This window comes from Homalodisca vitripennis, unplaced genomic scaffold, assembly GCF_021130785.1.
Source record: "Homalodisca vitripennis isolate AUS2020 unplaced genomic scaffold, UT_GWSS_2.1 ScUCBcl_400;HRSCAF=2322, whole genome shotgun sequence".
NCBI classification, from domain to species: Eukaryota; Metazoa; Arthropoda; class Insecta; order Hemiptera; family Cicadellidae; genus Homalodisca; species Homalodisca vitripennis.
The window spans coordinates 80133-152221 of NW_025776542.1; the positions used below are offsets into that span (position 1 = coordinate 80133).

At 31.5% G+C, this 72089-nt stretch overlaps 1 protein-coding gene across 1 annotated transcript; it reads left to right on the plus strand.

Moving 5' to 3' along the window:
• The first annotated feature begins 5673 nt into the window (after nucleotides 1-5673).
• Nucleotides 5674-37482, plus strand: LOC124370675. The gene is made up of 3 exons (XM_046828961.1): nucleotides 5674-6477; nucleotides 6658-7413; nucleotides 37345-37482. The coding sequence occupies exons 1-3, from the start codon at nucleotides 5674-5676 to the stop codon at nucleotides 37480-37482; spliced, it is 1698 nt and encodes a 565-aa protein (XP_046684917.1).
• The last annotated feature ends 34607 nt before the right edge of the window (nucleotides 37483-72089 follow it).

A 72089-nucleotide genomic window follows, 5' to 3' on the forward strand; every position in this document is an offset into this window, starting at 1 on the left:
AAAGTCCTTGACGTTTTACAAAAATACAGACACATATTTACAACAAAGGTAATCGATTTAACTCCTGCAAACATACCTCCTGTTAAACTTGAATTAAAACCGAATACGAAACCTGTAAACTCACCACCGTATAGGCAGAGTAAAACAGAAAGGGAAAAATTAAACAAATTATTGGACGATTTAGTACAAGCAAAAATATTAGAGGAATGTCAGGATTACACAGAATATGCAAGCCCAGTATTTTTAGTGAAAAATAAAGATGGAAGCGACAGAATGGTAGCTGATCTCAGGAAGGTTAATGCACAGTTGAAAACAGATGCCCACCCCATTCCTTCAGTAAACCTGGTTTTAAGCTCTTTGAACAAAGCGCACACATTTACAAAATTAGACCTTAAAAATGCATTTTATTCCATGGAGGTTAGGAAAGAAGATAGGCACATCCTAGCCATAAAAACACCTGATAGACTTCTACAGTTTTGCCGACTGCCGATGGGACTTTCAACTTCAACCACATTATTTAGTAAAGCCTTGAATGCGATATTAAACCGTCACCTTTATAATAAAGTCATCTGTTACGTGGATGACCTAATTTGTTATGGTGACTCATTTGAAAATGACTTACATAATCTAGAAACTATATTAGAAGAACTAGAAAAAGCTAATTTGAAACTAAATACAAAAAAGTGTAAATTTCTCTACAAAAGTGTAAACATTTTAGGACACGAGGTATCACGGGAAGGCATTTTACCCCAAAAACAGTCAGTAGAAGCTATCACCGAATTTAAAAGACCAACTTGTGTAAGGCAAGTGAGACAATTTTTAGGATGCTCAGGATTCTTCCGCAGATTCATCCAAAATTATGCCAAAATAGCACAACCCCTTACTGAGATAATAAAAGATTCAAATAAAAACATGGCATTTAAATGGACGGATCTATGTGAACAGGCTTTTATAAAAATCAAACAAATTTTGACAAACCCACCATTACTATCACATTGGAAGGACAACAGGGAAGCACACATTTATGTAGATAGCAGTTTGATTGGATGCGGAGCAGCGTTAGTACAGTTAGATGAAGAAAATAATAGAATGTACCCAATTTATTACATGTCAAAAAAATATTCAAATACCCAAATGCGTTACAGTAATGCTGAACGTGAAATGCTAGCACTAACCTATGCTGTGAACTACTTCAGAGAATTCACGCTTGGTAGACAAACAACAGTTTATACGAAGAAGAAGAAGAAGAAGAAGAAGAAGAAGAATGATTTTATTTCTTGAGAACACATTTTTACAACAAATACAAAATACAGCACTGATCAAGAATTAGTTACATTTGAATATTTAACTACACACTAATAACAATGTATACTTATAAACTACTAATACGTATTTTTTAAAAACACTGCAATTTTTTCTCAAGAAAATATAGGGCCTCTAAGGCAGAGCCTGATTAGAGGTTCCTTCTGCTCACATTAAACATTGAAAATTGAGCGTTCAGAAAGCAATAGTTTACAATGTTGTCGGTTTTTCAAAAAAGCCTCTAATTACTAAAGATATGGCAATAATATGTGTTCTTTACTTAAACTAACTTTAGCTTGAACAAACTGTTGCATTTGTGTGTAAGAAAAACTTTGAGCTAAATTGGTTTTATTAAATAAATTGTGACCAAAATATTAACTAACTAGGACAAACCTATTGTTGAATTGTAAATAGAAAACTTATATCTTCTAATTTAATAAGCCATTTTTTTAATCTGAACTGAAAAAAATACTTGTTTTTTGCAACCTTAATTTTTTTAGGTAGCAAATTGAACATTCTAGGCGCTAGAATGCAACTCTAATACGGACTGTGCCGCATTACAGTTTTATAAAAATTTTAAGCACACTTCCACTAGATTAAACAGATTAGCACTGTCATTAACAGACTACGACATTGTAGTAAAACATAAACGTGGCGCTACAAACGTGTTAGCAGACGCCTTAAGCAGAAATCCTTTAGAACAACCTTTGGATGAAGAATTTACGGACGTGTGTTTAACTGTCAATACTTTAATACAGACAAATCTACCCCTACTACAAGCTCAAGACAGTTATTTAAAACAAATACGCCTTGCGATGACCTCACCTGAGGCGGTAAATAAAAAAATCAGACGGGCTTCAAGACATTACGAAGAAATAGATGGATTGTTATATTTCAAAACCTTCAACGGACAAGAAACTAGAAACTTATTGGCTATACCCCAAAAACAAACACAAGAAATATTAAAAATATTCCATGACAACCCCTACACGGGTGGACACTTATCACATTACAAAACAGCTTCAAAAATAAAATTACGATATCACTGGCCGAATATGTACCGTGATATCCTCCAATATACAAAAACTTGTGAAGAATGTCAACTACGTAGGCCAAAAACGAACAAAAATTACGGCCTACTACAACCTATTGCACCCTCCATAAAACCCTTTGACAGAATAACAATAGACTTTGTAGGTAATATTACACAAAGTAATGGTTACAAATATATCCTAGTTGCAACCGATGCCTGCACTAGAATGGCATTTGCGACCCCTTGTAAAAATGCAGATGCGAACACAGTAGCGCAAAAATTATTAAATCTATTCTGCACATTTGGATTTCCTAGAATTATTAATCATGACAGAGGAACACACTTTATGAATTCTGTAATTTCACAGTTACTAAATGCACTCGGGATTGAACAAAGGCCAGGCGCTGCTTATATGTCACAAGTACAAGGTGCGGTTGAAAAATACAACCACACGCTAATAAAGGCAATATCTCATTACGTTGTGGAAAAACCCCAAACTTGGTCAAAATACGTACAAATAGTTACCTTTGCCTACAACACGTCTGTAAACATTTCAACAGGCTACACACCGCACTACCTCATGTTTGGTTACGAAGCTAACTTACCGTCTGATTGTATATATTTACAGGTTAATCCCGAAAAAATGGTGTTGGAAAATATAGAAATTTTAGAGCAAATACGCAAAGATATGCCGAAGATCATGAAAAAAAGCCCAGGAAGCGCAAAAGAAATACTTTGACCGTGACAAAACTCATTTGGATTTAAACCCCGGCGATGAAGTCTTGGTCCATTTCCCGAAAGACCACACAAAAAAATATAGTAAATTTCAAACACCATTTAGAGGTCCTTTCGTTGTCAAGAAAAAAATTAACGAAGTGACATATGCAGTAGAAATTTACCACAGGGGAAGGTTAACAGAACAACCAATACATGTTGCTAGAATGAAATTATTCTATAAGAGAATATAAAACAAATATGAAGGGACTTGAGCAATAATAAAATATTCAAGAATAATATATGCAATATTTCTCATGAACATCACTATGCACTCACTGCCTTGTAGAAAAATTTGAAGAGAGTGAAAAGTATCTTCGCAATACTTTCATAATATATGAGGTTAAAAAGCTACCACATAGTCACGCAAGAATCGCTTTAAAGAATAGATATTATACTCCAGGAGTTGAGAGACCGGTTAACTTGATTACGGTTTGAATGATTCATTATAACGTTATATAACCTTGAGAGTCACTGAAGTAAGTCTAACAGACATAAAAATGTATATTAAAATCTCGATGTTGTGTCGGAAAACGATAGAGAATAAAGACATAAAAGTTTTAGAAAATTAAAACGCCTAACTTTGTATTTTAATGTGAGGTTTACTGTAATTTAGTGATTAAGTGATAGGTTACACGTACCAAAGATATTGGTATAGATAATCCCAATACACAGGACACTAACACAGCACACACGACACGACACGAGCAGAGCCTGTAACCCACGGTAACCGTACTTAGACTGGCTAGTAAGACTTGACCGTGACTCTGGTATGTCTCCCAGGCAGATAAGTTTTTCTGCTAACTCAACTAACTTCCCACGCTATACTACACCGACTATGTTGTGACTATGACTAGGGGGCATTGCCTTGTACCAGCGGTCTGGGTCGCCAAGGGCCCTGGTGGTTCAGACAGCTTAGTATGCAAGTAATGTTTCCCACGTACTCGTTTACTGCAATAACAAAGCGTACTCTAACTTGACAAACGTACGTATTATACTTACCTGAGGGATACGTGTATACATAGCCTAGTAATAAAGAATATAAAATATGATAAAGTATACTACATATATCATATTTATTTAAGCTAGTAGATAGCAGTGTTAACATAATATACCCTACAAGGACTCAATTTTCCTGAGATGCATCTCAAAGAAAGAGACATACATGTTCTGTATTATATAATCCTAGGATAAACAAATACTTCAATATATGACATGTAAATGACTTATATAACATGTTTAATTATTACATAGCTAATCTAACATTGAAGAAAAGTAACATATATTTAACATAGTATGTATTAACACGGCAATATTGCTCATAAACAAACTATACAGCCTTGATTTGGCAACATATATTATGATCATGATGATGACTATGGACAATAAGCACAAAGAAGGGATATTACATATGCCTCAGAAACAAAGGTGCGTAGTATCGTTTTGTAATATAATAAATTAACATAATATCGAACCTTATTTAAGAACACTAGAGATCAAGATGCTTAGTAAATATTATTACATAGAGCTAGGGAAATACGACACACCATCGAGAGGTCATTAAAAGATTTCTGTAAATAAAAACCTTAGGCATAAATATGTATTAATTATAAAATATTAAACTAAAATGTATATGTAACCTGTAGATATTAAGTTTTAGAATTATGACACCAGAAAAACCAACCACAACCTGAGAAACCAGTCTACAAGACACCAATCTACAAGACACCAGTCTACAGCACTCTAACCGTCCCGACCACCAACGAGACAGATGAAGTCCTTACAGCACTTCCTACTACTACTACTGACAGCACTTGCCATGCCTCTTTTGACCACCTTTGCCAGCACATCAACCCACAACATAGAAGAACCCAGAACCCAATAAGCCTCTAGTACAAATCTTCACAGGAGCGTACTTTACTCCAATGCCTCAGACACTACCTTATATCAGTTCCATCCCTATTACATAAAAAATTCCTTTCAACACACAGCAAAATTTACCTAAAAACGAACCCTCTTTAAATTTCTGCCCTAAAAACCTCAACAACTCCCAAACCTATTTCAAGATACAGAACAACCTTTCCACATTACAAACCCTCATACATCAACAAATGGTAGCAGAACACCTCCCATTCATCTAAAGACAGCAACCAGATAGAAACAGAAGATCGCTCACGTTCGTCGGAGATTTCTTCGAATGGTGTTGTGACATTGCGACATAACACTCGTCGCATGAAGGTTTCCTTTGGTGACACAAGTGAGGCCATCAGCTTCTTTAAAAATTTTGATTCTCCCAAACTTAGCAGTCTCTTCCCTGACAGTGCTGTTGAAGTGTCCCGTGATCGAACTGTCAAGGAGAGATATCACTTGCAAGAACTTCGAAATTCTCTAGCCGTCAGAGAAAGGAATGGGGAGAAGGATTTAACAATTAAGTATCAGAATGGGGTGCCGATGATAGTTAAGAAGACAAAAAACTAGTTTCATCCAACGGTCATACTTATTTTTACTATCAAAATGTGAATGGAATGAGAAGCAAACTGAATGAATTCAAGTCCTCAATTACTATGTCTAGCTTCGACGTTGTCATATTGGCGGAGACAAACTTGTCAGTTGACGTTGACGATGCTGAGGTGTTGCCTAAGAATTTCTCAATTTATAGATGTGATAGGTCTCCACTGAGCAGCTCTAAGTCTGGTAAGGGTGGAGTAATGGTGGCCATCAGGGATGCTATCAACTCAACTCAACTCTACTCTGAAATCAATGATATTGAGCACCTTCTTATTGAGCTTAAGCCCTGCAAATACACCTCATGGCTCCTAGTAGCTTGTTACATCCCTCCTCAGCAGCCTCCCTCCAGATACAATAGTTTGTTACAGTCAATAGAGGCACTAATGTCAACGGGGCGAAGATTCGATGAGGTGGTTGTCGTGGGTGATTTCAACCTTCCCGGGATTGATTGGAATGGTTTGTCAACTGGTACGCATTCCCCAGCGTCAAGAGTGGCACGGTCACTGATGGACTTGTTTCAGCTTTACCAAATCAATCAAATCTATAACAGCAGAGACGTCATGTTGGACCTGATTCTGAGTTCTAATAAAGATATTAATGTATCACTGGAGAGCGATAATCTGCTGCCGGTTGAGGAGAGACACCACCCACCCTTATCCTTTGAGATCCACTACCGACATATCAACCAATCTCATTTATTCAAAAGACACATATATGATCTGAAAAGGTGTAACCTTATGAATGTTCATCGCTCGTTGTTAACTACTGACTTTCATGCAATACTGTCCAACTCAGACCTTAACAGGGCAACAAATTCCTTTATCTCTACAGTTTCCAATATAGTAAAGGCTAACTCGCCAGTAAGAAGAATTGGCTACTCTCCGTTTCCTAAATGGTTTTCACCTTATTTAAAAAACTTAATAATAACAAAAAAAAGTTTACATAAAAAATACAAGCACTTTCCGTCAGCATCTAATTATTCCAGATTCGCTAATATAAGAGCAAGGTGTAGGGTCTTGGCTGCCTGGGATTATCGCCAGCATATACAAAGGGTGGAAGCTGGAATCCCCAACAATTTCCGTTTATTTTGGAGTCATGTCAATTCCACAAGAAAATCTTCGTCTGTGCCCTCTCAGATTGTTCACAATGGAGTCGTTGCTGAGGAGCCTCTTGCGATGTGTGAAGCATTCAAGGACTTCTTCTCCTCGGTTTTCACGAAGCCTACGGAGGTCTTTGTTCCAAGCGGATATTACCATCTCGGTGACGGAGTTGCTTATGAGTTCACCCCTGAAGAAGTATTGGAGAAGCTTAGAAACCTTAATGACAAAAAGGGCTGGGGCCCTGATGGGATTCCACCAGGGGTACTCAAGTACAGCAGAAGCATCTTGGCCATTCCAGTTTGCCACATATTTAATACTTCACTTGCGATGGGAATTTTTCCTGAGGCGTTCAAAGCAGCCTACGTGGTCCCCATTCATAAATCAGGACCTACTGACATCACCTCAAATTACAGGCCCATTTCCATTCTCTCAGCGATATCCAAAGTTTTTGAGGATCTATTTCTTGATCGAATAAGATTTAGGATTGCTCAGTTAACCTGTCCTCAGCAACACGGTTTCTCACCAGGAAGGTCGACTCTATCAAACTTAATGTTACTCCAGACTCAGGTGCAGAATGCTTTTGCTAATGGCAAACAGCTGGATACAATATATTTAGACTTTTCCAAGGCCTTTGACACTGTTGACCATGCCTTATTACTCAAGAAAATCTCTGCGCTTGGTTTCGATGACATTTCGGTTCGTTGGCTGTCGAGTTACCTTTCTGAGCGCAGGCTTGCAGTGAAGTTTGCTGGCTCAATATCCTCTGAGTTTATCTCACTTTCCGGTGTTCCCCAGGGCTCTATCATTGGACCTTATCTCTTCGCACTCTTTATAAACGATCTTCCTCTGAATATCAACAGTGACTGCCTATTGTTTGCGGACGATGTCAAGTTATACTCACAGATTACTCATGTTGCGGATTGTGAATCACTTCAAGATAGTCTTCATGGCGTACATGAATGGTGCTTAATAAACAAAATGTCACTAAACGCCAAGAAATGTCAAGCCATATCATTTTACCGTTGCACTTCGCCTATAATGTACAATTACTTGTTGCAAGGAGAAACCATCGCTAGAGTAAATGAAGTGAGAGATTTGGGAATTACTCTGACACAGAATTTTAGCCCTGAGGCTCACGTTCATAATATTTGCTCGAAGGCAAACAGAATGCTTGGTTTTATCTCCCGTTTTTCTAAACATATAACAAATATGGTAGCCCTGAGGACAATATACTGTGCCCTGGTACGCCAGATTCTGGAATATGGATCGACTGTTTGGAATCCACACCAAAAGTACCTTTGTGATGATCTTGAACGAGTTCAGCGTCGTTTCATCCGTTTGGTGGGTGTCAGAAATGGATACCAATACCAACAAGTACCAATTGATGATATGTACGCCAGACTTAAACTGGAACATCTTGATACTCGCAGGACTGTAGCCGACTTAGTGGTTCTCCATAAGTTGGTGAACGGTGAGATGGTTTGCCCGGACGTCCTTCAACTCCTCAATTTCAAGACACCATCCAGCACTCGTTCCAATGACCTCTTCATCAGGCAACACTATGGCACAAACTATGCAGCAAACAGCACGGTGGCTCGCCTGCAGAGGGCCGGCAACAACCTGCCTATAACTGTCGACCTGTTCCATGATGGCGTGAGATCATTGAAGTGGAAAGTGAAAGGTGCAGTGCTGCCAACGTAAATGCCTCCACTTAATGTCTATGTTTGTTCATTTTCTCGGTTTATTGTATGTCATAGTTTGTCTATTTACCATTGTTATCTTTACTGTCTGCTGTTTTGAAACACTGTTACGAATATCCCTGTTATATTATTTTATAGTTTATTATGTTTTTTCTGTTGTTACTGTTATTAAGTTATTTCTGTTATTATGTTATTTCTATTGTTATAGTTTATTTATTGTTGCGTTCTTTCATTATGGTATTGTTATAGTTTTTAAAACATTTAAATACGTTTTTATTCTAGCATATATCATGCCTTGCATTAGAGTATTATGTAATATTTCCTTTCAGTCATTCACATGTTTTTGTTGAGGTAATTTTTTGGTTTAGGTTAAGTTGTAATTATTGATCTTGAATTATGGATCTTGAATGTAAAAATGGAATAAATCCGTTGGAAATAAATAAATAAATAAATAAATAAACACCAAATACATGACTTGGCAGACAACAAGGAAGATGTCTACACAGCATTCTCAACACAACAACACTACCTACTCTCCGAGCTACCTGCGCATTCACCTGCTTTGTTCACAATCTACAAAGACAACACCACTTCCAGCTAAAGCACGACGACAAAAACATAGTAAACAACATGGAACTCATTTTGTACATTTTATTAGCCTGGACTTCTATAATAACACTACTTCTTTTTATAGCCCTCTACTTCATCCACATTAATAACATCAAAATAAAATTTCTGAAGCCTACAGTACATGAACGTGACTACCCAATGGATAACCTTAATTAGACTATAAGTACGATTCGTAGGTAGAATCGTCATTAAGCCAGGGGAATGTAAGACATATGTATTATTAGTAAAATTAAATTCATAGAATAGATGTACAGATAGTTGCTGGAAAGGAAGTCTCGTATTGCAATTCGAGACAAACATCCTCCGGATGTAAGTAGATACGCACATCCGCCCAGACGCCGATGGTGAACAAACAGGAAATGCTTATTTGTAAAAACCGTGCGACAATGTAAGGGACAGCCATGCTGATATGGAAAATTGTTACTCACCAATTATGATGGAGAGATTTGGCAGAGGCGTGGTCAATGAGCTGGCGGGAGAAGAACATCAAAACTGAAGAACAAGGAGGAGAGGTGGAAGTGGAGGCCGGGAATTCGAAAAGTGAAGTTCGGGAGTGTTTGTGTTCGTGTGCGGAAAAATATCTCTAGGCGTAATAAGTGTGATGTGAAATAAAATGTAAGTAATTTTAAGAACTTAGTATATTTTAGGGTTCATTAATCATTTTCAATTCCATATCTATTTATATGTTCACAATTTCGAAAATATAAATTCATGTAAATGTTTAGCTATTTTAATGAAAGTTTCTCATGTTAGTCCATGAACTCATTATTATTGCAACACTACAAAATTACTAGTAAATGTTATAATGAATTAAATTCAAAATAAATTGTAATGAATAATTTAATATTAAATATGTCTTCAAAGTATTAAGACATTAAGTTTTGTGCTTAATATGTCGATTGACGCAATCAATTAATCAATTTAATGAAATGTTGTCACAAATAAATGTGTTGGTTCATTTGAGGGTATTTGTACTGCCAATCTAACCTATTATTAAATCCTCTCACAGCAACCCTTGCTCAAAATATGTCACAACCTTAATCTTAAACTAAACCAACCCTACAAAAACCTTACAAAGGCATGAAGCTGACGAATCAGCAGTAGCAAACGTCACAAAGTATGTTCCTACATTTATAATTACAGAGAGCTTACGTGAATGGCGCGGCACCAAAACAACGGTTTCCAGAATGAGATTCCTGTTTAAACCTACAGTATTTGTACACAAATTTAGCAGGAAGCTGAAAGGTTAGGACAGTTGTATTAGACTGGGTTATTGTTTTATGCTTCAGGGTTATTTTTTTATATTAGACGAGCATTCTATGTTGTGTAAAATCATATTCTTTTAAGAAAACGTAAACTTTCTTTACTATCGATATTATCCTAAAATGGTTTCAATCCTTTCTGGTAGCACGTGTTTCATGTACTCGTATTTAACCAAGTCGTAAAGGTAAGAATTATCCATCAGATTTTCCCTTTTTAAAAACATGACTTTCTGGAGGCTCAATACATTTTTCTTGTACTAATATAATACTAATATAAATTCTAAATAAAGATTGTATTTATATATCACACATTTCAGTCATGGTTTCAAACGAATAAATAACTTTTAGGTCACTTAAAACATAGTTCCTCTCAAACTGGATGAAAGCAAGACCACCTCCTCAAATTCTTGGTTGAAAAGTTAATCAAACTAACAATATACATACTTTAACTGTACAAATATATTAAAATCTGGATTATAGTACAATGGTTAGACCAGTTAATTATGCAAAAAGATTGCATAAATGAACAATAGTTGCTATGGGACGTCCGTCCAATTTTATCTCGAACAAATTTACTCAAGACTATATACTTTGGATTTTGGAATCAATTAGTATCTAGTGGAATAGGGTAATCTATGCTTAGAATCTAGGTTTTATAAGAGGGTGAATATGACATTTTATTTGCACGTGAGGAAATTATTCCTTCTAGGCAACCCGAAGATCAATTTGACTTTTTTTATTTATTTATAGATCTTTATTAATTGACGATGGATATTGGAAAGCGTGACAGGTTTTGCTTTCGATACACGTTGCTGACTGGTATTTTTCAAATCTTTATTTACGGATAAATCAAAACAAAGTGTTAGTCAAATTGTCAACCATGTGCAGTGTTTATTTTACTTACATCCGGAAAGATTCAATATCCTAAAATAATTTAAAATAATTAGTCTGAGATTAATTTTCTTAGAAGATTCACTTATTCAAATAAGTCAGCAACGTGTAATAGGTTGTGAGATTCGTTTGTCTGATTCTTTATGTTCTTTTAGCTGGAAACATATATCAAATGTTGATAACATAGACTACACCCAATAAATAATTTGTACCAGATACTAGCTGAGCATAAATTAAATTCACTGAATTTGTGCTCAAAATTTTGGAGTTAAATAAGAAGGGAAACATGGTTTTATAATCTAAACAACAAGTTAGAGAGAAAACTTTACTACTCCTCGCACGCACATGATATTCATATAGAAAACAACAAGCACAGTTGAAACTATTAAATTGTGTTTTTATCATCTCAGGCAAGTTCAAAACATTTTGCTTTTACGTGATGATATATAATTAATTTCGTACGGTGAAATGTCACGCCACAATCAATAAATCATATCAATATTTGTTTTAACAGAGAATTTTATTGAAATATCGCACAAAACAGTATATAATGGAATACTTTACATAATTTTCTCACTGATTTTTATAAAAAAATCTAGTATAACTAATGTTTCTAACTGCACTTCACTTATAGTAAGTTTTATGAAGATGTAATATCATTCACTGTACACTAATTTTATCAGTAAGTTTTTACATTAAATATGTTTTAGTTTTTCAAAATATTAAAGCAGTCTTCTCGCTTTGCCTCATAAATCAAAATATACGATGCCTTTATTAAATTAATATTATTAGATAAACACATTTCGCAAAGTATTTCAGTATGTAATAAAATCATACATTAAACATTTACGCGTTAATTTACAACCAGTCATCAATTTAAATCTTATTAATTTACTCTTCATAAATAAATTTAAGCATTTTATTATTAATTTATATGCGTCATTCTAAAACATTTATACAGTACGTGGCTGATATAGGTAATAATTTCTGTCACATTATTAACTTTATGAATATCTATCTATCTACCTAAACTTTTCTACACAGATAAACAGACTTCCTAAAACTGTTTCTCTTTCCACGAAAAACTGGTACATTGTGTAAAATACTAATAAAAAACCCATTATACTTATTATATATTAAGTTTCTCATGTTTAGCCTGGTAATCCTGTTACTAATATAATAATCTATTGCCATATAAAATACAACAAATATTTAGTCTCTTTATTCCCTGTACACAAGGGACATAAAACTATTGGACATTTCCACTAAGTCCAATCTATTTCTTTGAAACAAAGTTGGTCTTTTAGTTCAAGTTTTTTCATGTTGCATGTCTTTTATCATTGTCTTTGCCGTTTTAAGATTACCGTGTAGATTAGCTTAGTAACCTGTTGGTTGTTTTTTTATGACATTCTGCATGCAACAGGTTAAACTCGTGTATAAAAAGAGGAGAATCGTTCCGGCTATTATCCGTTCACAATTTAAAAACATTTTTATAATTTATCAAACTTGTTTTAGCTACTAAACAGATTACTAACACATTTTATATCTTTCCACGCTATACTCAATCTAAACGACTCCTGATATATTATCATTTATTCACATTATTATATTATTAAAATAAGAAAGCTAACAATATACCAAAATGGAAACATAATCTTCTTGATAATTTTTCGTCTTTCAGCGATACAATAAATCGGTAACAGCACTTTTAGAGATCTGCAACGTGATCTTTTCTTCATAGTGATACATTATAATACTTTATGAAAATTATCTTCTTTATTTTTCAACTCATAATCAAATAAGAAAGAGGGGCTGTTATCTACTAAAGAATAAATCATTTACGCTTGACCAACAACATTCGAACTTGTAAATTTTTCAATACTATTTAGTCCAGTTCCTCCAAATTTGAACACTTGTTTTAAACAATTAATTACGATTATAAACTAGTAAAAATGTAATGAACTTAAATTAAACAATTGTATAAATTGATCCAATCTCAGGGTTCAAGTTCGATATTAAAATTAACTGTGGCCCGCCTACTTATTTCCTCGTAGAAATTACCAGCCTTTGGATTTAACTTTACTCTAAAGTTCTTCCATGCACACGCAATAAACATGAGAAGTGGAAAACCAATGTAACTAGACAATGGGAGTTCAAAGTTCAACCTCCAGCTCGACAAGCCAGTTACGTACACACTTCCACCCAATTCGGAATTGTTGTAACGCCCGTAATGGCAAACATAAACAATAACGTCATTTACTAAATTACGATTGTTTGTAGTTTAGAAACAGTAACAAATTAATCTACTTAGATAATCAGTCCTAACTCTTGACAAAACATCTGAAGATTTTTAACGACAAAGATAATGTAACCTCAGCTGAGTTATGGTCAATCTTTATTCCAACTTATCAAGTCTTTACATAACTAATGGTTTGGTTAATCACCATAAAAATGTATTGTTCATCACAAAATATTGATAAATTATATTTAATTAGTTAGTTTATTTCATCACATTTGTGGAGATTTTAATGAATCATAAAAAAATTAACAATGTTGTATATATACACGATATTACGAAAAAATAAGACAATCAGATTATCTTGAATAGAAGTTAACTACAATAAAACTAGGTACCACGTTCACAACATAAATTAGATAATTGTGTGACACTATAATTGATCAAATCCCTCGCGATTTGTATGATTCAATAGATGATATAGGCAAAGCTAAAATCCGAAAACGATACTAGTGGGGACGATCTGGGTGGTTTAACAGATTGCATGGTTTTGGATTTGTCACGCTCAGAGGGGTGTACACAACAATGTCTCGTGTACAATTGGTTTCATATAAACGGTGTCGGAGATTTAAATGTTTGTGCTCGTATTTAATGCTATTTTAAATAATAACAAGCGATTTGGCACGGAGATGTGAACCCAGCATCTCTGGGTAAGCATGAGTGTATGCCTGCTGTACAGTTTCTATTTTCCATATTTCGTGAAAATATAGTTTTAATGCAAAGTTATGACATTAAATATCTATAATTATAGTAATAATAAATGTATAAATTCACCCATTTGAACTGTTGAAGTTAAAACAGGAAACGTTAGTGACTAAGACAATTACAAATGAAGACTATTTTACAACGATTGAAGATTTACTTTTATACCTTAAAATCAGCAAGTAAAAATTTAAAATTATATAACAATAACATAATATTATATACTGATTATATCAACCATGCATGTAGTAAAAAAATTATTTTATATCAATTATAACTTTATATAAATAAATGGATTCCAGAGAAGTAAATACATTCCTCATCGAAAGCAATGTATTACACTAAATGTTGGTTATAACGTTCCTCACGTGACTAAAATGTCTAAGTCCAATTTTCAGAAATTATATACGTGATCAAAGTTATTATTGGTCACATAGCTCCATCAGTATTGGAATATTTAAACAATAAGTGCTTTACGAATCCAACTATTTAAAATACATTCAAAATTTATGTTATTATATTACATAAATAAATGTTGTTATATTAATAGTGAGGAAGTGCAAACTGTTGCTGTAAAATATAAAACTTGACATTCATAATAATGACCATCCTTATTTATAACAAAAAACAATGAAGCGTTATATGTAAACGTAACATTAGAGAACAATGGCAAGGTTCTAAAAATTGCTTGTTAACCGGGAAACACTAGTATGAGAATACGTTTTAATTGCACTATTTCTGTATTGTTAAAAGTGTAATTGTTCAGCGTGCAAACTTTAAATGCCACTCTTCTCGTACGGGTATTTAAACTTTAAAGCAGTGGAAAACAATTTTTCCAGTGACAAAGTTCAGTCCCTCAGAGTGTTGAAATAATTAATATTGCAGCTCACAAACTGACATGATTACTCTTAACTCTCCAAAGTATAAACTACTAAGCCATATAACCTCTCGGAATTTTTACATCTTTAGTGAGTACAATAGATTTAATTATTCAAACGTCAATAACTGTTTTAGTTTTTAAATTAGACTCTATTCCTGTTACTCAACTATTATTCTAGTTTTCTCTATTAACTAACCAAAATACATTTAACTATTTTTAAATCGTGTAAAGTACAGAATCATGTACACACATTCAGTTGTTTCGTTACAAAATACCAAGTAAAATACTTAAATATAACTTAAACAGTATGCTCCAAATAGGTCACAATTCCTTTTTCAGTATTCGGTGCTATTGATTCTGTCATTAAACTTCGGGTCTCATGGAACATTATGATGTATCAAACTCATACCATTATCCACAGACGCAGTTACGTCATATAATGTTAGGTACACAAATAGCGATATACAGCTACTTCCCTCCTGTCGGGATTTTTTAATTATTATTACATTAGTAATTAATAATTAGATGCAAAATCAGTAAAAATTATAGTTTTAACTTTTGTAAAACCCGTTTCGTTTTTAATTTTGGGATTTACAATAACTACTATATGTATAAATGGCGTCTTTTTACGTAGCAATTTTTTACAATGGTCTTTTTAATTATTGTGATCTTGAATGCAATAACTGTTAGGAAGCTTTAAAATAGGGGTAATTTCCATGTGTGCAGAGGATTCAAACTCTATACTTCTGACCAGTCAGTTTCTAAAACTAATGTAAAATATATTTAAATTGTATTTTTATGGCAACAGAGACTTATACTCTGTGTACTTTCAGAATATTTTTCTTAATAACTGAGGTAAGACAACCGTATAAATGGGAGGTAATACTATATTTGAAACATTTATTTGGTTTTAGATACATGACAAACTTCAAAAACATGAATTTTCGAAAAAAACCTTGGTAAATTTAAAATTTAGATAATTAAAAATGTTGGTTATTCTAAAAAGAGTTTTCTCAATATTCGTAAGGAATCTCATCACTTGCCACCCCTATCTCAGTTATTAAGGGACGTATATATATATATACATATATATATATGTATATATATATATATATATATATATATATACATATAATAAAAGTAGAACTGTTTTAATTTACTATCGTATTGCACATTAATATAAAATATATTGTGTACTTTTTAATGGTAATAATTCTTTTCGTTTTAGAAATAAATTTTAATATCTCTTATATCAATAAAAAAACTTCAATAACTATAAACTTATGCTATAAATATAGCATAAACTTCTTATGCTATATTTATAGTTTTTAAAATCACAATATTGGTAAATTTTATAAGACACCTTGTATAGTGTAAATATAAATGTTTAATATAATTAATTAAACTCTCTTTCAGAAACACAAATATGACGAAAATGTATTTGTAACATTTCTCTACAATTACAGAGTCACTACGTGTTAGCACTTGGTGTCAACATATAACGCTACGTGTTATAGACACGTTTATAATTCTATTTTTGTTTTATAAAGTCTTCCTTACCAAAAAAGTAAAATTATTTTGTCAGGACAGCTGAAGTTATAGAAACGATTCTTGCAGTCATTTTGTAAAATTTATTTTTTTAGCTCTTCTAAATGGTTAAAGCACAGACGTTGTAAGATCGTTGGTACAGATCAATTAGTCCTTCGTCTGAAATCAGAAAGCGTTAATCTCACCGATAAGATGCTGATGAATTGAAAGAGGTCTGGCTTGATATTCTTAATTTTTGCAATGGTCTTCTTAGTAATGGAGTTCTTTTTGAAATATCATCAATATTTAATTACAAGTGTTACCTTACGTTTAACTTACGTTACACTGACGCGAAATAGCCTTAACTAGTTAACCTAGTGGAACATAGGACACCTTTGTGCAACCTCCAGCTAACTTAAACTCCATGTATCACCCAGTACATTGAAAAAATATCACTTTTTGTCACTTTTAAGATTTTAATTTTCTAACATTACAATGTTTTACTCTTGGAAAAACATTGATAAAATCTAATCATAGTCACGTTTATGTTGGAGTTTTCCTCCTGTTTTAAGCAATGGACGAACTTGCTACAACGTAAAAGTAAGACATATAACTAAATAGAAGCGTAAAATATTTTATACATGCTTTAATGAATCAATGTAATTTATAAAAATGATAAAATGCTAATGGAAGTTTGTCTATAACCTAAACTGAAAACATAAATGCTAATTAAATGCAAAGATTATATTATGAATTTTAAATACGTACTATGCTTGTCTTACAGAATATGTTTGATGTGACATAACATTTCTCGTTAATGCCTGTCCATTTTCTATCCAGTACGAAAGTTAGAAAAGGTATCAATACATGCTAATCCCTAAAATGTATATATTATATATGTAAACTTAAAGATTATCCATGAGTGAAGAAAGTACTACTATAATAACTGTAACATTCGTTCCATTTATGACACAGTTATGAATGATAATACCCAGTGTACTGTGTGATTAAATGGAGCTGACTACCAGTTCCGTGTGATAAAGTGTAATAAATTATACTGTAGTTGTGTAGGCCTTTTAATTAAACCGTAACAACTGCAGTAGGTGTTTTAACTGAGGTCTGCATCGGTTGACTGCAATCCTTATTGCTTAACCGACTCGGCTTTAGAATTTTCACGCATTTTTGATATATATTTTGAAAGGACCATTAACTTTAGGTTACACAAGGGCCATTAATCTCAATCTCTTGCCGCTGAATTAGAGCAATATCAGTTCGGGAATAAGTTTGGTATGTTTCTTATAGCCCACAGATCAGTGAGTATCTACAGAAAGAAACTGACATATCTGGAGAACTTTGAGAAGACTATATAATCAATATCGTTAGATAATATGTCGACAGGATAAAAATATAATGGATAAAGAGTCGCGTCGAAAACATGTTACTGTACTGGTTACAATTCTTTCAGTCGTCTATAACTGTTAACAAACTACTTGGCATTTTCTAGTTCGTGGCAACAAGAGTACTATATGTGTAACTGATAAAGTAATAGTAATGGTTGCGTCTTAAGTAGTGGATGAGTCCGGTAGTAACAATTAAATAGCGTTTCCAATATTTTTAAATGTATTCCTAGATGATACATTCACACTTTTGTTTGTATAGCTAAATTTATAAAAATTTTTAACTGAGGTCTACATCGGTTAACCGCAATCCTTATTACTTAACAGACTCGGCCTTACAATTTTCACGCATTTCCTTCTTATATATTTTGAATGGATCATTAACTTTAGGTTACAAGAGGACCGTTTATCCAACCTCCTCCGAACTCACGGCAGACACACAAGGCAGGTCAACAGTGTGTGCGCAGTAGTCGATCACGCACATTGCCTGCTACAACATTAATCACTGCCGAGTAAAAGTAGCTAGTCAGCGTTGAGCTGGAGTCGCATGAACATGGCCAAATTGATTATGCCGCTAAATGAGAATTAATGAGTTTATTCGTTTTCTGCTAGCACAAGGGTATATAGTAGCAGTACTCCATCGGAGAATTTGCGGTATCTACGGAGAAATCATTATAAATGATGTTTTTTTTACGTGTGTGGTGTAGAAAGCTACATATTTTGACTGGTACCCACAAAAATAACGGAATGGCTTCAAATTTGAAATGATCTCTGCATTTGACAAAAAACTATCAATAAACTTTTTAAGCAGATCACGCACAACATCATCACTGATAATGTTTTTCCCCTAAACACTGCATATGCTCCAATGGGTTTCTGCTGCGAAATTCCATTCTGCTGCTAGGAAATGAATAAAACTGCTCAATTTAAACTTGGTGGGAGAGTGTATCTAGATTCTTACATTATTTATTTGGAACAATTTAGTTTTTTTTCTCAAGAAATAGCCATTCGTTATATAAGTGTTACATAAACTAATAGCAATGTTGATAAATAAAATAACGATAGCTATTACTATGCAAGGATTACTGATAAGATACTACATTCTGCTGCTATGTAAGGGCTGCACATTTAATCCTGCTTCTGTTATTTAATGATTGAGATACATGCTACATCTATTATGTAAGGGCTGCATACATGTAATACTGTGTCTGCTATGTAATAATTCTGAGTTATGCTACTGCTATTACGTAAGGGTTGCAGACATCTAATCTTGCTTCTGCTAATTAATGATTCACATATTTACTGCTGCTGATATGTAAGGGTTACAGACATATCATATTATCACCAATGCCATGTGATGCCAGCATAGATTTGCCGTGCTTAGTGCATTTGAGTTATTAGAATACAATAAAAAAATAATCAGTTGTTCTTGATATCTTCGAATTACAAATTTGTTAAACTAAATATAGGCAATGAAATTTTCCCTTGTGCACATTTTGAAACCTGCATTATATCCTCTTTAACATGCAATTGAAAGGTTTCAATCGTTTCCGTAACAAAGTAAAAAATTTCAGGTTACCTTTTAAGGTCTCACTATCTTTAGGGGATAAGAGTGCCCTACACCTGTAAAGTTAAATTATGTTCCTTATTTCTGAAAACATGTTTCATTCTTTTGTATGGAATATTAAACTTTTATACACGTATGGACAGGTGTAAAATATAACTCTACAGTTTGTAAATTTCTTATACTAAAAAAGACTCAAGACACCTTTTTTAAGCAATCATAATTCTTTATTTTGTTATTGTGTGTTATATTTCGCACATGACTTCGTAAAGAAACCTTTCATAAATCTTAATATCAGATAATAGTTTTATTGAAATCAACCAAATTTCAAGAATTTCTAATTCTTTTATATCCAGGTTCTTCACACTTTTCATCTTGATGCTCGCCTTTCACCTTTACCTTTAGAAGATATTTGTACTGTCTGAACTTATTTTTAATGCCATCACATTCTTTTTCAGAATTTCATATGCACACTAATTTAAGATAAAATTAAGTAAAATTTAAGATTCTTATCAAAAATTAGGTAAAAATTATTTCATACCATTTCTATACTATATTTTATTAGCAAATATCGCAAATAAACATTTTAGGCTATCAAAATAAATTATTAAATTATATATAATTTTAAAAAAAAATTTTAGTGTAAAAAAATACTTTATAACATACAAATATGGTATTTATTGTTTGTAATTACAATGTGCTAATCAATGCATGGGAATGAAAAGTCATATTGTGCAGTGTAATAGTATACGTATAGTCGCTGGCCAGTAGCCGCAGTCAGTATCGTAATCTGCTCTGAACTGTCTGACCGCACCCCGTGCACTCATCAACTGCGGTACAACCGTAATGGACTTGCGGTTATCGGCCTTCGATTTAACATGATTGCTGCAAAGTAAACTATTGTTCTCTTGGCAATGCTTCAAACCATTGCACCGCCTCTTATATTGAAAGCCGCGTAATTGCGCACGAGCTAAATACTTTCTACCTTACTAAGGTGTACTTGAAAGATTGTAAACTGTCTTTGAAAATGTATGAAATTATTTATAAATTTAGTATCCCACCAAAGCATTTAATTCGCGTAAAGAAAGTAAAGGGAAAACAGGAAAAATATATATCGCTAATTTTTTTAGGAATAAATTAACTCTTTCACCATGCACATCAATGTTTAAAAATTATGATTATTTTATATTAAAAGAACAACTTTTTTAATTATATTAAATAGATGAATATTTAGAATCGAATAATACCACAACATCAATCACATCTTAGTGAAACATTTTTAGTTTTTTACCAATTAGGACGCTTAATATTTTTAGTTAAAAAATTCACAAACTTATAAATATTTTAGGTAACTTGGAACTTGGCTTTAGTGCACAAATAATTAATTATTATATTAACTTATGGGTTACGTATATATAATAAGCCTGCTCATTATTTAGAAATTGTCTTATGCAAACTTCATCATTATACGTGATTCGTCGCTATAATTATTTCTAGTTGTATTTAATGTGTATATCTGTACTGGTACTGATGTTAATAAGAATAATAGAGAAGTATTTGCTCTTAATATACATGCTACAGTTTATTGAACTTTTTATTTTTGGGTTCATTTTTGTACTAGTATTTGAATTAAAAAAGCTATAAGAAGTGATCGAATGTGAACGGATATGATTAAAATTGTGATTTAGTATTCAACCCATAACTTATCTGATGAATGAATCACTGACTAAAGGGTTAATTTCGAAAAATTTCAAAAACTGAATAAAAGTATTGTTTATGCAATACAGTTAGTAACTATTCCAACTAGTGTAGATAGCAATCTCCAAGATCCTGGAGAAAAGAAGTAATTTATTAAATAACAGATCTAATTATTATTATTTGCTCCGTGAGGGCATACAGTATATATTGGGTAAGAATAATAAGACCTATGCAATTATATGGTATGGTTGAAATATGTTAACATTATGTTATTTTGGAGGACCATAGATCACTCTGCTACCATTAATGTGCAATTCCAGGCGTTTGCGGTAAGAAATGTTATTGTTTGTTTAATTATAATAAAATTTAAAAAAATTTTCTTTAGATTTCTAATCGTTTCAGGACTATATTTCAGAACATGATATTATATACTGTACTATTGTATATAAGCACGTTCTATAAAAAATATTTCATTAATAAATTATTACGTTTATTTTGAGTTAAAAAAATGGTTTTCTAATCTAAAAAGTTTGGCAGACAGCTGATTTGTAGAATATTCATGTTTTTTTTTGCACCACTTTAGGTTTTGTATTGGGCATAACGAAAAGTAGAAAATTAAATTTCATGTATCGTAAAGAAGTATCACCATAAACCATAGCTTTTAAGTTGGTCAGTAACACCTAAAATATGAAATAACCATAAAGCACCACTGTATAAGTATAATCAATACTAATTTAAGCATAAAAGTCATAACTTCGCATTTTACCGATCTTTATTGTTCTCTTCGTTGCACGTAGTGGAAAGAGAGTTCGTATTAATTTTCATTAGGCCTAATAACTATCGTGGCGTTATTTCCACAGATATCTCTTGTAATAGTCTTTATTTAAAGATTAATTCTTTTATTAAATATATTTTACATATTTCACTTTTATTACCACAAATATCCCTTTGCCGAATGTAATATGTAAAATTTAAATTTAAAACTTTACTCTCTGCTTACTCAAACAGTGTATTATTTTATCAGGATTAGATATTTATTTTTTTGTATTATTACACCAGTTTATAAAGCAATAAAAGTAATACACAGATTACAGTGGAATGATACTTTGTAATATTGATAAATACCTCACTGAGGTCGTTACAAGACAGGAAATAACTTTTAGTTTCAGGTTCGGTTATTTATTGTATCAATGTAGACAAATGGAATTAATGAAAATTTAATTTAAATAAATAGTTTTTATTATAAGGAGTAAAAATAGTTTTGACATATAAAAATAAAATAAAATTTAAGTGAATTATATCAAGTTATCATCAATAGAAAAGGAAATAAAGTGCATAACATGAATATGTAACATTTTTTTACATAAATAATAAAGAGTTGTAATACTTTACTAAATTAATCCCACCCTAAATAATGTAGGAGCAGTCAAACAAAGAGTTTATCTCCCATGGCAATATAGGTTTTAATAAAATACGTTCTTGAGAAACTTCCGAAGATTCCGAGAGTTAAATATTTAAGCTTTAATGAATATTCATGCAGGTTCTACAGTGAAAAGTTTGTTAATTTAATAAAATATCTTTCTTCTACAAAGTTTAGTTTTGTTTACTATTGCGTTGAAAAAAACATAACCGACACTTTTAAATAGTGTTTATTTTTATAAATTAAAAATACCTGAAGGACATAAAATTAACAAAACAATAAATACATATTTTGTCGTGACGAAATAAACAAACATCATTGTTTGGTTGTTATCTTTAAGTAGAATATGAAGCATGTAATTTTATAATTTAGAGAACACCCCAAGACTATTTTGTTGCAATGAGTACTAAAATTATTGGGGCAACTTCCAATATATTACTCGTCTGCAATACGGGTTTCACTATATACGGCCTTTACAACCACATATGTCTTAATGGTAGTAATATAAAACTCTACCATTTTACTGAACTGACAAATTCACTATAATAGACCGCCCCGTACTAAGATCGGTTTTTAGAAAATTTTACCGGGCCCCTGCCGGGCCCCGCAACACGTCTATTCAAAGGGACTGTGTCAGCTGACGAGATCTAATAAATGTGAATTACTCCTAATCTTCCTATTATTAACAAAATAAGATTTTGGCAATAGGATAGCAGTGGGTGGAGGGGAAAGCGTTGTGACAGAGACATGATGGCGGGACCCTACCGAATATCTCTTCCGGGGCCCGCCAAAGTTGAATACGACGCTGATAATAGAGCAATAATTATTCAATAGGCCACAGAGAACCCGATAACAATAACCATTGACAGACAACTATCATTGGAAAAAAATAATCAGTCATTACAAAAGAACCAAGATAGCATCGTCATAGGAAATGTGGTGGCTCTGTTCATACATCGATTTGAGATTTATACATTAATATACATTGTAAGTATCATAATAAACTAGGTTATTTTACAGGCCCATAGCTCAGCTGTCCGTAAGTTTTAATTAAACTTCTTTGTTTACTAACACTGAAACAACCCTAAAAGACGGCCATAATATCTACCAGAGTTCTTAAAAATCAACGAGTAGTCAAAACTGAGTCTCAAAACCTTATCCAAAGTAAACTAATTAAACAGAAAAGTGGCTATCTCCAATCCATTATCTAATAAAAAATTATCTTGGCATTATTATAGGCATTTTCTATTTTCCATTGATCTAATAATTTGTCTATTGCTGTTCGTGATATAAATGTACTGTGATATGTATTTTTTAATCAATGCATAATAATTTATTATTGTTAGTTGTAGTAACCTTACCCTTATATATTGCCGTGGGCTTTGATTTCAGCGTATTACAAACGTCTGTTGTGATTTGTTTACCTTAACGTTATGTTTATTGTGCACGTTAGGTTAGTTATTCATATGATGAAGAGATCAAATTAGCAATTTTTCAAAACATCGTGTTAATTTACAAACCCCAAATTGTAAACACCCCCACACAAAAGCATAGAATATTATCATTCAATGTTTTAAATTTTAAATACACTCTGTAATACAAATATATATGTCCATATAAGATTTTTTTAATTTTATGTAGCTTATAAATATAATTTTAAAAAACCTTTATCACGTTGAGTTTTTTTTTTAATTTACCTATAATTCTGTAAGTAATCAGCATAAAATGTATCTAGGTTTTTAGCTAGTACAACAATTGCAAAACATCTAATCCCTTGTTTTCAATAGCCTTCAATGGTAAACATTACATTAAATTATGTATAGAATACTTAAAACGGATTAAGATAAACATAATAACAAAACGTATTTACTTAAATTTCAATGTCCAGTGCAGTTGAATTGTGTTTGAAAACATATAAATACACGTTGTTTAATCGTTTTACTTACCCGTATTGATAAATAGATGACAAAACCCTGTTTAACAGATACATATTTACGACCCTAATATTGAAACTTTTAATTCAATCGATAATATAAAGGACAAACTTCACAGTAATACACGTAATTGTGACGAGTTTTAGTTACAATCAATTAAACATTATTTTGATAAATATAAGGAATTGAATTCTTGTTATTACCTCGTTTATTTCTTAAGAGACATTAAAAACATGTCAGAACAAACCGTGTTGCCATTGATTGACATGAATATAATGTTGCACCATTATAAGTTTTTACGACGTATTACAGCTGGTATATAACTACTATTCCCTTTTGAAACTTGAACGGCCACATTCTTAAAACATAAAGAAATACCGTAAAATGTATAAAAAAATTCATAAAAAAGGAGACGCTGATCCTCTTTAAAAGCCTTATTCGGTCCGACCTATGAACCACTGGCCTGTGCAAGGATATTACCAAAGAGAATAAGAGGAACAGTCAATGGTAAATTTTTCTAGCTCAGATTCATAATCCAACATTTCTCACTAGTCAAATAAAAAGTGGTTTGAAATAAATACATGTACGTCACGAATGTCATGTATACCAGGCTCTCACGATAAAGAGGGTTCATCGAGTTATTCCCTGTGCTGCCACTGCCATGCGTACATCACGTGTATGACATAATCTTTTTTAATTTTAGTGTTTTTTCTGAGATCTTAGAAGAGAGCAGGTATCAGTTTGGTTGTATATCATTGAATATTAAATTTTATTTTATTGATTTATTATTTAAAATATTTAAGAGTTTACTACATTTTTAATCGGGCCGAATATATTAAGTAATCTAAATTTATTTGCATATGAAACAAACTACAAAAATGTAAATTGAATAATATTACGGTTTAAATGCTAAAGTTATTGCGAGTTTAAAAATTTCCATAGAAATGATACGGTTCAATACACTTATAGTTATTTTTGTTCTATTTGTTAAGTGAAAGAAACATGATTTTGTTTTATGCAACAAATCAGTAACACTAATTTTCGAGATCTGAAATTCGATCTCTTGCTGAGGTGAATGATTAACCAAACACATAACCGTACTTTTGGTGTCCAGAGCGTTGTGACACGGTACAGAGTCAAGTCACAACATGTCATGAACACAACAACAATATATGAATTATAGTCCTCAATAATAAATATGTTTGGTTCGCGAATAATTATTTTTCTAATATAAAAATATTTATTACCAGAGCCATGCTTTTAATAACACAGAAACTTTCATTATTAGTTTGAGAAAATATTTAATTAGTACTATATTAGATTTTAAATGTGAATATGGATTAATGGTGCAACGGGTATATACTGTTTTATAATTAAAAGTAATAATTAGTTTCTCTTGGCAGTGCAAGAATAATTCTATGAAGTAAATAGCATTACTTTATCTATATCTTAGCTAATCCGCAAATTGCTGGACCAACGTCGAGACAGGAACTAGAAGTTGTTTGCCTTTTTTAGATCTTAGTATAACATAGGGTAACTAAGTGGTTCTCCTAATGTGGATGTAACATATATGAAATGTAGTAAAATATTTATTTTGTGCTTAAAACTATTAAGAGTTTATATTATTAATTTCATTTTCATTAATAGTAATGATTTAAACAACCTGTTTTTTCAAATCAAAATTCTTCCAAGCATAAAAAAATACATCCACTTTTACCAAATTATTTGTAACACTGTATTTCTTGACAATTAGGCAAATTCCATGGTTACACTAAACTAACATAATTTTTTTTGCTCTTTCACGTAAAATTTTAATTCAACAAACAAAATATATCTCAATACATATTGCAAGAGTAATCATAACATTATCCTGTATGTGTTGGAAGTAGTTTGATACATTTTAAATGTCTTGTGTTTGGAAACAGTTATCTAACAAATTTATATATTCTGTAATTTTGTTGCTGCCATAATGGTTACGCATAAGACCAATGTTAAAAATTTACACAATACCGCTCAGAAAAATCTAACCTAGTGACATGTGCCATCATAAAACTCATTTTTGGCTACATATGACATTTTATGCAAAATTCAATATCTCTAGGCCAATTAATATTTGATATTCGTGAGAATAAACATATAGAAAAGAAATGTATGCAGCTCGTCATTAAATATGCGTAGCTCTCAGTAAATCAATAATATATTAAACATATAATTAATAGAAATTTTGTGACCATGCACACAAATATAATAGTCTTCATTTGTATTTAATAATAACGGTGGTTGAGTTGAATGGTTATCCTAGGGTCTAGGGAATTTTTACTTATTACCTATTTAAAGTAACGATTCCATTTCAAGGACTGTAAAGTATCATATTTCCAGGTGTAAAAAAACAAAAAGACTTAAGGTTAGAGATAGGCAAAAACATCCCAAAAGCATACGTATTCGTAACGTATAGTATGGAGTATTTCGAAAATAGTTTGAACGTCTGAAACAACATTTAGTAGCACACTGTTCTTTGTTTTCTAAGCATTAATTACACGTAGTACGCTATTTGTTTAAATAAAAAAGTGTAAATAAATATCATCAGTGAAGTTTCTGTAATGGGTGAATTTCCCAATTATGAGCAAAGGAAAGAACAATAGGCAATATTAGGCAAAGAACAACAAATAAAAAATTCCAATAAAAACTAAATAATTTCTTCTTAACTGTTGCTCAAAGGTTTTATGAACAACTTATTATGATTCTATTTCAAGGAGTGGAATATATAATATTTTTAGGACTATAAAAGTATAGGAGTTGTGGTTCAACACACACAATCCGTCCAGTTCACAGCAGTCAAAGAGATCAAAGTTATCATTGATCACAGTCCACTTACCAATTATCTCCGTTACAGTTTTGGTTGCTGGGGATGAACCTTAATTTATCACTCCATGCCAAACTCAATTGGCCCAAAAGGAATTGGCATAATTTACAATGAAATTCTCGTTACAGCAATTTTATTTACGTAGTATTTGTTAAACTAATAAAAATAAAAGAAGTAAAAAACTAACTATCTGGTCTTTCTAACAGGAGACTTTTAACCACTCTCGTTTTCAGAGAACACAAACAGTTTTAAGCTCACTTTAGTAATTTCAACATAACTTATTTCAAGCAAGAGCATATTTACAAAACAACGCCACTACTGTAATAACGAGTTATTAGTAAACACATCCGCCATGTGTGTGACTCAACAAAGTATTCGTGATTAATTGAAAAACAACAATACCGAGAACGACTTGTGGAATATTGTGTGCCACGTAAACACTTCAAAGAGCCAATCAGAGCTGGTAAATGTTGACAAGGCGATACCGGTAATTGTGACGTTCCATCAGTTACCTGCGGCAAACACATCGCTGCTATTACGTTTGATTTTTCGTTATTAGCTTTTATTACCTGATGGGAACCATAATCCTCTAATATACCGTGTAATTGCTTATGAAATATGGCTTTAAAACAACGGTAATTAATGGCACGTTTACAATTAAATAAAGGTCACAATAAACTACTAATTGAACATAAATTATTTTTAAATATTTTCCAACTAATTATTTGATAAATCAGTACACATTACAATTCAGTTCAATTTAATTGTCTAATCAATAAAATTATAACCGATTCATGTTATCTTAAGATATAAAATACTTGGGATAGTAGTTTTAAGTCCTGCCACCCCTACAGTTCCTCCTATAGGGTTGTTTTAGGTTAAATTTTTAGTGTAACCTCATACTGTGAAATTTAATTTTAATTTAGTTTAAAAATAATGTTTACAGAATACATATTGTTTTCTATTAATTGTTTTTAATAATAGTAACTACTGTAAATTATTATTTATAAAATTGGCTTTTTATGGTTTTAGAGTAGATAAAAGATTTTTAGTTCATATTGATTTCTGCTTGGAGTAAGGATCATATGATAGATTTAGGACGAGGTTGGATACATATGAGATTACAGAAAACTGTTTTATCAAAATAAGAAAATATTTAAAATGTCTTATAATACATGGTTGTTGAATTTTAAACGGGCTAAAATAATCAATTTCAAACTTCTGCAGTATTCATAAGGTGTTATAGGCTACACCGTATCGGACGCAATTTCAAGCTCACTATTTATACATTAATTTTATATTTACCTTATCAAATTCCATTTCTTGTAACGACCACTAATGCTCAGCTATATACGGTAACAATAATCCTAAGTCTAGGTCCTAAGTTTTTGGTTCAAGTAATCATTGATTAATAGATTCCTACATTAATCTTTGCCATCATTTACTCTTTAATATTACTGTAAGTCCGTAAAATAATTAACAATGTAAACATTTTGTAATATTTTTACACAAAAAACCTCCATTCTGAAAGAATATCATCACTTTTTTAAGTGTATAAATAATATTCTGTTTCCAAGTAGAAGTCACCGCGTAGCTACAGGTGACAAGATTCCACCGCATAAATTCTACAGCAGTAAAAAGTTGGAAATTTATGACCACAAGAGAAGAAAGATTACTGTAAAATGCTTCAAGTCAGTTGGAGGAAACAGATGTTCTGTTGCCACTTCAGTAAATGATGTACATAAAGTACTCAACACGTTGTTTTATTTGTAACTAGTATAACAGGAACATTCCCATCAAAATTGCCATTCAACTTGGTTAAAACGACAATTTTATATCTCTTTTATATGTTTAATAGGATATTAAAGTCGGCATCTATCAACAACACCTTGAATATTTGTTTTTATTTCATCTCATTATTTAGATTCAATGCTAAGTGTAATAAAGTCAATAAAATCTTACTTAAAATATCTACACGGTAACTGTATGGTTGTACTGCCACAATACAAGGTTTACGCATAACGGTTTATTATATTTGGCAGGCTCTCTCAATTAATATTACATCTAAAGACCTAGATGGGGTTCCTTGCTATTTTAGAGACCACTGGGGCGTAGACCTGAGAGATGTTCGAGGTAAAAATAGGTATATATTCATGCCCGTGTACAATTTCATGCAATTTCATGACAATCCGTAAAATAGTTTGTACGTGAAAGAAAGCGAAACTAAACACAAAGGAACTTTCGCTTTTATAATATGATTAGGATTTACAGTGTTTGAACTGACTTCATAATATGATCAAGAATAACCGTCTCACATTATTCCGTATACAAAATGTGTTTTTATATTTTAAATAACTTTTTGATTATGATAAAAGTATTATTTTATCTAAAAAACAATGTGTAATATAAAGTAAAGTAAGTTTTTTACCATATATTTGTTCACAAAATCCTCTTTAACCTAACACTGTTGTTAAATTCCGAGTTATAAAAAAACCTAAAATAACTTAGCTAGAATAAACAATTTTATTTTTTCAAAATTATAAATGTTTTTTAAACCGTTGTACATTTTATTTTAGTAAACACGTGTTTAATAATCCATAAAAAAGAAATGATTGGACCTGTCTCCAATAAGCCACTACATAACGGCCGTATTGCGACTATAAAATCAGCCAAATGACCCAGACACTCCAACTTGAGCGGTTCTGTTGTACTTCTGGTACATAAACATTGTTTATTGTCCACTTGGGCTCGAACTCCGGTATCACCTGTCTTCACTCTCCCTAGTTTGTATAACGTTATTGTTTTGTGTATAATAATGCATTAAATTTTCTGTAAACACCTAACTGTGGTCTAGTTACTGCTGAAATATAACGTTTTTATTTGAATAGTTATTAATAATATGAAATCCTTTCATTTTTCTTGCTTTAAGATACAAATAAACTAAAACAAATTTAATTTATATACATATAATTACTCTAAAATATAAATGATAAGAAGTATCCGTATTTTTTATATATTTATATTTATTTAAAATGACAGGAAGCTTAAATTATTTCTTAATTTACTGTCGAATATAGTACCAATCAACATTTAAAAGAGTTGCTGTTTATAAAACTGATGATGGATAAATTTCCTAATGGTCAAAGTAGTAGAAATAATAAAGAAATAGGTTAGTTATTAGAAGTAAAGTAGCAAAAAGAGGAAAATTTAAAGGCTTAATAGTCATCATAAAAGGCAAAACACCTTCTTAAAATTTATATGTATGTTTCATGCTAGAAACTGTATTAGAAATCCAAATAAATAACTTAGCACGACAAATAAGGGAAACAATAATTAAAGAATGTTTGTGTCTATATTACACAGTCGCGTGGCTGGGGGTGACGGATAAGGGTATTCTGTGCGCCTATACTGTGCAGTGATTACTGTGCTTACTCCAGTCACCTTGTCCCTCACCCTCAGGTGTGACTTCAGATTTCTGATGCGTGATGCATATAAATTTTCCTAGATGTTTTAACTGTTTTTGTAAGTTTACAGCTATGTCCTAAAATATTTTTGTCAACTGGGGAAATGGTAAATTTATATAATTTAACCGTATCGTTCTATTTGTGACACATAATAATAATGGAGTATGTCTGCAATTATCATTGGAAAATCACCGTCAATAAAAAACTTGAAACAAAAGACATAGAGTACTTTAAAACTTGATTAGTGTTTTTTTTTATAAGTAGCATGTAGTACTACTTTGCTACTTTTCTGATCCTGATTACTAGCATTTAGTAAAAGACTCCATGTATCCAACCTATTGTATATGGCAGTTCCAAATAATGTTCCTAAAGATTCCATCAATATTATATAGGATATGATCATCAATCCATATCCTAGTTCTCCTCTAACATACGTTAAATAATCGTTAATCGGTGAAAAAGTATTTTTTGTAATTTACTCCAATGCACATCATCATCTTTAAAACTTATCCTAACAACTGCAACATACAACGCTGGCATGGAAAGGATTTATGAGCATTAACGAAATAGGCAATTGGAAACACTTAAATACTGCAAATTGTTCATCTTAAATTTCCTGAAAGTCTTAAAGTGACTTTTCAAAGAACGGAAATGAATTTAAAGTTAAAACCTAAGCATAGTATAAGAAATCTCTCTAAAATACATTGATTTTAAAATACATTAGACTTAAAATAAAAATAATTATTGTATAATATTGTGGTATCTGCACTGTAAATCCAACAAGCATTATAATTATTCGGTAATGTAAGTTACAACAACAATCTATGAAAAAACTTAAACAATGAAATATTTCCGTCCAGTCGCATGTTTGCATGCTTCAGTGTATGGTACAATAAACATTCCAGTTCGTTCTATGTAAATTAAAACCACCTATTTATGTATTTCTCAACATTGATGAGTTTTTAATGTAAAGTGTGCAAGTGCAAGAGGTTATATATTTATTATATATATATATATATATATATATATATATATTATATATATATATATATATATTTATTTATTATATACATATATATTTATTTATTATATAATATATATATATATATATATATATATTACCTCTCTCTTTTTCTTTTTATTTATTTATTTTTAAATCAACTGCATATTATAGGATCTAGTCTATAATGCGTCAAATTACTAAAAATTCATACAAAGTGGCTCTACTAGTCACTTGACTATTATTTTTGTGATTACTAAGAAGCATGAGCTATTATGTTTCCGTCTAACAGTAAAAGTATTTTCATTCGCAAACTTAGTTTTGGGACTATTTTTTTGAATACTTATAGTTCTTAATAAGGTATTAATAATGCTTGCAACTCATCTTTTTTGCAAAATGATGAAGAAAATACACTTGGGTCCCTCCGGAAACCATATATTAAGGTTAAAAAGAGAAAAAAGTTATTAATGAAAAAAACTTTGCTGCCTACTAAATCTCAAAGTACAGGTGATTTTTTATTTAATTGCGTTCGCCGAGTCTATTATCTGCAAATGCATTCGACATAAGCAAAATCGTTTTGAAATTGCCTCAAACTACAAGCAATTTATAAATTACAATTAAATTTAAATTTGATAAATTAAAAGAATGTTGTGATCTTAAATAGGACAAAGTTTGAAATATTATAGACAACCACATGGTCTAAAGAAAGATAAATCTGTACCCCTCCTTTATATATGCTATTTCTTTTTCTAGACTTTCCACATGACAGATGATGAAAAATTTCATGTTTATAATATACATTCATTCGATATTATTACTATTTATTATCTTAAACTTTAACGCTGTACTGCTTAATTTCAAAAATACCATAGCACTCCACCATAGGATGGGGCGAAGCCACGGGTATGTGCTGTCTTAGCTATTTTGAAATAGCTAAATTGAATGACAGCTAATTTAAATTTGCTGAATTGAATAGTTTTATTAAATTAAATATATGTTTTAACATAAATTTTCAAATTTTTGATTATTTATCTCCCTTATTTATTAACGAATTTTCCTTTACTTTTTATCTTAGTATTTTAAATTTAATTGCGTAGATAAAATTTTATAATTTTGATTTTGTTCCAATTCGATGTTTTTAAACGTTGAAAATATATACAACATTGTAGCTAAGACTAGCACATACCCATGGCTTCGCCTACAATTTCTGTGCAAAATTCCGTGTATTTGCTTGAATAGCTGCCACGATTTCAATAACACGAACTATTTTAGACCAATATATATATATATACTTTTTGTATGTATATATATATATATATATATATATATATATATATATATATATATATATATGTATATACAAAACATTTTCGGAAGCCGCCATCTTTAATTAAACGTTTAAAAATGATTTGTTTCTTATTAGGCTATTAGAGTATACAGTTATATATCAATGTATAATTAATTAGGATAATCTTTTATCAAATAAAAAGCAATATAATTAAAAAACATAATAGGGGATATTCGGATAATTTAGGGGATAAGTCCTCCAAAGTTTTAATACCATAATTGTGATCTGAGACACCATTTTTGCATTTAGATATATATCGGGTTACATCGGGTAACTGCTGTCTCAATAATTGTAAAGGTATGATGTACGTTAAATTATATAACAGTTTATATATAAACTAGCTTTAAGTTGAGACATTCGTTATATAATTAAAGGGACAGCATACCCTTTACATTAATCTACATAACAGTTACCCAATATGATACTCACACTGTTCCCTATTACAATGATGTTTTAATCAAGTATATTTAATTATATAGAAAATATTTAAAATAACCTTAACAATTTAATTTAGTTATTGCGTTTTGTATTTGAACGATATAACCAAAATAAAAAATAAATATTGTCAATAACTACTTTCCAGGACAACTTTAAGCAATATGCGTACTTTCCTCTGTTTTCTTCAAATTTATTAAGTGTCATGTGCTGGAAATAAATTATGCAAAATTGTCAATTCAAAGTCTGCAAATACAATAACAGACTACAAACGTACCAATTTCAGGATCGTCATATAACTATTTTCTAATTTAAATCTAACATGAAATCAAATGGTTAAATGAAAACCGGTTCAAAATAAACTTACTATAAAGCAGAGTTCTTTAATGTATCGTTAGTTTGTCGAGGAGAGGTAAATTACGGTACATCCCGAGCAACCAAAACTGTATCGGAGATAATTGCTAAGTGGACTGTGATCAACGATAACTTTGATCTCTTTGACTGCTGTGAACTGGACAATGTTTTCACAGGTGGTCTGTGACGTCACACATGCAGAATTGTGTTTACCAAGCTATTGATGTGGATTGTGTGTTGTTCTTTGCGTAGTGCTCATTATTGGTACCAGGAAATTCATCCATAACATTAATTGCCCAGAATATAGATATTTAAAATTTAACTTAAAAATAGAACTTACTTATGCTGATTTAATAAATAAAAAATAAAAAAAATCTGCTAGTAAACGAACGATCAAAGTATTTATATTATTTGCCATCATTATAAACCATGAATTAATTTAGGTGATATTTTTTTCATGTTTAATCTTATGTCTAAAATTTTTCTACGTGAGAAATGTGAAAAAATACTATATTTTCTATTTATTTTACATAATGAATATAGAACATGTCCGTAACCATATCACACTTTCAAATCAATCTTCACCAATAAGAAACACAAAAAACCGGAAATTAAAATTTTATTATTATTGTTTTGTGTTAGTAGCATGTAGTAGTTGTTTGCTACTTTATTGATTAGTACCTTTCTCAAAATTTTCTGCAAACGGAGAGACTGGCAGACAATTATACAAATAAAAAGTTAACACAAAAATTAGGCATCGTAGAACTTTTTACTGTAGAAATGAGTTTTCTTTTGAAGAACATATAAAAACTTCCTTGGCATATACTAACACATATTATGTTTCGGGTATTATTCCTTAGATTTAGTTTCATATCAGTTTTATAAAATTAAACTCTACCCCCAAGTTACAAGTTTGCAGATAATAGACTCGGCGAACGCAATTAAATAAAAAATCACCTGTACTTTGAGATTTAGTAGGCAGCAAAGTTTTTTTCATTAATAACTTTTTTCTCTTTTTAACCTTAATATATGGTTTCCGGAGGGACCCAAGTGTATTTTCTTCATCATTTTGCAAAAAAGATGAGTTGCAAGCATTATTAATACCTTATTAAGAACTATAAGTATTCAAAAAAATAGTCCCAAAACTAAGTTTGCGAATGAAAATACTTTTACTGTTAGACGGAAACATAATAGCTCATGCTTCTTAGTAATCACAAAAATAATAGTCAAGTGACTAGTAGAGCCACTTTGTATGAATTTTTAGTAATTTGACGCATTATAGACTAGATCCTATAATATGCAGTTGATTTAAAAATAAATAAATAAAAAGAAAAAGAGAGAGGTAATATATATATATATGTATATAATAAATAAATATATATATATATATATATATGTATATAATAAATAAATATATATATGTATATATAATAAATATATATATATATAATAAATATATAACCTCTTGCACTTGCACACTTTACATTAAAAACTCATCAATGTTGAGAAATACATAAATAGGTGGTTTAATTTACATAGAACGAACTGGAATGTTTATTGTACCATACACTGAAGCATGCAAACATGCGACTGGACGGAAATATTTCATTGTTTAAGTTTTTTCATAGATTGTTGTTGTAACTTACATTACCGAATAATTATAATGCTTGTTGGATTTACAGTGCAGATACCACAATATTATACAATAATTATTTTTATTTTAAGTCTAATGTATTTTAAAATCAATGTGTTTTAGAGAGATTTCTCATACTATGCTTAGGTTTTAACTTTAAATTCATTTCCGTTCTTTGCAAAGTCACTTTAAGACTTTCAGGAAATTTAAGATGAACAATTTGCAGTATTTAAGTGTTTCCAATTGCCTATTTCGTTAATGCTCATAAATCCTTTCCATGCCAGCGTTGTATGTTGCAGTTGTTAGGATAAGTTTTAAAGATGATGATGTGCATTGGAGTAAATTACAAAAAATACTTTTTCACCGATTAACGATTATTTAACGTATGTTAGAGGAGAACTAGGATATGGATTGATGATCATATCCTATATAATATTGATGGAATCTTTAGGAACATTATTTGGAACAGCCATATACAATAGGTTGGATACATGGAGTCTTTTACTAAATGCTAGTAATCAGGATCAGAAAAGTAGCAAAGTAGTACTACATGCTACTTATAAAAAAAAACACTAATCAAGTTTTAAAGTACTCTATGTCTTTTGTTTCAAGTTTTTTATTGACGGTGATTTTCCAATGATAATTGCAGACATACTCCATTATTATTATGTGTCACATATAGAACGATACGGTTAAATTATATAAATTTACCATTTCCCCAGTTGACAAAAATATTTTAGGACATAGCTGTAAACTTACAAAAACAGTTAAAACATCTAGGAAAATTTATATGCATCACGCATCAGAAATCTGAAGTCACACCTGAGGGTGAGGGACAAGGTGACTGGAGTAAGCACAGTAATCACTGCACAGTATAGGCGCACAGAATACCCTTATCCGTCACCCCCAGCCACGCGACTGTGTAATATAGACACAAACATTCTTTAATTATTGTTTCCCTTATTTGTCGTGCTAAGTTATTTATTTGGATTTCTAATACAGTTTCTAGCATGAAACATACATATAAATTTTAAGAAGGTGTTTTGCCTTATATGATGACTATTAACCCTTTAAATTTTCCTCTTTTGCTACTTTACTTCTAATAATCAAAATTTTTCTTTATAATTTTTACTGCATTGACACCGATAAAATTTAGATCCATGATCAGTTTTGTTAAACAGAAACGCATTTAAATGTAGATTGGTATATATTTTTCAGTAAATTAAGAAATAATTTAAGCTTCCTGTTATTTTAAATAAATCTAAATAGATACCAAATACGGATAAAGGTCTTATTATTTATATTTTAATATTTTTGTACTATTTTGCTCCTTAACTTAAATTATCAAAGTACACTAAAATTGCCAAATTTGTAGACAAATTCTGTTTGAGACAGGTCACTTTTGCTGCCAAAATTAAAAATAATTGACTGTGAAATCCTAATAAATTGTAACAATAAAAGATACCTTATCTAATAAAATTTGAGATCGAGAAGAAATCATTACTCTTTTAACGTTTTTAATTTCCAAGCTGTAATGACGCTGGAATGTCCCGATAATGTTTTCTCATTTGTTCAACTCATCTTCTCCAGTGTGATGCATGTGTTCTGCAATGTGTCTGTACTGTGCAGCATGTTTGTACTGAGCAGTTTTCCCGTAATGTGCAGTGTGCCAGTATTTTGAAGGGTGTCTCTATTGAGAAGTGTGCCTGTATTGAGAAGTATGTCTCTAATGTGCAGTTTTCCTGTAATAAGCAGAGTGCAGAGTGACTGTATTGTACAGTGTGTCAGTATTATTAACTGTGTCTTTATCGTTCAGTTTGCCTGAATTGTGCAGTGTCTATATTGTGCAGTGTATTTGTATTTTGCAATGGGCCTGTATTGTGAAAGAGTCTTTATTGTGTACTTTGTCTACATCGTGCAGTGTGCCAGTATTGTGTAGTTTGCCTGTATTATGCAGTGTGTCTCTATTGTGCAGTTTGCCGCTATATTATTATCATCTACAAAATATTTAACCACACCACACCACATTAATAGTTATCGGTGTAACTACATGCAACTCTCATAAATGTCCTGCTGGCAGATGAATATACAGACAACCATACAAAAAGTAATTTTCACATCCCCGTAGGAGGCTAAAGATAAATTGTATCAACCTACTGAGTTTTAAGCTTAAGTTAAGCTAAGTTAAATTCTATGGTTGGATATGAACCATCAGAGAACTTAATCTTGTACATGTACTAGTTTTATCGATTTGGAATATGCTACATGATACAGTGTTAAAATTATAAAATTCTATGTTACGTAATTAGAAGATGATGCCTTTTCTTTGAGTATCTGCGTTAAAAATACTAATGAGTAATTGTTCTGCTACTCCTCGCCTTATTGGTTTCCATAAAACAAATGTAAAAATCATTTCTAACGCTAACTCTAATTCTATACAGTGTCACGCACCACTATTGTTGCCTATATTAAAATAGACCTTTATAAAAACGTTCTAATCTGCAGGTCACTTTGTTTTCGATATGTTGTGTAGATATACAGACATGTAGATAAATAACAGACCGACAAAAATACAATTTTGCCTGACCTCTTATTTATAGGATTTTTTAACGCTCAGCCAATAATACTTTAGAGCAATTATATGTATATAAATTATTTTTTTTTAGTTTTATATGTATCTTAAAGCAAGAAAAGTTAAAGGATTTCGTATTATTGATGCCTATTCGAATAAAAAACGTTATATTTCAGCAGTAACTAGACCACAGTTAGGTGTTTACAGAAAATTTAATACATTATTATACACAATACAATAACGTTATACAAACTAGGGAGAGTGAGGACAGGCGATACCGGAGTTCGAGCCCAAGTGGACAATAAACAATGTTTATGTACCAGAAGTACAGCAGAACCGCTCAAGTTGGAGTGTCTGGGTCATTTGGCTGATTTTATAGTCGCAATTCGGTCATTCTGTAGTGCCTTATTGGAGACAGGTCCAATCATTTCCTTTTCTGGATTATTAAACACGTGTTTACTAAAATAAAATAAATTTAAATGTATATTCTAACAAAGTTATTTTAGGCTTTTTATAACACGGAATTTAACTACAGTGTTAGGTACATTTTTAAAGAGAATTTTGGGAACAAATATATGGTAAAAAACTTACTTTAATTTAACCTTCAACATTGGTTTTTTAGATAAACTAAACTTTTATCATACTCAAAACGTATTTTAGGATATACGTAAAAACACATTTCGTATACGAGACGGGTATTTTAGATCATATTATGAAGTTAGTTCAAACACTGTAAATCCTAATAATATAATAAATGTGAAAGTTCCTTTGTGTTTAGTTTTGCCTTCTTTCACGCACAGCCTATTTTACGGATTGTCATGAAATTGGAGATGGGTATGCTTAGGGACCAGGGGATGAATATATACCTATTTTTACTTCGAGAATCTGTCAGGTCTACGCTCCAGTGGTCTCTAAAGTAGCAAGAAACCCTATCTTGGTCTGTATGTAACATTAATTGAAAGAGCCTGCTAAATATAATAAACCGTTATGCGTAAACCTTGTATTGTGGCAGTACAACCATACAGTTACCGTGTAGATATTTTAATTCAGATTTTATTGACTTTTTTACACTTCGCATTGAATCTAAATAAATATAAATAAGGTGTTGTTGAGAGATGCCGACTTCAATATCCTATTAAACATATAAAAGAGATATAAAATTTTCGTTTTAACCAAGTTGAAAGTGCAGTTTTGATGAGAACATTCCTGGTATACTAGTTACAATAAAAATAACGTGTTGAGTACTTTATGTACATCATCTTTCTTCTTGTGTGGTCATAAATTTCCAACTTTTTACTACGGTGGAATTTATACGGTGGAATCTTGTCACCTGTAGCTACGCGGTGACTTCTACTTGGAAACAGAATATTATTTATACACTTAAAAAAGTGACTCTATTCTTTCAGAATGGAGGCTTTATGTGTACAAATATTACAAAATGTTTACATTGTTAATTATTCTACGGACCTACAGTAATATTAAAGAGTAAATGATGGCAAAGATTACCGAGGAATCTATTAATCAATGATTACTTGACCTAAACTTAGGACCTAGACTTAGGATTATTGTTACCGTATATAGCTGAGCATTAGTGGTCGTTACAAGAAATGGAATTTGATAAGGTAAATATAAAATTAATGTATAAATAGTGAGCTTGAAATTGCATCCGCTACGGTATAGCCTATAACACCTTATAAATACTGCAGAAGTTTGAAATTGATTATTTTAGCCGGTTTAGAATTCAACAACCGCGTATTATGGAAAAATTTTAAATATTTTCTTATTTTGATAAAACAGTTTTCTGTAATCTCATATTTATCCAACCTCGTCCTAAGTCTATCATATGATCCTTACTCCAAGCAGAAATCAGTATGAACTAAAAATCTTTTGTCTACTCTAAGGCCATAAAAATCCAATGTTATAAATAATAATTTACAGTAGTTACTATTATTAAAAACAATTAATAGAAAACAATATGTGTTCTGTAAACATCATTTTTAAACTAAATTAAAATAAAATTTAACAGTATGAGGTTACACTAAAACTTTAACCTAAAACAACCCTATAGGAGGGACTGAAGGGGTGGCAGGACTTAAAACTACTAACGTAAGTATTTAATATCTTAAGATAACATGAGTCGATTATAATTGTATTGATTAGTCAATTAAATCGAACTGAAATGTAATGTGTACTAATTTATCAAATAATTAGTTGGAAAATATTTTAAAATAATTTATGTACAAATAATTGTTTATTTTGAGCTTTATTTTAATGTAAAAGTGCCAATAATTACCATTGTTAAAGCCATATTTCATAACCAATTACACGTTATATTAGAGGATTATTGTTTCCATCAGGTAATCAAAGCTAATAACAAAAAATCAAATGCAATAGCAGCGATGTGTTTGCCGCAGGTAACTGATGGAACGTCACAATTACCGGTATCGCCTTGTCAACATTTACCAGCTCTGATGGGCTCTTTGACGTGTTTACGTGGCACACAATATTCCACAAGTCGTTCTCGGTATTGTTATTTTTCAATTATTCAAGAATACTTTGTTGAGTCACACACATGGCGGATGTGTTTACTAATAACTCGTTATTACAGTAGTAGCGTAGTTTTGTAAATATGCTCTTGCTTGAAATAAGTTATGTTGAAATTACTAAACTGAGCTTAAAACTGTGTGTGTTCTCTGAAAACGAGAGTGGTTAAAAGTCGCCTGTTAGAAAGACTAGATAGTTTGTTTTTTTACTTCTTTATTTTTACTTAGTTTAACAGTTGTTAAGTAAATACAAATTGCAGTAACGAGAATTTCATTGCATATTATGCCACATTAATTAATAGGAAGCTGTAAAGTGCCGTCTGAATGTTAGTTTAGGACATCTCATATTAATTGTGTATGACACGATGCACGCGATTACAAACCTATCATACGTCATGATTCGAATTGATGGCACACTTATGAAACACGCAGACGTTCCTGAGCTCGAGATACATATGCAGTTTGTCAGAGAATTCTGGATCTTTTCGCAACTTTTGTTACATTTCTGGCCGTTAGGTAAATCGTCGGTGAGGTAGTAGTGAAATAATCTTAGTAGATGTATGAAAACTGTTAAATGATGGGTCAACACTTAGTTTAATTAAACTAGCATTCTAGATGATAAATGAGTGCTTGATCAAATGTAAGGTATTTGACATATAGGTCAAAATGTTTGTGATGATGCGAATGGTAGACTGCTGGGCCTTAAGCACCAAATCCTTGTCGGATGCATGGCTTTGATGAAAATGTGTGTGACATTTAAATGTTTGTGACAACAGATATTTCAATGGTAGATATAGTAGAAAATAGTATCAGTTTTAATGGTGGATATATTAGGAGTAAAAGCTTTCACTTTAAGTTATTCTCAACTGGGATTTCTTTACACGCGGGTCTTGAAGTTTGGCTGCTTACGCGACATCCTTTAAAAGATAAAGATTCCAAAGAAACGATAAAGTTTCTGTATAATTACTTAAGAATGGGTTTGGGTTTAGATTCAAAGGTCAGGGAAGTCACAATCGGCATACCTCTTAGGTAGGAGTAGATGAAAATGATGTTAAAATAATAAGAAGAAAAACACTCCAATCATAGCAAATATGTTGCTGAAATGTTCAAAGGAAGTTTTTAAGACAAAACACTTTTCAAAAGATTTTTATGGGATTTTAAAGATCCCCAAAATAGGCTTTGAGGAGTTTGATCATGAACAATAAACAACGCCAGAGTACTTGTGCTAGTAAAAGTACCATCCCGGATGGACTGTTGAGTGCACACTTATCGACAGGCTGTCTTCAAACACCGTCTTATTGTAAACACTTTGTAGAACCGTGATGATATTGCATTTGGAGCATAGAGGCACTGCTGTATCAAACTTGTCATTCACTATGTGACAGTAATGGATGTGTCAATCCGTGCAGGGATGGATCATACAATGCATTGAGTAAATATCAAAAATTGTTACGTAATAACTATAACAAAAACCTCATTAACGTGTATTTAGTCATATTACGTAGTTTAAAATGTGACGGGTGTATAGAATTACGTGGTTTCTCATTGCTATCTTACCAGAAAGCTATCGTTTCTATCTTCCATATCATTATATTAACAACTGTTTTACATAATCTTAACGTAGGTTAACGTATCTAGTATGATGACTACCTTCAAAATTTTCTCGTTTATACTGAGTAAAGATTTTGCAAACGCACTTGTCTCAATATTTTAATATTTAACCTCGTTGTGTAAAGATAACTTCAGTTAATGTATGTTAAAGAGTACCTAACTGATCAAACTTGAAAGCCATGGATAGGTATCTTGAAGGGGCGGAGCTATCTCGTTGATGACTAAAGGCATCTAATCATCGATAAATGTTATCTCAACACAAAGCATCTTGAATGCTGCTTCTGAGATGCTTTCAGCGGAGGATCTCTCCTTCGTCTATGCTACAACCAACGTCCAAGACAGCTTCGGAGGATTGGTTTCATTGCTTGGTGATATTTGTGTTAAATGCAGCCCTCTTAAACGACTGGGAACCTCACCCTTCCCAAAATGGTTTTCCAGGGAGCTCATTAACCTGGTGATACAAAAGAAGATTGCGCACAAACGTTATAAACTTACCTATCTACCTACGGACTACACTCGCTTCTGTATACTGCGTGAGGCTTGCAAGAACCTTAGTCGTAGATGCCGCATGGATTATCTGAGCCATATTGAAGATTCCATCCCGCACAATCCCAACAGCTTTTGGAGTTTTGTCCGCACTTCTACTGAATCTCTCGGAGTCCCTTCTACTGTCACACTTAGTGGACGCACTTCATTGGACCTGCGGGATAAAGCAAATATGTTTTCAGAATTCTTTTCTTCTGTCTTCTCCCAGCCAGTAACTTCAGCTCCACACTTCGATTTCAACACACATTCTTCTTTGGCGGCTATATCTTTCTCTGCTTCGGAGGTCTTAGAGGTCTTGAGGAATCTTGATGTTATGAAGGGTGCTGGCCCTGACAACGTACCTCCATCATTTTTGTATCACTGCAAAGATATCTTAGTTCAACCCCTGACTACTCTATTTAACCTATCTCTACTGCATGGAATATTTCCTGAAATTCTTAAAGTGGGACACGTGGTTCCTATACTTAAGAGTGGTAGTTCCTCAGAAGTTGAAAACTATCGTCCCATTACCATTCTCTCTGCTGTTGGGAAGGTGTTTGAAGGGCTCGTACTGTCTCGTTTGAGACCATACTTGAAACCTCTAGTTTGTCCTAGTCAACACGGTTTTACCGCCTGCAAATCCACAGTAACCAATTTACTTCTGTTTGAAGAAAAAATACTATCCACCATGGGGTCTGGTAAACAGCTGGACGTGGCTTTTATTGACTTTGCCAAAGCCTTTGACAAGGTTGACCACTACATTCTTGGACAAAAACTCAAAGCTTATGACATTCACGGCCCACTCCTCTCCTGGCTGAGCGACTATCTGCTGCGACGGCGCTTGCTGGTAAGGCTTCCTGGTGCACTTTCTCAGGAATTCCATCAATCCTCGGGCGTCCCTCAGGGCTCCTTATTAGGCCCATATCTTTTCACTGTATTCATCAATGATATTACTTCGATACTGAAAGTGGATGCCCTGCTTTTTGCTGACGACGTCAAAATCTACACGGTGGTCTCCAGCCGGGACGACTCTGCACTGCTTCAGTCGAGTCTTGATGGTGTTCTGGATTGGTGTAGAACTAACAACATGAGGCTAAACTCGTCCAAATGCTCTGTAATGACCTTCAGTCGATTGCATCAACCTAGTATATTTCAGTATTCACTGGATGGTCAACCTCTGGATAGAGTATTCAAAATTAAGGACTTGGGTGTTACCTTCTCTGCTGATCTTTCCTTCAATGACCATGTCGATGAGCTGTGCAGAAGAGCGTATAGGATGTTGGGATTCATCAACAGGTCTACTCGTGGAATGACAAGCTCTGCAGTCTTAAGGATTCTCTACTCATCCTTCGTTCGCCAGTTATTGGAATATGCGAGTCCTGTTTGGTCTCCCTACCAGCTGGGTCTTGTCGACAAACTGGAAGCGGTCCAAAGGAGATTCCTGAGACTGGTGGGACTGCGGCGAGGACTGCTGTTTAGAGACATTCCTGTTGCTGAGCTGCAGGCCGAGCTTCTTCTCCCAGATCTTCGGACCAGGCGCTGTGTGGCGGATGTCTTGTTGCTGATTCGGCTGATAAGGGGGGAGCTGGACTGCCCGTCGCTGCTTTCGCGAGTGGGTTTTCGTATACCATCGGGGACTCGTTCGAGGGAGTTGTTTGGGAGGCGCCAATATTCAAGAAACTATGACTTCCATGGTCCACTTGCAAGGATGATGAGGATTGGCAACCGTCACTGCGGCGGTTTGGATCTCTTCCACGACGGGGTTTCGACCATAAGGAGAGGAGTATTGACAGCCGCACAGCAGGACTCTACATGAAGCGTCCTACCGTATCTATTCTTCATTTGTTATTATTTTTTTGCATACGTACATATAGTATTTATTGATTGTTATTGTTTTTGTTACTATATATGCATTTTTATCGATTGTTATTATTCTTAGTATATTTTTCAAGTTGTTACATACTTTGCTCGTATTTATATCTGCATGTATTCGGTTGCTGGTATACTTATTGTTTGCTTGTTATAGGTTTGATTTGTAAACATTGGTTTGTCTTTTATTTCTTGCATACGTACAGATAGTATTTATTAATTTTGTTTTTGTTACTATATATACATATTTATCGCTGTTATTATACTTAGTATACTTTTCAAGTTGTTGCATACTGCTTGTATTTATACTGCTTGCATGCTAGTATTCTGTTACTAGTATATTTAAGTATCTGCATGTTATAGATTTGATTTGTAAACATTGGTTTTGCCGTTGGAATGAAATAAATAAATAAATAAATAAATAAACACAATAGATATTAGAAGCGTCTCGTTGAACTTATATTTTACTTACACATAGTTCACAGTATATTTAAAAATAGATAGGCATGCGAATTCTATAGTTCATTCACTTGCTCTAAGTTTTGGCTTTTAAGTTATGACTCATTATGACCGATATGATTTGGGATTTAACTTGCTAAATCCAAATGTATAACATTGTTAGGATGGCCATCAATTTTAGACGATATTTTAATTATACAGTACAATTTCCGTAAAATTATTATTTAATGTTTTTTAAACCAACTGAGATACAAAGAACCTTATATTTTTTAATGAGGGTTCAATTTACAGTACGTATTTCTTATGAATTAAGAAAAACGATTTTTACAAACGATATAAAGAAATTCCTTTGGAAAGATGATTCTATTCATCGCTTTAGTTCATGTCAAGTGAAAAAATAGAAATATACGTAGAAAAGGAATATTAATTACAGAATGTGTGTTATAAAATAAAAACTAAGATAATTCTGGCGCAGATTAGTGAGAGAGAGCCAGAGGTTGGGTGGTGGAAGGGGGAAGGAGGGGCTCTGAACTCTTTGATGACGCGACAAAGACTGCTACATTGATCCGGTTTAACATAAATCTGTCGTCCTATCCGTAAATTAATTTATTATCATATAAATATATTATAGTTTGTTGTTATTATGCATATTTTTTGCATATTTTTATCATTATATTTCCTCCGTTGTAATGGATTCTGGGCGAAACTTTCAGTTTATATACTCTATTAATGTAAAAAAAATTAAAAAAACATAATGCACAAATATGTGAAAATTATTATTTTCTAAACTATATTATTTGTCTAATCTTTGCAACAAAACACGTAACATTGCAAATAAAATACGACGTACTAAACACTGACTATGTTTACATAATATCTGTCAACAAGCCATTGTCATATTTGGAGTTTCTTGCATCTATCGACAGTCGTTATTCCTATTCACTGTTGTTTAATTTATCTTGTACCAACGGACCTGACTGTAATGAGATACATATGTATGTGAATATTAAAATGTGTATTCACAATCTGATAGATGATTATAGTATTGGTATATATCCATTAAAAATGTTTTGTTACAGTAAAAGTCATGAGATAATATCCTTGAATTTGTGACTTCAAAATCTTGCCAATAAAATATTATCAAAGATTTTCTTCCCAAACATTTTAATTTTTTTTATTTCTATTTTATGATTTTCCCCACGAATGTTTGTTATTCATAACTAAATTTCGTACATATTAACAAGTCAAATTTGTGTAAAGGAAATTTTATAATTATTATAATTCTATTTTAATTGTGTAGGATTACATTTTTTATCTTTAGTTAAATTGTATTTACAGTATGGTATTTCTTAATCTAAATGGTTGCATTATACGAGTTTTTACATACATATTTCTAAATATATTTAAAAAAATTATGGTTGCCTGTAAAGTCGGTTTTACGGGCGAAGATTTTACGTGACAACGTCTTTTTCTCGGTAGAATATTTATTGATATGAATATTATTAAATTGCACAATAGGAACAAGGAATTGAATGAAAATAAGAATTGCACAAATTTTAACTATAGAAATATATTTTGTTTACTAAAACATTGTACATAATTTGAAATTAATTAAAATTTGTTATTGTAAATGGTAAAGTTGAATAAAACATTTACTAAAATTGGAATTTGAAATTCTTGCTAAACACAGTTAAATTCTAACTCCGCGCGTGGTGATTGGTCGGTTTAGTTCGTTTGTTTGGTCGCACTGTTATGACAGGTTAGAGGTTATAATTTGTTATTTTAAATGTTTGACTAGCAATACGCGCTGTTTCTTCTCAATCGACTAAATTACGATTGATTGCAGAGTGATTTAAACTAATAATTTACTTAACACTATCAACATTTGTCAATAGTATGACATAACCTATAAACTCAGTTTCTGAACTTTTGTGTCAATCTAACAAATTATCAATCATAGTTTACGATAATGAAATATCAGTGTACAATTATTTACCTTTATTGTTGTAGTTGTTGTAAATGACGAATCTAAGCACTCCACATTTTCACGAATAAACATAGTTATCTGCTTTATCCCGTGCGGCGGACCCACAGTTATCTGCTTTATCCCGTGCGGATCCCGTGCGGCGGACCCACTGGACGGGCATCGTAACGTTACCGGGCGTTACACTTTTTCATGAGTGACTCCGAGCCGCAACCTAATTTAAGACGTTGTCACGTCAAAATTAAACTAAATGAAAAAGTTATCAATGATTATTGTTTATAGAACTGTTCATATTATATTCAGGCTAGGTAAAATACACTTTTATACTTTAAAATGTAACAATTGTCATGTAAAAAAACATTTTGAATTGAAGCATAATAATTTAAATGTGTAGTACATGCAAGCAGTATAAAAACTACAATCCAATATCCTTAAAAGATCAAATAAATGTAATAATGAAAATTAAGTAGTAAATATGAGTTTAGTTAACAACATATATAATTAAGTAATCAATTTATTTAACTAGTTATACATTCAGGCAGGTATATAATTTTTTTAATTTGAACTCGATATTTGAGCCTGTGAAAGGAAAAGTGGTGTAAGTCAGATTTTTATTTTCAGTTTCAACCTGATATGAACTCCTTAAGGGTCATTACATTTGATGGAATAGTGAAGCAAGTCAAATCTCCATTCTTTATACTGTTTATTGGTTTTTAAAAACTTGTATTTAACAGAATATTAGTTTTGTTGTAAGGAATAGTGGTGTAAGTCTGACTTGCTTCACTGTTCCACAATGTGTTAAACAGAACAGCTGATCCATTAGATGGAAGAGTGGTGTATGTCTGACTTATTCCACTGTTCCTTCAGTTTGCTTATATAACTGGGCTTTGCAAGGTAACCATGCCTAGTACACATACAATAAGAGATGGCTCTCGAGGAAACAAAGGCAAATCTGTGGAGTATCATCTTCAGTTGCCAAATGCTAATTTAGTAGTTTGTAAAAAGTTTTTTTTACAAATTTTTCAGATTTCAGATGGAAGGACTTTTAGAGCCTTACAAAAAATTAGTCAAGTACAAGTACCTGGGTCTGATATGAGAGGTAAGCAACCATGTACTTACAAAATAGACGATGAACGTTTAAAAATAGTGAGAGATCACATTTCTTCTTACCCTTCAAACAAATCACACTACACAAGGACCCACAATCCAAATAGGAAATATATCTCTTAATATTAGACTGATGTACAACTTGTACAAAGAGCACTGTGCTGCTAGCAATGCAGAACCAGTGTCAGAAGCCATTTACCGCCGTACTTTTAATTTCGAATTTAATCTTCATTTTCATCCTCCCCGGAAAGATACCTGCACAAAATGCACAAAATGAAATTTGAAATGTGTGAAAACAATGAGGAGAAGCAAACTCGTTAAACTGCTCATGAGTTGCATTTACGTAAAGCGGATCTTTCCAGGAAAAAGCTTAAAGAGGCAATGGAAGAATCCAAATCAAATCCAGATGTTAATATTATTATGCATTTACTTTTGATCTCCAACAAGCATTACCTTTCCCTAGACTCACCTGTTCTGTAGCGTATTATAAACGCAATATGTATGTGTATAACCTAGGGTGTCACGAGCTATCCACAGGAAATGGATACATGTATGTTTGGAACGAAGTAACAGCCTCACGGGGTTCTCAGGAGATAAGTTCCTGCATAGTTGAGCATTTACGTCACAGAGTCCCTGAAAACTGTAACCATGTTGTCATGTTTAGTGACTGTTGCGGTGGGCAGAACCGCAATGTTAAAGTTGCTCTAGCTATGATGCACTTTGTACAGCAAGTAGATAATAACATTAAGATTATCGATCATAAGTTTATAACGAGTGGCCATTCTTACTTGCCCAACGATGGTGATTTTGAGGTTATAGAGAAAGCCTCCAAAGGAAAGGCGATGTATACCCCTCAAGATTGGTATAGTGTTATTGCAAAATCCAAACACAAGAAATCTTACTTTGTGAAGGAAATGTAACAGAAAGACATGCTTTCAACTCAAACTCTCGAGAAATCAATCACAAGAAGAAAGAAAAATGCTGTGGGTAAACCCATATCTTGGATCAAAATTCAATGGTAAAGGTATGTACAGGATGAACCCTTTAAAATCCTGTACAAAGAAACTCTTAATGATGATATGCCTTTTAATGCTTTGGATATTACACCTGCCAAGAGAGGACGACACATCGAAAATCTGGGCAATGTTTTAATGGAACCTCTTTATTCGAATCCTCGTGAAGTCACTGTTTCAAAGAAGAAAGACATGATTGATCTTCTTCCATACATACCACCAATCCTCCATGGGTTTTTTATGAATCTAGTGACTGCAAGTCAGTGTGATGAGAACCCAGTTATCGACAGTGAATCAGAAACAGACTCAATTTTTAAAAAATTACAAAAAATGTTTAACCTGATTTTAAATAATTTGATATTTTATTGTAATATTTTAAATATGTTTACTAGCTACTTTGAGTAATATTTTTTTAATAATAAACTTACTATGTCATGGCAACAACGCTTTATTATTCATCACCAGCCATAACTGTTGAAGGAAAAGTGGTGTAAGTCATACTTAATACTATTATTTTATTAGTATAAAAGTATAATAAGAAAAAACTACAATTGAAACTACCCAAAAGTTAAAATGGTTATCATAGAATAAAAATAAGATATAATTTTAAGATAATATTTACATTTGGATTTGTGCAACTGTTTTTAGTAAACCCTTTCATTGCTCAAAACTATGGTAACTTTACTTAGGCCACTTTTCCTTTCACAGGCTCATTTATTAATAACATATATTAGTGACCTAAGAAATAAGCCTACAGCTTTATCATTAGTTATTATAAAGTTATTACTTTAACCTAGTACTATTATAGATGTATATGGTCGAAGTTATTTTACAGTTTAACCTTGGAAACGTAAGTTGTATCGTTGGTTAATTATTCAGTTTTCTATAAATTTTAATTTTACATTCTGTGGAAGTTTTTATGTTACTTTTTGTGTTCTCCGTGTTATATACTAAAACTATTTATAAATATTAAACATGCAGTGTACAGAACAGAAATAAATCTCATTGTAAATTAAACTATTGCATATTTCTTTAGTAAATCCAACGCAGACAGAGTTTTCTTTCAAGCTGAAACTTATATTAAGAACTATTTGATTTGATTGTAATGCTTTTACGTCTATGAAAACATTTGACAAAACTCAATGCATTTTAAAATATGATACTCGTCTCGTAAAACCAGGAAAAGAATAAACTTGTGTCCTTCAAGGAACAATAAATCACAGTTAAGAAAGAAAATAAACTTTGTTATTTGCTTCAGACTTGTAAATCTCAATAGTTCAAGTAACTATTATTCTCCTTACGAGTAATTGTCTATTATTTTTAGGGCGACATCTCAATCTCTATAAAACCACCTGCATATCATAGGATCTAGATCATAGCGCTTCACAAAATAAAAAGTCGTTTAAATTAGTTGAAATTCATATAGGTATAGTGGGCTGACAAGTCTTTTGCCTATTACATTTACGATATTTTCGAAAAATGAAGAAATATTATTATTTCAGTAAAGCAGTAAAAGCAAAATTTACTCTCAAAAACATTATTTTGAGAAATTTTTTACCAGATAATACAAGGTAGAAATCATATTAGTCATAATGATATCAAATTTAAGAAACAAAAAAAAACTTTCTTTTATGATTAATACTTGTAAATCACAAGGGTCCGAAATCCGAAATTCTTTGAGACCATTATCTTTACATGCATTCCACATAAGCAAAATCGTTGAAATTGAAATTGCCTCAAACCAAAAGAAATTTTTAAATTAAATTAATTTAAATGTAATGAATAAAAATAATGTTTTAATCTTAAATCAGCTATTTTTAAAATATTGTGAAACATACAGTCTAAAATGTATATATTTTTTTCCTTTATAATAATTATTTATTTATCCCCTCTTTCAAAAATTAATGAACAATTTCATGTTTATTATATCCATTCACTTTTAATATTATTTTTTATCTTAACCTTAAACACTGAAATCTTTATTTCCAAAATTTCATAGTACTCCATCATTCGATTGATGGCAGGTGTCCTAATGTAAGTATTAAAATGTATTAGTAGTAATGAAGTTCAATTAAGTTTTTAATAATCAATAATAATGTATATATCTATGAAATTAAGTAACCTGTACAGTTTGAAATAAAACATTACGAAAAGATTATATATTAGTATAAAAAAATTTTATCTCAAGAAAAAAAACAAACTCCAATTTTGCGTCAGAAATGTTATGAAATAGAAACAAAAATGCTCGTAAAAGAAACCTGATACAAGATTTACTAGCAGTTTCGCTTAACGTCTGATCCTCTTATCAAAGAACACTGAAAAATAAGAGCTTATCGTATTACATCATAAGTACTTACACAAAGAAAGCTACGAACTTTCTAGTTCCCACACATAGGTCTAAAATAGTTCGTGTTATTTAACTATTGAGAAGTAGAGTAGTTTTATTAGATAGAGTATATTATATTTTTGCAGATTCAGGTATCATTAAAGCAGAGTTCGTTAATGTATTGTTAGTTTGACGAAGAGAGGTAAATTAAGGTACATACCGAGCAACCAAAAATGTAATGGCGATAATTACTAAGTGGACTGTGATCAACGATAACTTTGATCTCTTTGACTGCTGTGAACTGGACAATGTTTTCACAGGTGGTCTGTGACGTCACACATGCAGAATTGTGTTTACCAAGCTATTGATGTGGATTGTGTGTTGTTCTTTGCATAGTGCTCATTATTGATACCAGAAAATTCACCCATATACAAACTTCGCAGATGATATTTATTTACAACTTATCTTTAAAAAAATAACGTACTGACGATTAATTAATTCTTGAAAAACGACAATCTGCTACTTATCCTTTTTTTATTTAAACAATATTTGAAATTTCACGTTCTATACGTTACGAATATGTTTACTTTTGGGTATGTTTTTGCGTACCTTGAACCTCAACTCCCTTACTTTTTTAGTCCTGAATATAACATCTATTGGACTCCTTCAAATAGATTCATAAGTTCTTCGTAAAACCTTTGAGCAACAGTTAAGAACAGTTTGAGATTTAGTTTGTATTGGAATTTAGTGGATCGAATGTTTGTGCTTATTTCCATCGTAAATGGCTTTATTTATGTATAAAAAGAGTAGAGTCCTCTTATGCCATTAAATAACTGCCATTAAACAATGTTTTACTGAACATTAAATTAAAGTTAATAGGCTCCTTTAATGAATAAAATTTGCTTGCTGTAATAAAACGTTATAGACCAAGATGGGATTTGGAAAATTTTTCGAGACAAGTGGGTCATAGCCCGAAAGTATTTTTGAAATATGAAAGAGCTGTATGTTAACCAAGAACCTAAAGAAATCGTATATACACGTAAAATTTCAGTACAATCGTTCAAGTAGCTCTGAGTAATTGAACACTCATACTAGATTTTTATGTGATAGAATAGATCATACAACTCATCGTTCAATTCTATTCCTCAAACTTTTTTAAGACCCCTTTAGTAATTTCAACGTACCTTATTTCAAGCAAGAGAACATTTACAGAAGTACGCTACTATTGTAATAACAAGTTATTAGTAAACACATCCGATATGTGTGCGACTCAACAAAGTATTCGTTATTAATTGAAAAACAACAATACCGAGAACGACTTGTGGAATATTGTGTGCCACGTAAACAGTTCAAAGAGCCCATCACAGCAGGTAAATGTTGACAAGGCGATACCGGTAATTGTGACGTTCCATCAGTTACCTGCGGCAAACACATCGCTGCTATTGCATTTGATTTTTCGTTATTAGCTTTTATTACCTGATGAGAATCATAATCCTCTAATATACCGTGTTATTAAATATGTCTATACAAAATTTAAAAAATGGAACATATACATTTTATAAACCTCCCAATAAATTACTACTATTTGTACATAAATTATTTTTAAATATATTTTCAACAAATGATTTAGCAAACCTGTCCAAATTACATTTAATCGATTTAATTAACTATTCAGTAAAATTGTAAATGGCTCAAGTAATAGTAAGATTTTAAAGAATTGTGTGATTCTGACACTCCTATCGTTATTCCTATAGGGCGGTTTTAGGATAAATTTGCAGTGTTATCTCATACTGTAAAATATTATTTTATTTCAGTTTTTAAATAAAATAAAATTATTTTTAATATATGTGTTCGCAAAGAGAATACGTATGTTCTTGTATGAATTGTTTTCGTTAGTAATAACTAATTAAAAATATTATTTTTTAAATGGTTTATAATTTTTTTAGAGTTCACAAAAAAGTGTCTTGCTGGAATTACGATTATACGATTAAATTAGCACTTTGAGGAACGACAACACAGTTTAGATAAACGTTAGGAGATTTAAGAAAACCGTTTCATGAAAATAATAAATGGTTTAAAATTTAGCTTATAATAATAAGTGGTTGTTGCATTCTAAAATATCTAAAATAATACAATTTTAATGATAGTATTTATATGGTGTAATAAGTAAACTCGTAGCGGACGCAATCTCAAGGTCACCAATTATAAATTAATATTATATTAACCTTATAAATTTTTTTGTAACAACCGCTAATCTCAGCTATATACGGTAACAATAAACCCAGGTTTAAGTCAAGTAATCATCGATTGACAGATTCCTACATTTCTTTTTTCCAGCATTCACTCCTTAATAATATGGCAGGTCTGTAAAATAATCTACAATGCAAACATTTTATAATATTTTGGAACTAAAAATCTCCGTTCTGAAATTACACTTTTATAATTGTATCAATAATATTCTGTTTCTAAGTAGAAGTCACCGCGTGCGTAGCTTTAGGTGACAAGATTCCACCCCATAAATTCCAACGCAGTAAAAAGTTGGAAATTTATGACCACACGGGAAGAAAGATTGCTGTAAAATACTTCAAGTCAGTTGGAGCAAAAAGTTGTTCTGGACTAAGTAAAGGAGTAAAGGATGTAAATTACTCAACACGATTGGTTTTATTGTGACTAGCATAATATAAATATAGCCATCGATCTTTTATTGAAGTTGGTTAAAACGACAATATTTTAATCTTCTATATGTTTAATAGGGTATTAAAATTGGCATCTGTCAACAAAATATTGGGTATTACAGCATTGCAACTTATATAAAATTGTACACTTTAAAATTGATTTTCAATAAACATTTTGATTTAGAAATTGTCTTACTCTGTGTTCAACAGTGGTTGCAGAAATGGTTGCAATAATAAGTGTTATTATAATGCATACTCTCTGCCCTCAAGGCTATAAACATAATCAAGTTGATGAAAAATCTAATAATAATTATATTGTTAAACTGTGGTCAGACTGACAAACACACAGGCAATCAACAAATTTTTACACCCCAGTGGTAGGCAAAAGATAAATTGTATCAGCCTACTCTGATTGTTAAGCTTAATTTAAGCTAAGTAAAATTCAATGACTGGACATGTAGGATCAAAGCAACACATATTACACGTGTAGAATTTTAATCAAATCGGGATATGCTACTTGATAAATTTACATATTTGTTCGTTAACTTGGGTTTCACAGAAGTGTTGAAAAAAGTCTACATAACAAGTCACCAGAAGATGATAATGTATGTGTTTGTGGAGCTAAATTTTTAAAAACTCAAGTGTTCCAACTTGTTTACAAAAGTACTTATTCTAATATTTTTCTTTGTCTTATTGGTTAACATAAAACCAATTTACAGATATTTACTTACGCTCACTTTAATCCTATCCAGTGTCACGCACCATTATCGAACTTAATGTTGTCTATATTGAAGTGAACCTTTATACAAACGTTCTAATCTGCAGGTCAGTTTGTTTTCGATATGTAGTGTGGATAGACAGACGTGTAGGTAAACAAACAGATCGACTGAAATGCAATTGTGCCTGTCCTCCTAGTAATAGAATTTCCTAACGCTCAGTCAATAATACTTTAGACGTTATATGTACAAAAATGATATTTGTTCTTCGTTTGAAGGTTATTTTTACGGATGGAAGGATTGTGAAGGAAACAGGATTTTTTCGGACATTTGCCATCGTTTAGTGAAACTATAACCTACCGTTTAGTCGTAGGTTGTTGGTAGACGAATGCAGACGTATTGTGACCTGTATTCTGTATTTCAGTTTTAATGATTAGTGTTGTGTATGGTTTTTTATTAAGTGCATGTTTTTAGAGTTAGTGAAGTTGACAAACAACATGGTGGTTGTGATTCCTGACTTAGGCGTGCCACAACGCTTTGGTATGATTTGTTTATTTTAAACTAGTTTGTAATTATGTATTAGGTTAGTTATTACCTGAAGAAGAGATCAAATTGCAGATCTCGAAACGTAGTGTTACTAATTTATTTTTTCACTAAACTATGGCAAATGTCCGGAAAAATCCTGTTTCTTTCATTATATTTGTCTTTATTTATATGTATCCTTATACAAGAAAAGTTAGAGGGTTTCATAATTATATGTTTTTCTTATTTTGCTTCTCTCCATTTGGTAAGCACATTTCAAATAAAAAACTTTATTGTTAAGTTAGCAATGAATAGACTCCAGTGAATTGCTTAGAGAAAGTTTAATACATTGCTATATACAAAACAATAACAATATACAATCTAGAGAGAGTGAAGACAGGCGACACCGGAGTTCGAACCCAAGTGGACAATAAACAATGTTTATGTACCAGAAGTACAGCAGAACCGCTCAAGTTGGAGTGTCTGGGTCATTTGGCTGATTTTATAGCCGCAATTCGGTCATTCTGTAGTGCCTTATTGAGAAAGGTCCAATCATTCCCTTTTGTCATGATTATTCAACACGTGTTTTCCTTAAATAAAACGTACAAAGTTTTCTGGACCATTCATAAAGTTGAGAAATTAAAATGTTTTTATTCTGGGCAAGTCATTTGTTTGAAGTTGTTTTAAGTTTCAGTTGCTGAACTAAAACATGTGTTTTTCTGAGAAATTACCTACAGTATTAGGTCAATTATTAAAGATAATTTTATATATAAATCGTTATACATGACAAAAAACTTATTACAATATTACACATTGCTTTTTTAGGTAAATTAAACTATTACTAGAATCAAAACATATTTTAAAATATAAAATATATATTGCGTTTGAAAATATATGAAACCGTTATTGTGGATACTAATATTTACCTACTAAGTACAGGTTTTTCATACTATATTGCTGATGTGAAGGCAGCACCATAGAAGGAAAATCTTCTTCTAGTCACTTGAATCTCAATTTAGTGATTTTCAGAAAATATTTCTAGATCAAAACTCAATCTCCTGCCACACTAGAACGGTAGTCTAAGCATATATAGAACTGTACGATGAGTTGTACGATATATGCTATCACATAAAAATCCAGTATGTGTGTTCAATTACTCAAAGCTACTTGACCGATTGTACTGAAATTTTAAGTGTATATACAGATTCTTTATGTTCCTAGATGACATACAGGTCTTTCATATTTCAAAAACCACTTCGTGCTACGTCCCACTTGTCTTGAAAAATGTGGAAGATCTCTTTGTCTGTAATATTGTTATTATGTTATGTAAGATTGTCTGTAAAATGTTATTAATTAAAGGAGCCTTTTAAGTTTAATCAAACTTTCAGTAAAACATTGTTTAATGGCAGTTTAAAATTATAATTAGTATTATATTTTTTTATAAATTTGGTTATAGTTATATTTTAAAAGGTATAGAGTATACATTATAGTTATAACACTTATTATTTCAACCATTTCTGCAAGCACTGAGCACAGAGCACAACAGCACAAAATTACTAAATCAAAATGTTTATTAAAAATCAATGTTTAAGTGTAAAATTGTGCATAGGCTAAGTTGCAATGCTGTAATACCCAAGATATTGTTGATAGATGCCAATTTTAATACCCTATTAAACGTATAGAAGATGGAAATATTGTCATTTTAACTAAGTTGAATGAAAGGTCGTTGGGTATATTTATACTATACTATTTACGATAAAAACCAACCGAGCTGAGTACTTTAAATCCTTTACTGAAGTAGCAGCAGAACAACTTTTTGCTCCAACTGACTTGAAATATTCTACAGCAATCTTTATTCTCGTGTGGTCATAAATTTCCAACTTTTTACTGCTGTGGAATTTATGCAGTGGAATCTTGTCACCTGTAGCAACGCGGTGACTTCTACTTAGAAACAGATGATTATTGATGTATTTACAAAAGTGTTGCTGAGGTTATGCTTTCAGAATTCAGGTTTAATATGTAAAAATATTACAAAATGTTTTTAATTGTTAATTACTATACAGACCTACAGTTTACTAAGGAGTATATTATGGCAAAGAGTAAAGTACGAATCTATTAATCGATGAGTACTTGACTTAAATCTAAGGTTATTGTTATCATAAATGGCTGCTTAGAATTGCTTACATACGACCGTATGTTGAGTACTCACTAGTGATGAAATTGCAATACAGGGAATGTTAACTTGAAGTAAGGTCAATATTAGGTATAAATAGTATAAATAATATAAAATCTAAATTGTTTTTTCAGTATAAATAGTGAACTTAAGATTGCGTTCCCTACGATTTTAACTATTACACCATAAAATTACCGCAGGAATTTAAAACTGTATCATTGTAGCCGGATTAGAATTCATTAACCATGGATAATGAAACGGCCTATTTTAAATTTTTTATTATTTTGGTGAAACAGTTCTTTTAATCTCCTTAAATTTATCCTACCTTAAGGTCGTTTTTCCTTTATATATTGTCTGAAGTTAATCATATAATCCTAATTCCAAACAGAACTCAATATGAACAAGACACTTTTTGGTAAACTCTAAAACAATAAAAATGTAATATTATCAATAACAATTTACAATAGTTCCTATTATTAAAAACAATACAAGAAAATTTGTATTCTGTTTGCGAGCATAATTTGGAAATGAGATTTATTTCATTTATAAACTAAATTAAAATAAAACTTAACACTATGAGGTTACAATACAATTTTATCCTAAAACTATAGAAGAAACTGAGGGAGTGGAAGGGCTTAAAATTACTAAACAAGCTTTTTATAATATATTACTTTTACATTAACCGGTTACAATTTTGCATAATAGCCAATGAAATATAACTTAAACGTAATTCGGGCAGCTTTACTAGGTAATTTTCTAAAAGAGATGTATGAAAATAATTTTATGTACAAATATTAATTTATTGAGAGGTTTTCAAAATTTATATGTTCCAATAGCGATTATTTTATAGTCATATTTAATATGCATTTAAGCGTTATATTAGAGGATTATGCTTTCCATCAGGTAATCAAAGCTAATAACGAAAAAGCAAATGCAATAGCAGCGATGTGTTTGCCGCAGGTAACTGATGGAACGTCACAATTACCGGTATCGCCTTGTCAACATTTACCAGCGCTGATGGGCTCTTTAAAGTGTTTACGTGTCACACAATATTCCACAAGTCGTTCTCGGTATTGTTGTTTTTCAATTAATCACGAATACTTTGTTGAGTCACACACATGGTGGACGTGTTTACTAATAACTCGTTATTACAGTATTAGCGTAGTTTTGTAAATGTTCTCTTGCATGGAATAATTTACGCTGAAAGAAACAAAATGAGCTTAAAACGGTTTGAGGAATCTATAAAGTACAGTGAAGTCACTGGTTATGACAGAGTTGATTTTCTTTGCTGACACTAAGTCTAGAAAATAAAAATTGCAATAACGTGGATTGCACTGTTAGTTATGGCACATCAATCAGTACAAACCGGTAGAGATTGCGACTGAATGTTGCTGAAGAACTATTCATTGTGGATGACGCGAGGCACACTTTAGGCGGAGGAGCGGAAGATTACAAACCTAGCATACGGATATGATTCGAATGATGGCACCCTTATGAAACATGCAGACGTTCCAGGGAGCGAGATCCATATACAGTTAGTCAGAGAATTCTGGATCTTTTCGCAATTTATATTATTAATTAATTACATGCTGGGCGTTAGGTAAATCGACGGTGAGTTGGTACTGACTGAATCTTAGTAGATGTATGAAAACTGTCAAATTATTGATCAAAATGTATTTTGATTAACCTAGCATTCTTGACAATGAATGAGTGCTATGTTAAATTTAACGTTGAAGTTACGTTACTTATTAGTATTATATGTCAAAAGTTTTATGATGCTGTGGATGGTAGGCTGCTGGGACTTAAGCACCGAATCCCTGTTGCGTGAAAGGTTTCGTCGAAAGTGTGTGTCACAGTTGAAATGTTTGTGACAATATACATTTAAATGGTGGGTATTGGAGGAGTAAAGGTTTCACTTTATGTTATTCGAAACTCGGATATTTTTCCAAATGGGACTTGGAGTTTGGCTGCTGACGTGACATCTAGGAACAGAAGAAACGGTAAAGTTTCTGGATAATCACTCAAATGGCTTTGGGTATAGAGTCAGAGGTTTATATCTCAGGATGTCAGAGTCGGCATTCCTCTTATAATGCAGGAGTAGACGGGAATCTTGTCTATATAAGGAGAGCAAAACGCCAACCATTACAAATACTGTCCCCGAATTTTTAAACCAATTTTTGAAGACAAAAAATTTTTTATGGAAAGTTTTTTATTTGATTTTCAAGATTCCTCAAAAATAGCTTTTACTTCATTTTAAGTATGTTAAAGTGTAACTGAACAAACCTTAAGCCATGGACAGGTTAGTAGAAGGTGCGGAGCTATATTGTTGTTGACTAAAGGCTTCTAATCAATGATAAATATTATTTCAATATATATTAGATGCGCCTCTTTGAGCTTAAACTTTACGCACAAATAGGTTACACCATATTAAAAAATTGATAGGCATGCGAGTTTTATAATTCATACACCTGTTCCAAGTTCTGAGTATTAACTTATGACTCATTATTACCGGTATTGTTTGGGATTTAACTCGTTACAAATCTCTTATGTAATGCTTTTACAAGCCAATTGGATAATCTAAACCTTATATGTTTTATTGAAGATTCACTTTATATTATGCATTTGCTATAAAGGGAAAAAAACTTTTTTTACGAAAGAATTTATAAATAACTTCCTTTGGAAAGTTATTTACGTCGGTCGCCTTAAATAAAGTTAAGTTTAAACAATATAAATATACGGAGAAAAGGTATATTAATTACATAATATGTGGTATAAACTCAAAACTAATTGAGGGGTGTATAGGCGAGAGAGAACGAGGGGTTGGGTGTTGGAAGGGGGAGGGGGCTCTGGACTCTTTGATGCTGCGACAAAGGCTGCACATTGATCCGGTTTAACATAAAGCTGTCCTCCTATCTTTAAATTATTTTAAAATCCTAAAAATTTACTATGGTTTGTTGTTTTATTTTATATACTATTTTTATATTTACATCAGTGTATTTCTTGTGTTGTGGTGTTTTCAGAAGAAAACTGTCAGTTGTTAGAATTTATAATCTTCTCACAAAAACAATTAAAAATAAACAATGATGCGAACGTCACTAAATTCCGAACTAGATTAGTCAAGCTATCTTTACAATGGTAACTCTATTGGATTTTTGATTAATTCCAAATCAGCAAAACTCAATGTAGTTCGTGTCATGATTTCCCCCTTTATGATTTCTTATAAATGCATGATATTCATAGAGTGAAACACAGATATGAAAAATTAGGCCTAATCGTCATCAAAACGTTGGAATTTTATCAGTTGAGGTTTCTCAATTGGACTCTGGCTAAGTGAAAACCAGCCAAGCTGGTCGGGGTATAGTTATAGTTACTTTTTCTCTCTTATGTGTTATGTCCCTTCACAAATAATTAATTACCCCAAAAATGCATAACACATACTACATAACATTAGTAACATTATTTAACTTAAGAAATCTATATTTCATGAATAAACAATAATAAAAATATTTTTATAATATTTAATATTTTCATATTCTTCATTTCATAAATTATTTGTAAAATACCTGACAATATATTTACAGTAGGGTATGGTAAAGTAGTTACATGTTTCTACTTTTTTTAGTTTAACTATAAAAAACCGCATATTATAAATATTTTATGTATACAAATATTTTTAAGTTAGTAACAAAAATAAAAATATGTGAAGTAGAATGATTTTGGAGATAAAACGTATTATAAGTGCTAATGAGCCTGAAGTATATAATTGTATAAATTCGAACCTTCTTGTCATATAGAATGAAATTTAGGCCCAAAACGTTGAAAATGTGTTACAACCCGCAATATGACCTCTTTTTAATTCACTAGAGCTGCAATAATAGCCGGGCAATAAATCATGAAACAGTCAGAAAATAAAATCTGCAGACTTATGGCTTTGGTACTCATCTCACTCGATCTACTTTATACCTGGGAGTCTTGTCTCATGAAAAAATTTTGAGTTTTGAGATCCCCTGTCTATACTACAGAGGTTTCCCTATATATTAAAGTTCAGATATTCGTTATACTTAAACATGAGCAGTCTGAATAATATTCACATAAAAATGTGGTCAAAAATAAATCCGATATGAAAATAGGCCAATTTGAGTTCATTCCATAGGCCGCCAATTTTAAATGGTTATTGCTTATTGATATAATTTTATATTATTAATAAAAAAAATTATTAATACTAAAAGTTTTGTACTTTAACCCTCAGTATTTTCGTTATTTATATTTTATAGCATTTTCAATTTAGAAGTTATCAACATATTTACGTAGATAGTATAACTATATTTTGTTGATATAATACCATTACAATATAGAATAGAAATTTATTTTACAGAATGCGTTTACTAATACTTATAACAAAATTAAGTATTAGTAAAAATATTATATATGTATAAATGTATGTAAATATGTATATATCATAGATATTAAAATAATTTTAAGTAAAATTTAAAATATTGTTTAAAATATGTTATATTTTTTAATTTTCTATTTATGTACTGTTATGTTCCTAACATTCGTTTACCATGTGGAATGCCCAGAATAAAACTTTCCTATATTTATTTTTAATGGCTTTGAGATTTATAAATACATTATTTCTTTGTTTCTGAGGTGTATGGACTATATTGTATCGCGTTTTGCGAGCGTTTTGTAATAATTAATCCCTCAAACGTCTTACTTTTAATTAATCAAACATTTAAATTTAGAATTGAATACAGTATGGTTTCTAAAAACATGAATAAAATTTACACATCATACATTAAACGCCGTTCGTTATTTTCTTATGTGTTCATACAATTCACAAAAGTTCTAATTTGTTGTATAGTCAAGCATCGTTTGATTTACCATTGACCTCATGAGAAACTGTGATTGTTTTTTTGGTGAGTGCAAGTTTGTATATGCATAGTCGAACATTCCTCTGGTATTTTGCTAGTGCAGAGGTCAAGGAAAGAAATTTGAATAATAACAACATATTTATAACAAAACATGCAACACTGGAAATAAAACACGACTTACTAAACATTGGCTCTGTTTATATATTACCTTTCAACAAAGCATTGACATATTTAGAGTTTCCCGTATCTATTGACAGTCGTTTATTCCTATTCACTGTTGTTTAATTTATATTGTACAAACTGCCCTGACTGTCAGAGCTACATATGTATGGGGATATTATATTGTGTACACATAATCTGATAAATGAGTTTAGTATTTTTATATATCACGTAAGAATGTTTTTATAACTGTAACAGTGACAGGATAATATATCCGAATTTATCCTTGCAAAATTGTTGCTAATAAAACATTATCTAAAATTCTCTTCCCATACATTTTTATTCTTTTTTGTATTTATATTAAGTGATCTTTTTACATAAATGGTAGCAACTCAAAGTTAAGTAAAGTTACTTATTTGTTTAGCATATTATCATTCAACAATTATCTATGTAATTTTTTAAGCAAATAATTATTCCCTTTCGGTATTGTAGAATAAAATAGATGATACTAAAGTAATAAATGTTATCAAAGAAATTAAATTTTTGTGGTTTAACAGGTTAATTTCTGACAACAATCCAGCCCAAATGATAAAATCTGTGAGTTAGAAATTTCGCTGTTTATATCGGGATTTCTAGATATGTAAAATTTACTATTACAGAACATAGGGTCAAGACCACCTATGCAATATAATTCGACGAAACACGAGTACTTTCAAAGTTGCCTACTATTGTTTATACGGTTTAAAAAAATTATGGTTGCCTGTAAAGACGGTTTTACGGGCGAAGATTTTACGTGACAACGTCTTTTTCTCGGTAGGATATTTATTGATATGAATATTATTAAATTGCACAATAGGAACAAGGAATTGAATGAAAATAAGAATTGCACAAATTTTAACTATAGAAATATATTTTGTTTACTAAAACATTGTACATAATTTGAAATTAATTACAATTTGTTATTGTAAATGGTAAAGTTGAATAAAACATTTACTAAAATTGGAATTTGAAATTCTTGCTAAACACAGTTAAATTCTAACTCCGCGCGTGGTGATTGGTCGGTTTAGTTCGTTTGTTTGGTCGCACTGTTATGACAGGTTAGAGGTTATAATTTGTTATTTTAAATGTTTGACTAGCAGTACGCGCTGTTTCTTCTCAATCGACTGAATTACGATTGATTGCAGAGTGATTTAAACTAATAATTTACTTAACACTATCAACATTTGTCAATAGTATGACATAACCTATAAACTCAGTTTCTCAACTTTTGTGTCAATCTAACAATCAATCATTCAATCATAGTTTACGATAATGAAATATCAGTGTACAATTATTTACCTTTATTGTTGTAGTTGTTGTAAATGACGAATCTAAGCACTCCACATTTTCACTAGTAAACATAGTTATCTGCTTTATCCCGTGCGGCGCACCCACAGTTATCTGCTTTATCCCGTGCGGATCCCGTGCGGCGGACCCACTGGACGGGCATCGTAACTTTACCGGGCGTTACACTTTTTCATGAGTGACTCCGAGCCGCAACCTAATTTAAGACGTTGTCACGTCAAAAGGTAAGAAAAACTGCAGAAGAAAATCAAGATCAAATATTATTTCAGCACAAAATTTAAAAGAAACTTTTCTTATAATGAGACATACGTGTTACGAAGGCCAATCGTAACTGATAGTGTTGTAACATGATTGGTCGAGACTTTCTTATTCAATGACTAATATAATATTATATGGTATTAATGATAGTATTATATGGTATAATTTATGCTACAATATAACACTATGTGAGATTTTTGTATAATTTGACACTTGCTCTTTTTTTTACTTATAACTAGTATATCCTTTTTATTAATTCTATGACATTTTTTATCATCTCTTCTTTGTGTGATTTTTAAACCTTCACCTAATTTAATTATATTGTTACCCACCGCACGCTCAAGATGATGGGATTATAAGCCAATTATTTCATAGTAACCGAATGTAACATATCACCTCCAGGCAATAGCTTTGCCCTTTGCAGTATGCCAAACACTCAATATCTGGAAGGATAACGTGAATTTAATTACAATTTAATTAAAATCATAGCCATGTAGTTAGATAGGTCGATTTAATTCTCCAGAAGTGTTTATTTACTCATGGCTGATGTAAAATAGTCGTTATGAGGTACATTTATCCCAAACATCATTTCTATTAGAAGTGCTGAGTCGTAGTTAAATTATTTAATATCTTTAGAAAAAAAGAGTCAGTAATATTTATTTTCCTTGACAAATATAACATTCGAATATGATGTGTTAGTTTTGGCACCTTGTAAAAACTACAATAATTTATAACTAAGCCCGAAGCAGTTGCACCCAGTCATTGAATTTGTTAATGGTTAATTTTTTAAAACTTCATAACTACTGAAGGTCAATATGTACGCTTGTGTTACAGAATTCTTTAATTTTGTGAAAGATTTAATCAGTAACAGGTATAATTATCTATATTTTACAAATAATTTAAGGTGTATTCCATATAGACTAAGGAAGCATATTATACAAATTTTATACTGTTATTTAAAATATTTACCTGTTATTTCCAATCGATGTTGTGGAATATCGAATGCAGCCTTATTTCGCGTATTGTGTTCATTAAATCATGCCGAAGATTGAAAATATCACGTTTAGATGTTGTATATGATATAACCTGCAATAAGCAACTTGCAAGTTGACTACTGTACCTATTTTAGTAAAAATAAACAGTATCTGGTAATACTGAAAGGTACAGTCCCGGCCGAAATTCAAAGAGTTTTCTTCTGGTTTACTATAATAGTAATCACTATGAAATGTGAGATGTAAAAGGCACAAGCACTATTGGTAGGCTTTCCTTTCCAAAATCAAAATTTGAGGATCTGGATTTATAAGTCATTTAATTGACTGTATATCAATGACGAAAACATTTTGGTAAAGATTGGTACAATATTAGACGGGTGTTTTGAGGATAGCGTTTGCGACCTTTTTTGGTAATTGGTAAAAATTTTGACACTTTTAAAAGTTCTGGCAAGTATCCCACTTGTGGCCAATAAATAAGGATTATTGCAGGAGATATATTGTTTAAATAATCTGTTAGCTTTGGGATGTAATTGGATAGCCAAAACAGTAAAATATATTTGGAATTTGAAAGTTTATGTAACACTCTGGTTACATAGTAGCTGCTGCCAAAGTTCACAGGAACAATATTGTTTGCCGATGGACTTATAGCTGATGTTACAGTGTTACCAAATATGTTTGCCAGCAAAAGTACATTCGTATGCTAGCCAACGTTCCAAATATTTCAAAATTTTAAACTTTTTAAATTTGTTACATTAAATGCTGGTGAACACTAACATTTACGATCCTGAATCGATTAAAAACTAATTTTTCCACTTTTAAATACAAAATACTTCGACATTTCCAACAAAAATCCCGTATATGTATGTGTATATTGTGAGGCTGACAAAACATATTGAAGTCACTAACAAATCATTTTGAAACTACGGATTTTTAGCTTAAATTTTATTTGAAGTAACACAATTATCAAGCACTTATTTTGTTTAGCGAGTTGTAAAATTTGTTTCCGTTAAGATCATTGAATCTATTCAGAGTTAATTTACTTAAATGCTTTGTTGAGATGCATTCAAACGTTTTCTAAATTAAGGTTTAATTGATTCCTGGATTTTCAACTTGAATAAGATTCCTGCCTATCTCTTTTATTGTAAGTCTTATGAGGGCATTACAGAATGTGCTGCCTTATGCCTGAACGAGCTGGCTTTTATGCCTTGATGTTATATAGATTATGGAATTGTCACATTACAGAAAAGTAATTTTTGTAGTTTATGATCTGGTATGATTTTATCTAAGGTTAGAAAGATATAAGATTGTATATTTGAAAATTAAATAGAGAAATTATTATTTAAAGTAAGGGATACACTCAGTGAAGGCAAATACCATGTTTTCCTTCAAAATGTGTAACGAAAAACATTAATTTACAAATAAGAATGATTGCTAACATACTATACAAAAATTACAACTCTTATTTTTCATTAGTTGTGTAGGTTACTGTTAGTAGAATGAAGTAAACACTATAACACAGCTACTCTATTGAAGAAGCTATAAATTAGAAACCACAAAGTGGTTAGGAGACGTCAGCATTACATATAAAACAACTTAATCTTGAAAAGAATTTCATTACGAGTTAGGTAATCAATAGGGGTATACGACACCCCTGGCTCTAACACACAAGCACATAGGTAATTTAGCCTAAAAAACTTACCATCGACCCGACTAGAACGTAAAATACACAGCTAATGAAATAAGGACCACTTCACATCTACTACTAAATGTATCCGTATATCTTACAGAAGAAGATCTTGATTTCTCTTTACAGACAAGAAGCAGTTATAAGTTTTAACTAAAGAACAAATTACGAATACTAACAAAGCCAGCTGATGCCACTTAAAAAACGTTTGGTAAAGAAGAAATTTAATTACAAACTTATATATACAATCATGTGGGTAAAATATTCCCCTCCCTCTTTTTTTAAAGATGATAGAAGGGAGTCACTTTAAATCTTCAAATGGCAAACCTTATCTTGTGACATATCATTTGAAAGGAAAATAAAACACCTTTACAACGGTCCTAGCAAAAGTTATGAGCAAACAACCTCTTACTTCTAAGGCTGTAAATTAAGTCCTTATACACCTGGGTATATTCCAAACGGATTGAGATTTCAATATAAAACTTCACCATACTTATTAAATTACTTTTTGGATCTTTTGAAGGTAAAAAATCTTACCTTATTTTTAAAGGGATCTTCAGGGGGTCACTTTTAAATTTTTAATCTGAAATCCCTATCGTATGATATGTCATATTAAAGGTCTATTAAATAGAATTACTACGGCACTAACAAAACACCATTATCTAATGTTTCTGGTGTGCAAAGTTGTGATAAGAGGTGTAAGTTTTTAGATGGCATTACAATGTAAGGGATTAATTGCCCATAACTTCAGCTAGGATTGTTGTAGGTATATTTTTTCATTCAAAAATACCAAGTTTAATATAACATTTTCCATACAAGCTCTATAGTGAGCCAACCTCTGACCGTCTGTTATAGCTTCTACAGACTGTAGCCTTTGGTTGTAATGCGCAACTAGTACGAGGATAATCAAAGGTATAACGTGCAACAACTCATATTCGCCATACATCCATCCAGCCTCAGGACTAATGAAAGCTTTTGCGAAGATACTCTCGCATTAACTGAATTAATTTGATATAAAACCATACCTTCTTCGCCTTTTATTATACATCTCTCATATGGTATGATACAGCACGGAGATAATTAATATTATTTGAGATAATTGTGTTTGAACTTTTCTTGTTTTAAACGGGAGACTATTAACAGGATTATCAAAATCGAGTTTCAGACACGGCAGATTTTCTCAGGGCTATCTTTAGGCAACACATATTCAAAACAACTATACCAATGGAATTTCGCTACTTTAATACTGACAACACAGCTTTTATCTCTCAAACATAATTGGAATGCGTGAAACCGAAGTATTTACTCAAAAAGTTATCTTGACGTACTCGAATATAAAAGATTTAATGGCTCAAATAAAGACTACTCACCACAGGAAGAAGTTAGTTTTTATTTAAATAAACTTAATAACTAAAAAATTTTGACATCCTCAAATAAAACCCTCACTGTACTAACATATTACATTCTCTGAAATTTAATATTTTATACAATAAATAACTAAGACTAGATCCAGGTAGATGATTTTGTAGCTTCTTGAGCTTGGAACTCCTATTAATCATGTATAACTCAGGTTTTTTTCTCCGGTGTTTTCAATATTGTGATAAAGTTATTGAAATCATGAGTTTATTGATACAAGTTGCATAGAGGCCATAATAACTAGCCACAGTAGCAGAGCGGTGGTTTGTGAAATAAAGACATTTAGGAAACAATTAAGTGATTATAGTCCAGTCCAGTATCTCAGTCGTGATAAAACTGCTCTTCGCAGTTTTAACATTTTTTATTCGTGTCAAAATACTGCAGCTGTTTTAATAAAAGCGTTTATTTATATAAAGTCTTTTTAGTTATTGATACAAATAATAGATTTTTACAACACTACCAAAGGCATCTTTCATGGGAAAATGTTGTATTACCTATTACGAGTGTTACATATTTAATATCAACAACTTCTTGGTGGTTGTGTTATTGGTGTTATTGTTTAAGGAGCATTCAGCAGAAGATATTCCGAACTACCCAAGGCTAATGTGACTTCTTGATAAGGTATCAATATAAGCAAGATTGTATTTTGAATAATGTATGTATGTATTTTGATTGCTGGGAAATAGCTATTCAAGGCTAATGTAAGTGTTTAATAAATAACAATATAAGCTAGATGTATGGATTATACAGCTAAGATATTCCACACTATCAAAGGGTAAAGTAATTGATAAATAAAAGGACATTGTAAGTAAGGTGTAAAAACGCATGCTGCAGAAAAAATTTTGTATTATCAAAGGAATGTCTCACTCTAATGCATATCTCGAATGAGTGCATGCTATTTGTTTGCGTAATCTTTAAAACGGCAAAATTGAAGATAAATCAAATTAGAACACTTTTTATTTAACAAAGAGATTCAATACTATGCTATATTTTAAGGCATTCAATATTAAAGGTTAGATAAATATATATAGTTCTATTTAACCTAGTTGCATTATAATGAGATTGAAGCCTTCTATCTGTTTTGTAAGTAACCCAATGTTGTTTGCATGTAAATAGTGGTTTAAAGAACTCTTTGTCACATAGAGCTCGACTAAGTTTGTGTGCTGATCTAGATGGCTTTGAGTCTAGATCTAATATATTCCAAGGATATAAATTAAAATAAATATATTAATATAGTGGTCGCATAATGCAAACATAAATTAAATAAAATACAATTCAACCAAACACAATATTTTTATTGGAAAATATTGCAATATGAAAATACTCTTTCTACACATGTATAATTAGGTTTAAGAATGTAAACCAAAATATATAGGGTTTGGATACATTTCTTGGCTAAATAAGTATAGGAGCCTATTAAGTTTAATAAAATGTTCAGTAAAACATTTTTTAATGGCAGTTTAACATTATAATTCTCATCGGATGTTTAATCGATTTATGCAATTACCGTTGAGCACAGATTACGGAAATTACTAGATCAAAATTGTTATTAAAAATATACTTTTAAGTGTGAAAAAAATCTACATCCAATGTGTTGTTGATAGATGCCGTTTTTAATACCCTATCAAACATGTAGAAGGTTAAAATATTGTTGTTTTAAGCAAGTTGAATAAAACATCGATGGGTATATTTATATTACGCTAGTTACAATGAAGAAACTAACTGTGCTGAGTACTTTGCATCCTTTACTGAAGTGGCAACAGAACAACTTTTTGCTCCAACTGACTTGAAGTATTTTACAGCGATCTTTCTTCTCGTGTGGACATAAATTTCCAACTTTTTGCTGCGGTGGAATTTATGCGGTGGAATCTTGTCACCTGTAGCTACGTTGTTACTTCTACTTAGCAAAAGAATATTACTGATACATTTAAAAAGTGTTGCTATGCTTTCAGAATTCAGGTTTTCTCTGTAAAAATATTACAAAATGTTTTCATTGTTAATTATTGTACAGACCTACAGTTTATTAGGGAATATATGATGGCAAAGAGTAAAGTACGAATTTACTAATCGATGTGTACTTGACTTCAATCTAGGCTTATTGTTACCATAAATGGCTGCTTAGAATTGCTTACTAGTGGTCTTATGTTGAGTGCTAAATAGTTGCAATCACAACACAGCGAGTATTGACTTGAAGTAAGGTCAATAAAAAGTTAATGTATCAATAGTGAGCTTAAGATTGCGTCCACTACGATTTTACCTATTAAACAATACAAATTCTGCATAAGCTTGAAACTTTATTATTTTAGTCGGATTAGAATTCAACAACCGCGCAAGGGTAAATTTTAAATTATTTATTATTTTCGTAAACAGTTTTTTTTCTAACTTCTAACGTATATCCCACCTTAAAATGTCGCAATTTCTCAAAATATCGTCCTAAGTTAATGGTACAATGCTCCTAGTATAACTTACTATGAAAAAGCAACTTTTTTTGTGAACTCTTAAATCATAAATATTTTATCAATAATTGTTTACAGTAGTATTTGTTATTATTAAAAACAATTTATAAAAGAAATGTTTTATCCTGTTTGCAAGCACATGTTTGAAAATAAATTTTATTTCATTTAACAATAAATAAAAATTAAATATAATAGTATTAGGATACACTTTAATATTACCGTATAACTACTATAGGGGTGGCAGAATTGAAAGATATTAAAAATTATTTTGATTAGTTAATTAAATCAAACTAAAATGTAATTTAGACGAATTTTCTACATAGTTAGTTTAAATTATATATGAAATTAATTTTAAAATATTAGTTATTTGTGAGTTTTATTTAAATGTTGTTGTTAAATGTTCCAATTATTATGATTGTTTAAAAGCCAGATTTCGTAAGCAACTACGGGTTATATTAGAGGATTATGGTTCCCATCAGGTAATCAAAGCTAATAACAAAAAATCAAACGTAATAGCAGCGATGTGTTTGCCGCAGGTAACTGATGGAACGTCACAATTACCGGTATCGCCTTGTCAACATTTACCAGCTGTGATGGGCTCTTTGAAGTGTTTATGTGGCACACAATTTTCCACTAGTCGTATTGTTGTTTTTCAATTAATCATGAATACTTTGTTGTGTCACACACACACATGGCGGATGTGTTTACTGATAACTCGTTATTACAGTAGTAGGGTAGTTTTGTAAATATTTTCTCGCATGGAATAATTTACGCTGAAAGAAAAAAAATGAGTTTAAAACTGTTTGAAGAATCTATAAAGTATAGTGAAGTCACCGGTTATGGAAGAGTTAATTTTCTTTGCTAGCACTAAGTCTAGATAATAAAAATTGCAAAAGGTGGATTGCACTGTAAGTTATGGCACATCAATCAGTACAAACCGGTAGACATTGCGACTGAATGTTGCTGAAGAACTATTCTTTGCGGATGACGTGAAGCCCACTTTAGGCGGAGGAGCGGAAGATTAAAAACCTAGAATACGGGTATGATTCGAATCATGGCACCTTTATGAATCACGCAGACGTTCCAGGGAGCGAGA

What these genes read in the sequence shown, in the direction of transcription:
- LOC124370675 (XM_046828961.1), top strand. Translation starts at nt 5,674, where the DNA reads ATGTCTAGCTTCGACGTTGTCATATTGGCGGAGACAAACTTGTCAGTT. An exon ending in TAGTAAAGGCTAACTCGCCA is followed by an intron (nt 6,478 to 6,657) that starts GTAAGAAGAATT and finishes GATTATCGCCAG; the next exon opens with CATATACAAAGGGTGGAAGC. An exon ending in TTGGTTTCGATGACATTTCG is followed by an intron (nt 7,414 to 37,344) that starts GTTCGTTGGCTG and finishes TGTACTGTGCAG; the next exon opens with CATGTTTGTACTGAGCAGTT.